The sequence below is a fragment of the Nelumbo lutea genome, chromosome 1 (genome assembly GCF_056320005.1).
Source record: "Nelumbo lutea isolate HS-2025 chromosome 1, American lotus-T2T, whole genome shotgun sequence".
NCBI lineage: Eukaryota > Viridiplantae > Streptophyta > Magnoliopsida > Proteales > Nelumbonaceae > Nelumbo > Nelumbo lutea.
Genome location: NC_142684.1, coordinates 71,397,121 through 71,469,209, shown reverse-complemented (window position 1 = coordinate 71,469,209; position 72,089 = coordinate 71,397,121). Strand labels below are relative to the sequence as shown.

The following is a 72,089-nucleotide window of genomic DNA, read 5'->3' as shown; positions in this document are numbered from 1 at the left end:
AGTGTCAGCCTTGGCAGGATAAATCTCCCCAGATTAATCCAACGGCTGTGAAGATTCTAAACTAACACGAGTCTCATAAGTGTCCAGTTTAAGGGTACTACATAGAAACACACCACAATGACATGAATCAATTATGTACTTTATTCATTTACAATAAATGTCAAAAGATACATCAATCTGATTGGAGCTAAGGGCATACACTATCTAACACCAACCAAGCCATAGCCCATTCTCTTCTCTAGTTCTCTTAGTCAAAAAGAAAGATGGGACATGGCATTTCTGCATTGATTATAGAGCACTTAATAACATAACCATTGAGGATCGGTTCCCAATCCCGATGATTAACGAGCTCAAGGAAGCCTAAATCTTTTCCAAACTATATTTACGGGTCGACTATCTTCAGATTAGAGTGCACACGGATGACATATACAAGACTGCATTCCACACACATGACAGACATTATGAATTCTGGGTCATGCCCTTTGGGCTCACAAATGCCCCAACAACGTTCCAGTCCCTCATGAATGATTTATTTCGTCCGTACTTATGACAGTTTATACTGGTTTTCTTTGATGATATCTTAGTCTATAGCCCCACATGGACCCAACACATGGAAGACCTAGAAGTCACCTTGAAGGTTCTCTTGCAAAATCAACTATATGTAAAGGCACCCAAGTGTGCTTTTGGATAGTCCCATGTACACTACCTCGGCCATGTGGTAGAAGGAGGTGTGGTAATGGCGGACCCCGAGAAAGTAGCAAGCATCCAACAGTGACCCGTACCTACAAATGTGAAGGAACTTCGAGCCTTCTTGGGCTTGACAGGATGCTATTGCCGCTTCATTAGCGACTATGGCCTCATTGCTAGCTCATTAACACATCTACTAAGGAAGGATGCATTCACATGGACTCCAGAAGCCCAACGGGCCTTCAAAAATCTCAAAATGGCCTTGTCTTCACCACCAGCATTAACATTACTTGACTTCAACCAAACATTTGTTATAGAGTGCGATGCATCGGATCAAGGAGTTGGAGCTGTATTAATGCAAGAAGGGAAACCCCTTGCCTTCTTTAGTAAAGCACTCTCAGTTCAGCGGGGTAGCTCAGTGTACACAAGGGAGTTGATAGTCATAGTCTTGGGAGTCTTACATTGGCGTTCCTATCTACTGGGGCACAAGTTCATAATCAGAACTGATCATCAAGGCCTTAAATTCTTAATGGGATAGAGAATTCTATCACCAGATCGGCAACGTTAGGTCTTAAAGCTCATGGGGTTCGATTATTCAATTGAATATCGACTGGGAGCAACCAACAAGGATGCCGATGCACTGTCAAGACACCCAGAACTGCAGTAACTACAGGTCTCTCTTCAGCCCATAACTAAACTCTGGGACTAAATTTGGGAAGAGGCAGTGACAAGTCCCGAACTGCAACAAATGGAAAACCGCCTGTCACAACGTGGTAAGCCTAATTACATGGTCAAGGGGACCTTGCTTTATCATAAAAATAGATTAGTGCTACCAGCCAACTCAGCCCATAGAGACCCATTGTTAGATTACTTCCAAGTGTCACCTATTAGGGGGTCATTCGGGGGTACCTCAAACATACAAATGTGCTGCATCGCAATTCTACTAGAAGGGAATGGTGAGAACGATCCGGAAGTACATTGCAAGCTGTACATCTCAATGGATTTCATTACTAGGCTTCCGACCTCAGCAGGTAAATCAGTGATTTTGGTAGTGGTAGACCGTCTCACCAAATGCAGTCATTTCGTGGCATTAGCACACCCATTCACAGCTGCAATGGTGGCCAATGTTTTTGTACGGGAGATAGCACACCTTCATGGATTCCCCAAATCTATTTTATCAGATAGGGATCTTGTGTTAGTACATTTTGGAGGGAACTATTCCAGATACAGGGTGTTCAGCTAAGGAAATCAACTAGCTACCATCCTCAGTCGGATGAACAAACTAAGGTAGTCAACAGATGCTTGGAGACTTACCTGCGTTGTTTTACAGGGTCCATGCCCAAACGTTGGACCCAATGGCCCCACTGGGATGAATGGTGGGTATAACACCACCTATCATGCAGCTGCAGGCATGCCACCCTTCCATGCCTTATATGGTCGAGACCCTCCCGCCTTACTGCCTTACGAAAAGGGGTCTTCCCCGGTGGCTTCGTTCGAGGAAGCATTGACCCAACAGGATGCTACTCTACAAGAGGTCAAACATAACCTGGACAGAGTGCAATAGTGGATGAAGAATGCCTATGAAAAACACGACCGAGAAGTGGAATATTAAGTGGGTGACTGTGTATATCTGAAATTGCTGCCCTACTGCTCACTATCAGTAAGACAACAACGCTGGAATAAGCTGTCTCCGCGCTACTTTGGGTCCTTCAAGGCCGTCAAAAGGATAGGCAAGCTTGCCTACCGCTTAGAGCCACCGGTACACTCAAAAATTCACCTGGTATTCCACATTTCAGTTCTGAAGAAGGGGCTCAAGCCTAATGTAGTAAGTCAGCTCACTCTACCTGAGTTTACTGAAGATATGACCTTAGTCATAGAACCCCAGTGCACTATTGATTTTCACTGGGTAAAAAAGGGACACCATGTGGAACCTGAACCTACAAAAGAAGGAAGCCACATCAGCTCTCAGGTCCAAGTAATGACAGGTTGGCATAACCGAAGGCAACAAGAAGTGGGAGTTAGCTTCCAAGATTATAACAGACTGTAACAGCCCTACAACTTTCAAGAATTGTAACAAATGTAACAACCGCAGTTATAAATACAATCAGAAGTAACGGAGAAGGCATTCACAACTCTCTCTCTCTCTCACTTCTCTCAGGAGGTGGTTCCTCAGTAGAACCCTGTGTTAGGCAGTTCCTAACAGTGTGTCTAGAATATAGAGAATTCGCACATGAAAAGTCATAACATATAAAACATTGCAGATTTTAGAAATTGGATTCTTGCCTCTTGTAAAATTGATGTTAGTTGTCCTGTTCATTGTATTATGCCCATTGTAATTTTGTGATGGAACTACTGTGAAAGACTTTTAATGCTAACTAGTTAGTATCAATTTTCTTTAAGATGTAAAGGACTATCAGTCCAACAAAGGTTGCTTTTGAAACTGCCCCAAGAGTCATTTCTATATAAAAGGCTGTTTGTTAGTATACAATTCCATGTCAATCAGATTAGTTGGTTGATTGCTATTACTACAAAAGTTATTGTGACCATTAGTGGAGCCTTTATCAAATTCTCCCGGACAACTATTTTGTTGTTATTTCATCTTTGTATCTGGAAATTATCCCCTGTTCAACCCTAAATTCATTCTATTTAATCATTGTTAACCAGAATCTCCACGGTGTTCAGTATTCCAAAGTATGAGACCCATGAAATTCTACAGATCGATTTTCCTGGAAGCTTATGATTGTTATCCCTGTAATGTGGTTGACTAAGTGGTTAGTTGGAGAGTTTGGACTCAAATAAGATGTACAATTTATAACTTTTTCTCGGTCTGGTTGGAGGCTACAAATCACATCTGCTAAGATGAAGGGACAAAAACATCTATCACGTGTTTTAAGGTTGTGATCTGTTGGGATAATATTCCTGAAGACTGAGTTTTGGTCCTCTTATTTGGTAACGTGTTGTATTCGCCTGTGCATCATTGTTTGTTTATCTTTATGATTGATAAAGAATGTATGTTGTTGATTGAAAAAAGAAGCAAACTAAGAATATTAGATGAGATGAAGGAGCATCTAGAGATTTGGTCCATAACTGCTGAGTGTGAGCAACTTAATCAGTTTGGAGATTATAACAAATGGATCTATTGAGAGCAGAGAGTACACAATAAATTTTATGAATTGACAAAAACATGCTAAATTTAGTATGAAGTAAAGGTCCATCCACTGTGCAAACTAGGCCTGACAGCATAGAATTTCTCAGGACTTCTTTTAAGTCATATCTATCTAACAACGGATGCTTTCTGTGCTGCTTTGGAGATCAGGGAAAATTGGAAGCAAATATAACTCCAGAGAGCTATGTTGATGTGGGTCTTAGAGAAGAAACCATGGATGACATTTGCAACATCATGTTGGTAAGAGGTCATAGCATAAGAACATCTTTTGAGAGAGGACAAAAAGTGTTCCTGCAGTGGCAATTTTCATTTTTCATTAAACTGTCCAAACAAAAACCTTGCCTTTAGGGTGAAAATTAAGAAAGGAAGGAGAAGATCCAAATTCGAAACAGAAAGTGCATCAATTTGTTGGCCTTGTTTATGCCTGAGATTGATGATTGGATGTGTTCGTGCATTGTTAGGACAAAAATTTGCTGTGCAGGGAATATTTGTTCTCTTGTATTCATGGTGGGAATTAAGGGAACATTATCGCCAAGTGTAACACTTATAACTTGAAATTTCTTAAATAAGTACATCCTTAGCCGTACAATATCACTTGTAAAGATGTATGGAGAAATCTACAAGTCACTAAGAGTCTTAGTTTGATTTTGACTGGAATCTTTCTTTGATGTGGTGTGGAATGATGTCTTTCCAGTATAACCAACAAGAGTTCTATTAAGTTGTATGGTTATGTAATTGTTGAGTAGTGGGTGATGGTTATGAAAATACTTGCTCCTTTAAGCATCGGTACAAGATAATTACTTTGAAGCCAAAAACTAAAAGAAGAAAAAATAACATGAACCTTTTTTTTTGTTCTCCAAGAACAAGAAAGGAAAGAATCCAGAGATACCTAGTCCTAAAGGTTATATTCTTCCAAGAAAGGAAGAATTTTACTTAATTACCAGATCACTTGTCCAAAAGGTTTCAGATGCCCTGGTCATAACTACCACATACCTAGTCCTAGTTTGAAAGATTTAACTCTCAACTTAAGGGGGGTTATATTCTTCCAAGCCATTGGGGGAATGATGCATGATGATGTGCCCTCCACATGGTTTCAAATGTCGCCAAATGTCGCTCGACATATGTCGATGTCGAGGCTCACCGACATGAAAATGGATGGTAATATAAAAATTACATTATGTGGTCAACATTTCCTATATTTCGGAAATGTCGACCAAATCGGTCCAAATAACAAAAAAAAATACAGTTTTTCCTATTATGTCGACAAGATGTCGACTAATGTACATTAAAAATATAATATATTAGTATATTATATTAATATAATACAGTATATTAATATAGATTATTCCATTAATATTTCTATTTAATATTTCAAATAAAATATTTATAAAAAGAATTAACAAAATATAAAAACAAAAGAATAAATTAATTACTTTATAATACAAAACATAAAATATTTTTCAAGTAATAAAATATTAACTAGTTAGTATTTTTTAAAATATTTATTAAAATCAGAAAATGTTTATTAAATTTTATAATAAACCATATTCTACATTTAATATAAAAAATCAGAATAAATTTAATAAATTTTATACTAAATCATAATTTATTATAAATTTAGTATAAAAAATCATAATAAACTCATCAAGTTTTATAAGAAATCAGAATTTATCATAATCTTAATACTACAAAAAGGAGAATCAGTTTATTAAATTTATAATAAAACATAATGTATTATAACTTTAATATTTAAAAAATCAGAAAAAATGTATTTCTATTTACTAGTGTGAAATAAATATATTAGAATTCATAATAAATCAGAACTAAAAATAAGAAAAGAAAATATCAGATAACCTTGTAAAAACATCAAAATGCATAATAAATCAGTAAATCGTCATTTACTAATTTGTTATTGATCTTAGTTTCATAGCTTTATATAATGGTTGGGAATAAGATAATAGTCTAGAAATATGTATTAATGCTTATTTTATCATTTTACAAAATCTTTGAATATTTCCACAATGTCTCTAATTTTTACAATATTTCCCCTCAACATTTCCGACATTTCCAACACGTCCTATATTTTGGTAAGCGACATTTCCATCGACATCGACATTTTAAACCTTGGCCCTCCATTGATAATGTATTTCTTTATGTCATGAAACTGTGTAAATCTTGTAGGATTCCAGGGTTTTCATGAGCTCTTCTTTGGACAACACTAGTGATTTAATGTTATACCAAATGACTTAATTCTCTGTGATGCACTCATTGACTTTTTATGCAGTTGTGTCTACTTCTCAGGTCAGTATGTGTTTGCATTTGGTCTTAGCATCTCAATTACAAAGTAAAGCATGATATTTTGAATAGTATTCTACTATTCTTGCACTTGAATATGATATAACCTTTTTATTTTTCTAGAAGATAACCGCAAAAGTTCTTGAAAATTCTTCTTGTAAGATTTCATCTTAAATCTGCTGGAAAAGTATTGTTGAATATTTGCTTGCAGGTGGAGAATGATGTTATATGTTGCAAGTGCTCCTGGTTTTTTCCTTACACTTGGTATGCAGTTTGTTGTTGACAGTCCTCGCTGGCTATGTAAAGTAGGATTCTACTTTTATGCTTCAATTCATATATGTATGTTCATGTTTCCTCATTTCATTATTAGAAGTAATGTTGGGTATCTGTTTGTGTAGGTTGGAAGAGTGGATGATGCTAAAGCAGTAATTGGCAACCTTTGGGGAAAGTCTGAAGTTGATAAATCAATTGAAGAATTTCAACTAGTTATGAAAGACGCTCGTAGTGATTTTGAGAGCAGTTGGTTTGATCTTCTTGAAGAGCCCCATAGGAGAGGTACTATTTAGCACTGAGAATTTACCTTTTATTGCTCAATCATTTATTTTTTTAAATTCCAAACAAGTATTTATGACATCATAGTTTTTAAATATTTTCTCCAAGTCCTTTATTTGCTAGTTTCTAATATTTTTGCTAACCACTTACGCTATTGGACGCCATCCACAACCCTTGCTATATTTAAATGTCAGGATCTGTTCATGCATCCTTTAGTCATTTTTTATTTTGTTGTGTCCTTCAAATTTAAATTTCTTTCTATGTTTGATGAAAATATGTAATTTGGGGCACTGGTGTTCTTTTGTAACTGTAGTTGCTTTTATTGGAGGATCCCTTTTTCTACTTCAACAATTTGCAGGCATAAATGGAGTTCTTTATTTTTCATCTTTAACTTTTCAAGATGTTGGCATTACAAGTGGTGCTTTAGCAAGCCTATATGTAGGATTTACCAACTTCGCTGGTATGCTTTTAAGTTTTTTCCCCTTTTTCTTTGGTTTATAATATGAATGTTCTTTTGGGAAACATTCTCTCATCTCGTCTTACGGTCACTGCAGGGGCACTATTTGCTTCATACCTAATTGGCAAGCAAGGAAGACAGAAGCTTCTGATAGGAAGCTATCTAGGGATGGTTAGTGCATGAGAACACGCTGATATTGAACCTAGTTATTGAAGATTTCTTAACCTATGTAGGGGAAAACCTTATTAATCTATTTTATCAGTACCAATACTTCAATACAACCCAGAAGGTGAACCATAACATATGGTATAGTTACATAAAATGGAAAGAATTCAGTGCAATCCCACTTATGATGCTAAATAAATCTTGATAATTGTGCAGGCAGCTTCAATGCTTCTCATAATATTTGGCATTAGTTATCCATTGGATGAACCACTCAGTCATGACTTGTCAATTCTTGGAACTCTCATGTATGTACTCTTCACACCATAACTTTACTATATAATGCCAATACTTGCCTTAGCCTCATGTCCAGACAATCATTGAAAAATTTAATCCATTTATTATCCTCTCTCCTCTTACATGTGCAAATGCACCTGCCACTCAACTAGTTATTTATAAAATGCTTCTTATCTTATTTTTCCCATCAGGAGTATCTAAACATGTGTATTTATTACATTGCCTAGTAAGGCTTTATTCAGAACAAAACATGAGGCGTGTGTTATATAATTATTGCTATTTCGCATGATACGTTCCTGAGGTTGTATCAACGTACATGTTAGATTGATAATTTCAAGTTTTAACCCACAAAATTTCCTCCTATGGTGTGGCAATTCAGATATTGTGATAATGTGATGCCAATGGAAAAGAAAACTGATCTTTTTTAGCATTATTGTGAGATGATTTTAGAGAGTATTGTGATCCCTGTTATCTTCTAGATGGAAATATATTTGTTAATAGCTTTACTACTTTCCTACCATAAGTTCATTAACCTAGGACATATTATGCATTCTTGATATGATTCCACATATACCAGTAGTGAGAAAATTGTAAAAAAAAAAAAATTAGGCGCAAGTATAAAATACTGATAAATTTTGGATAATTCAGAAATTTTGTTATAGAAAAACAAAAGACTCATCCTTTCCCTTTAATTGTTCTTGTAGGTACATATTTTGCTTTGCCTTGGGTGCCGGACCAGTAACTGGTCTAATTATACCAGAGCTCAGCAGCACCAGGACACGTGGAAAAATTATGGGTTTCAGTCTCTCTGTTCATTGGGTATGTGCAGATGTAATGTTTTCATATTGAAAGAAAATAAGGGCATGGATTCATGATGAAATAGGACCTGGGTCTACTCACTGTTCTTGATTGGAATCTCTTAATTTGTGGTAACTGAAATTCACACACAAGCAGACACTTCATGATATGATCCAGTGTTGGTTCGCAACTTCGCATGGCTTTAAAATCCCACCCAGAAACATTTTTTATACTTTGTTACATTCATAAGTCATTAAACATTTATACAAGTTCAGATGAAGTATTATATCATTTTATTGACCTTCCATGTAAAGCTGTTAACTTGATTTTTGCACCAAAATTTGAAATATATTTTCCTTGCATGTACATGTGCTTCAGGTTTGCAACTTCTTGGTGGGATTGTTCTTCCTAGAACTGGTTGGTAAATTCGGGATTGCTCCAGTTTATGCAAGCTTTGGCGGGGTTTCAGTGTTGTCAGCAGTATTTGCTAAATATTTTATAGTGGAAACCAAAGGGCGCTCTCTTGAGGAAATTGAGATGACACTAAATCCCAATTTTTCAGGTAAAGATAAGTAACCGACCAAGTCAAGAGCATTACAGATGGAAGTGAATGGCCAAATGCTACATGCAGTGTAGTGGAGAGGGGAGTCCTTGTCATGATATGTGACAATGCACAAGGAGAGGTTTAGAGATATTCCTGCTGTTTTTAGTGATTGCCAACATCTGGGTCAGGTCTGTGATGTTGTATTGTCTGTAAAAGCATCAGAGTTTTCCCTCTTTTTGCGAATGGATACATGCTGAGGGAAGAAAAAAATCATTATTATCTAAGGTGATATCAAACTACCTTTAGCTGCTTTAAACAGCTGAAGTTTCTTCACTTGAATAAAAGGGGGATATCAATCTTCTCAAGGTGTTGGACTGCTTTAAAGATTCACGAGTCTGTCAGGGAAGCTTACTGAATGAGGCGATAATTGGTGCCACTGTCAAGGATTTGCCCGCCCATATTTGCACAAAAAACTCTGATTAAATACCATACTTGGACGGAATTTTTACTGATGTAACATTATTATACTTTTCATGCATGGGTACAATTAACATCATTCTGGGAAGTTACTTGTAATTCCCCTGGCTTTTTTTTAATTAGGTTTGTGGGGTTTCTAGGTTTACTGGTGATTTCTCTGTTGCTTTGGTTAATTATCATGGGAGTAGGAAGTGGGGTCTCAGAAGAACCAAAAGATGTTTATTCGGTGTGGGCATTTCCGACGGAAGACGTGAGGGATAGGTTGAAGAAGGTGATGCACGGTCTCCGATCAGAGTTCGAACCCCACGTCACCGTCGTTGGAGCCATTCACCTCACCAAGGCCGATGCTCTGCACAAGTTCAACTCCGCCTGTGAAGGTCTCAAATCCTATATGGCCCGTGTTAATTCGGTTTCTACAGGGACATTCTTCTACCAGTGCGTGTACCTCCTCCTTCATACCACTCCAGAGGTGATGTCAACTAGTTCACACTGCACAAGCCATTTTGGATACAAGAGTTCAACCCCTTATATGCCGCATTTGAGTCTTCTTTATGGGGATTTAACTGATGATGAGAAGAAAAGTGCTCAAGAGAAAGCTACACTTCTTGATGAGGACGTCAACATCCTAAGCTTCCAGATCTCTCGCCTTGCATTATACAAAACAGACACTGAAGACAAAACCCTTGAATCCTGGGAGAAGGTTGCTGAATGCAGTCTCAGTTAGTCCCTTTTTTCCGTGGATGTCTAATAAAAGATCTGCACATTATGCTCTTTATTCAATGATCAACCGTGCTATGATGGAAGTGGATGACTCTTAACTCTTGTAGTCAATGACAAACTGTCCAAACCCAATAAAAATGAACTGGGAAACATAGTAATCAGGATGCAAAGAAATTATGCAAAACCAAGTGATGGGGTACCGTCACCTAGTTAGAGGCTTAGAGCTTGGGCAGGCGCCTTGGTGGACCAGTTAGGCTTAGGCAATGATTTTTGACAAGCATGACATATATGATTTGAGAAATTCCTTATACTTTTTTATTTCCATGAATATTTTGGTTATTGACTGTATTATCATTTTAATTATTTTTGCCAAAAAATTTCAAAATTCGATATAATTGAATTGAATTTGGATAATTTGAATTTTTAATCGGTCAAATTTGGATATCTTATTCATATCAAATAGTTAATGGGATTTGAATTAGGATATGATCTGATTCAATTTGATAAGTATCTGGATTTGATCGATTATTTAATTCTTATATATAATATATAAAATATTTAAATGTTTTATATAATTTATATATAGAATAATTAAATTATACAAATAATTTATATATGTTATATAAATAAAATATTTATTTTATATATTTATTAATTATCTAAAATAACTAATTGGTCAAATTTGAATTGAATCGAATATTTGAAGAATTGAATTCAAATTCAAATATTAATTTTCAATATCCATTGGATATCGGATTCGAATTTGGATATTGCCTTATTCAATTTGAATTCAATCTGTTTATACCCCTATTATGCAAGGTTCAAAGTATCGACACGTATTGGCCTGTATCGGCCAATACGTATCATTCCGTGACCCCTCTGATATGTCCCTACAGTGGGTGTATCGGAGGTCTAACCGGTTCAAGGGGGTAGAGGAGACCTAAACTGGCTCCCCTGAACCGGTTGCAAAAAAAAAATAAAAAAAAGGCCTGAAACACTATCAATTCACCCGATATGCCCATATCGGCGCATCAGGCGTATCAATATTTTGAACCTTGCTACTATGTATATGGAATATCATATAATCATATAGTTTGTTTATTAATTCCCTAATTCCATTCCTTTACATCTTATCTTTCCAATTACATTACGAGGAGGGATGATTCAGGATGTTTATTGATGGAACGCGATCTAGTTGCTCCTAGCTGGAGGGTAGCTCGAATGTTAGTTGTGTAGTAGGCCAGTCGAACTGCAAGACAGATGGAATCAGAGAACCCAAGGTGGCTAGCCCGGCGTGGTCGCTTTGATGCTTAAGTTAGTACTGGATGTATTGCGAGCTGAAAGCTAGTAATGAGAGAGCTAGTATGCAAGTAATTGCGCGTACTTGGGTCTCAAGGGCTGATGCCCTTATATAGCTGGGCTACCGTGGATCTCACGAAACACTCCCAAGATCCTCGGCTCGAGCCATATGAGACCGTTTCGCTTCGGAGCAGAACGCGAGTTGCTTTTTTGTATTGCCCATGATGAAGAGACGATTAGGTCTTATGTTGCCCATGTCGAAGAGGCGACTAGGTCTTATGTTGCCCATGCCGAAAAGGCAACTAGGTCTTATTTAGCGTCGAGGTCTTTTATCAACTAGGCACCTTAGCCCTTAGGCTCTGGAAGCGATTCATAGTCCATTCTCCAATATGCGCCCTGACCAACTCGGTGGTCTTTTAGACTTAGTAAATTTTTTGTAGATGTCTGACTCACGATCTCATAGGTAGTACCTCTTCAAGTTGTCAAAGTTCCAAGCGTGGGGTACCTACTTCCCTTCTAGTGTCTTGAGTTCGTACATGCCTTCGCCAAAAAACCGTCTCACCCTATACGAACCTTCATAGTTCGGCCCAAGCTTACCTACATAGGGCTCAGGTACCATCACCTTTTGGAGTACCAGGTCGCCAACTCGGAACTAGCATTTCTTGTCCCAGGCATTGTAGTACCAAGATACCCGTTGTTGGTAGGCCACAGTCTGGATATAGGCTAGGTCGTGTACTTCCTCGATCAAGTCTAGGTTCATCCTTAATTCGTCGTCATTAGCCTCTTTGTCGTATGCCCTGAGCCGCAGGGTTGGTACTTCAATCTTAGCTAGAATCACGACATCTGTTCCATACGTCAAATTGAATGGTGTCTCAACGGTGGCGGTCTTGACAGTCGTTTTGTAGGCCTAAAGGACATTGGGCAGCTCGTCCACCCACAAACCTTTAGTGCAAACTTTTAGTCCACGTAGGATGGCCCTGTTTGTTACCTCGAACTGTCCGTTCACCTGGGGGTGTGCCATCGACGTGAAATTTTGTTGGATCCCCATCTTGGCACACCAGTTCTGGAACTTAATATCCTCGAACTGCTTCCCATTGTCCGATATCAGCACCTTGGATAGTCCAAAGTGGTAGGCTATGTTTTTCCAGAAAAAATTTTGTACGTTCTGGGCTGTGATTGTCACCAGTGGCTTGGCTTCCACGCTCTTTGTGAAGTAGTCCACTGCCACAACCAAAAATCTTCTCTGCCGGGTTGCCAGTGGAAACGGACTGAGGATATCTATCCCCCACTAAGCAAAAGACCACGGGTTGGTCAGATACTTCAGGTTGGCGCCAGGTTGATGGAGGATGTTGGCGTGCCTCTAGAAATTGTCGCATTTCTTGACGAACTCAAGTGCATCTGCTTTCTTGGTGGGCCAATAATACCCTTGCCTTAGTGCTTTTTGGGCAAGCACCATGCCCCCCAGATGTCCTTCACAAAGGCCTTCATGGATCTCGTGGAGTACTTGGTTTGCTTCTGAAGGCCGCAAGCAACGTAGGTAGGGCAGCATGAAGGATCTCCTTATAGTTGCCCGTCAATGATAACGTACCGAGCTGACTGGCGTTCTACCCTCCGAGCTGCATTGTGGTCTGCTGGTAGAGTCCCATGGAGTAGATAGTTGACAAGCAGATCAACCCAGCTCGGTTCTGCTTGCAACACGGGAGTAACCTCTTCTACCCCCAAGGATGCTAGGTCGAGGCAGGTCTTCTATATACATTGTCCTCATTGTGTTGTCACTTGTCCTTGCCAGTCTTGATAATGCGTTGGCCTCAGCGTTCTCTAACCTTGGTACTTGTCGGATAAACCAGGAGAGGAATGAAGGCAGGAGCTCTCTTACTTTAGCCAGATAAGCCATCATGGTAGGCTCCCGAGCCTCGTACTCGCTATTCACCTGGTTCACTACCAACTAGGAGTCGCTACATACTACAACATGCTTCGTGCCAATCTCCTTTGCTAGGTTCAGCCCGGCTATCAGTACCCCGTACTCCGCTTCGTTGTTCGATGCTTTGAATCCGAACCGAAGAACGTACTCCGACGTGTTGAACGTGCATTTTGCCACGAAATTTGCTAAGACTTGAGCTTTGATCGATAGGCATGGCACAAACTGAATGTCATACTCGCTCAACTCGATGGCCCACTTCGTCAATCTGTCTAACACCTCGGGCTTTAGTAAGATGTGCCTCAAGGGTTTGTTGGTGAGGATGGCGATCGTCTGGGCTTGGAAGTAAGGGCATAGTTTCCGAGCTGCGATGACCAGTGCAAAGGCCAGCTTCTCGATATTGGGATATCTTGTCTCGACTGCCTACAAAACCTTGCTCATATAGTAGACGGGTCATTAGACCCAATCTACTTCTTTGATTAGTACTGAGCTGACCACCTCGTCACTCGCGGAGAGGTACAGTTCCAACTCGTTTCCTTCCTCAGATCGGGTTAGAACCGGTGGTGAACTTAGGTATTTCTTCAGCTCATCAAACGCGAGCTAGCACTCTTCGGTCCACTCAAAATCCTCATTCTTTTTAATTGCCTTGAAAAAGGTAGACACCGACCCGCACGATTTAGACATAAACCAGTTTAGGGTGGATACCCGACTAGTTAGCCTTTGGACTTCCTTTATTTTTTAGGGGCAGTCTCATATCTAGTATAACCTTTATCTTATCCGGGTTGGCCTTGATGCCACATCGGTTCACTATATATTCAAGAAACTTGCCTGACGTGACCCCGAAGACACATTTGTTCGGGTTGAGCTTCATGTTAAATTTCCTTAGAATTTGAAAAACACAGTTTAAATCATCAATTAAAGAACTTGAAAACTAGGTCTTCACGACAATGTCATCAACATAACATTCAACTTTATTGCCAACAAATGGTTCAAAAACTTTGTTTACAAGGAGTAAGAAGGTCGCTCTAGTGTTTTTTAGTCTGAAGGGCATTACTTTATAGCTGTACAGCCTTGGTTTGGTTACAAAAGCTATTTTATCCTGGTCGGCTAAGTCCATTCTAATCTAGTTGTAGTTGGAGTAAGTGTCCATGAAGCTCAGCAGCTCGTGCCCCGAGGTCGCATCTACTAGGCGGTTTATTCTAAGAAGGGGAGGGAGTTCTTCAGGAAGGTTCAGTTGAGGTCGGTGTAGCCGACACACATGCACCACTTTCCATTGGCCTTCTTCACTAGTACAGGGTTGGCCACCCAGCTTGGGTATTGGACCTCCTTAACGAAGTTTGCTATAAGGAGCTTCCCGACCTCCTCGTCAACTACCCTCCATCGCTCCGGGGCGAGGTTCCGTTTTCTTTATCTAATCGGCCTGATTAAGGGATCCACATTAAGCTTATGAATTATTATACTAGGGTCTATGCTGGGCATTTCTGTCGTAGACCAAGAAAAAACATCTAAGTTACTGAGTAGGAAGCTTAGTAGTTGCGGCCGAAGTGGTTCTCTTAGCAAAGCGCCGATCTAGAGGATCTTCGTCGGCTCGGCATCAAAAACCGATACCTAGACTGTCTCCTCCATTGGGGCAGCTCGCTCCTCCATATGCTCAGGTGGTGGCTCTAGTTCGACGTCCTCCGCCGACTTTTCATTTCCCTTTAACGAAGCTATGTAGCACATACGTGACTCGAGTTGGTCGCCTCGTACTACCCCTACTCCACAGCTCGTCGAAAACTTCATGAACAAATAGTAGGTCGACACCACTACACATAGGGCATGTAAGATGGGCTGACCTAAGATAGCGTTTTAGGGGGATGGAGTCGCGACCACCAAGAAGGTGTGCTCGAAACACATTGAGTTGGGCCATGCTCCTGCTACAACTAGTATTGTGACTCGGCCGAGGGGCCTACCACCTCGCCGCTAAACCCAACGAAGAGCGTGTTTGTTGGCTTCAGGTCTTTTCTCTCCAACTGCAACTTATCAAATTCCTCCAGGAACAAGATGTTTGTCGAACTCCCAGAGTTTACCAATACCCACTTCACCTTGAAGTCATTAATTACAAGCTTGAAAACAAGGGCGTCATCGTGCGGATACTAGATCCCACACGCATCGTCCTCGGTGAAGTAGATGGGCTCCTCAACCCAAGGTCGCTTCAGCGGGTTCTCAGCTTCATGCTCTAACTCCCAAACTGAGGTTTTCCCTGCTGTTGTATTGCACCCCGCAACGATGGACCCATCGGTGATCATATTGATCACCCCGCGGATCGACCTGTCCTCTAGTGGTTGCTGCCGAGGTGGTTGTTGATCATTCCTTTTGCTTGATTTTGGAGCTTCCCTCCTCTAGTCAGCTTGTTGGTCTGTCGTCTCCCTGTCCTCATGCTTGATGAACTTTTTCAAGTACCCGTGGCGAATCAATTCTTCAATCTTGTCCCTGAGATTCCTGCAACCTTCTGTTTTATGCCCGATGTCAAGGTGCAAGTGACAATAGACATTTAGGTTTCTGGTTGAGGGCTCTCCTCGCATCCTAGGCGGCCACTTAATGTAGCCGGTGTCTTTGATTGCCATCAATATTTTACCTCGCTTTGCATTGAGGGGGTGTAGGTGGTCTTCTAGATTGGAGGGGTTCTAGATCGTCGGCCTAGCCTAGAACCCTAAGGTGGTGACTTGCTTCTCTTGTGTGGGGACTTACTTCTCTTTGGCAACTTGTTCTTCCACCGTCGGTGCTTACTGCTACTGGTGCCTTCATCATCTCTTTTTCTCTTCTCTCCTTCCTAGAGCTCTACCTTGGACTCGAGAGCCTCTTCTATTCGCATAAACTTGTCAACATCGTCGAGGAACTTATCCATTGTCTTTGGTGTGTTCACCCTGAGGTGCCAAGAGAATTCGACATGTCGAACTCCTTTTTGTGCTACGGTGAGACGCACAGCTGGGTTGAGGTCGGGTATTTGCAAGCATTCTTTGTTGAATCACTTGATGTAGCTCCTGATCGATTCATTTTCCCTTTGTACCACGTTTAGAAGGCTCGCTACAGATTTTGAGCACTTCTTGCTCATGATGAAATGTGCAGTAAGCCAATAAATAGGTATGCGAACTAATCCCAGCTCTTGATTGAGCTTGGAGCTAGATTCCTATACCATAACCTGGCCATACCTTTGAAAGTTGTGGAGAAGGCTACATACATACTCGCTTCATCTACTTCGGCGAGCAACATATGGGACTAGAAACCATCAACATGATCAATGGGGTCAAACTTCCTGTCATAGGTCTCCAGTGTGGGCGTCTTAAATCCTTGCAGCCTTGGGGTCGAGAGAATTTTTGGTGCCAGGGGGAGGGCTGGCTCAATAGTACTGGAGTCGGCTGTACAGCTACCTAGCTCACTTCCTCCCTCACCCTGCTCGGTGCCAACGGTGGGTTGCTCTTCGGTGGGTTATTCCTGGTTGATGTTCGGCGCACCTTGCGACGACATCGCTTCTTTGCAGCCTCAACATTGGTGTTGTTCACCTCAGTATTATCTGGCACCTCGACTTTGGTGCGCTCGCGTTCCCGAACACTGTCATGAGGCGGGAGCTAGTTCCTGTCACTTACGTCTTCATGATCGCGAACTTGATGCTGGCTGCTGCAAGGGACAAAGGGGTCTTGGTGTGATCCGCACCTTGTGCCCCTAGCTGGCGGTTACTAACTTGGGGATCACGGTTTTCACGTCGCGAGTGTTGCTGCTGATCGGTTCGGTGTGATGACTGCTCTGGGACCGATCCTTCTAGTTCTCCACCAAAGAGGGTGGGGGTGTGCGCTGACCTATTGGGCAGTCCCAAGGTGGGGTTCAGTCATGAGGAGGAGCTGGGACCCGGGATGTCCCTGTACCCCAAGGAGATTTGCGCACGTTCTGTTGTTGGTTCTTTCTTCGGTTTTGTGGAACGTTATGGTTTTGATTCTAGTTCTGCAGTGGTGGAAACTATTGTTGATACTGTTGGTAGAAATAATATTGTTGATACTACTAGAATTGGTGGATCTGCTGCATCTAGAGCTATATGACCCGAACACTTTGGACTAGGTCGTCGAACTGTTGATGCCCGACCCCAGGAGGAACCACTGAAGGCTTTGGGATCGAAGTGGTGGTGTTCACTTGGGGTAACGGAGTGTGCAATGGCTTGGTGTGGAACTGTTGGCTCTATAGTGTTGGCACCCCCGAGATAGTGAGGGAGATGGTGAACTGGTTGATGCAGACTGCCATCTTGGCGCTCTTTCCGGTGTTGCTTCAAGATGTCATTGATGAGACGCTAGAAGTGTGATTGAGGTAGAAAACTTGACCTTTCTGTCATGTTTCCCACAAACGGCGCCAATTGATGGAGTGTGATCTAGTTTCTCCTGGCTGGAAGGCAGCTCAGATGTCGGTTATGTAGTAGACCGGTTGAACTGCAAGACAGATGGAATCAGAGAACCCGGGGTGGATAGCCCAGCGTGGTTGCTCCAATGCTTAAGTTAGTACTGGATGTATACGAGCTAAAAGTTGGTAATGAGATAGCTAGTATGCAAGTAATCGTGCGTACCTGGGTCTTAGGGGTTGACACCTTTATATAGTTGGGCTACCGTGAGTCTCACAAAACACTCTCGTGATCCTCGGCTGGAGCTGTAGGAGTCTGTTCCACTCCGGAAGGTGGATAACATGCTAGTTGATAAGGCCTATCCTATCCATCCGATTTGGGCGGGATGAGGATAAGGCCTACGATTGTGTGGCGTGATCCCGAAGGGCTTAGAGACAACTGGCAAGCTTCTAGAATCTACTATGTGTCACTTTGGCAGGCTTGGTCATCCTGAGATACCTAGGCTTTGGTGCTATCCGAGGTGCCGAGATCCCCGAGGTGGCCAAGGATGCTGAGTCATACGTCTAGCCACCAGGTTGTGTCCACGTGTCTGCTGCTTACTAGGTCGGGCCAAATCACCCCTCATCATTTACTATGTATAATGCATCACTTCAAATCAAGAGGTGATTGATGTTTCGATTAAGAGCCTCCCTTAATTCTTGTAAAATATCATGCCATTCTGCACTTTGCGATTGAGATATGTACTTTCCAACCGCTTGCACCCTGCATTCATTATGAATCAGAACATATCCTAAGGCAGCTTTAGAATTATGTTCAGTATATGATCCATCTACATATAGACAGAGCTTCGTGTTACAGTCACTGATGTGATTGGTGTTTGATTGTTGTAGTAAAAAATTATATGTAGGGCCAAACTCTATCCTGCTATTGCAGAAATGGGAGTTTATCTTTTGTGAGAATAGCATCCCAGTATAGTTTCCACAGAAATATTTAGCTTCCATATACTGCTCCAAGAGATGACCTTGGTAGAAGTAGAAGGGGCGAGTTGAAGAAAGTATCTACATGAGAGTTAGGGTACTTCCATAATAGAAGACTAGAAGATCCCTACTAATTTGTTGGGCAGTGTTTACTTGAAGTATCTATTGAATTGTGTGTTGTGAGAAGATTTGAGATAGGAGTTGATTGTTCCAAGTCCCGTCTGTATTGAGTACATGTTGCACTTTCAGTAGCCCTACGTTTGGAAAGTTTGTGATCACTAAGCCATGGTAGACCCCCATGAATTGAGTGTATCCATGGGTCTGCGATTAGAGAGACGTTTTGTCCATTTTTAAGCTTCCATATGAACTCACCTCATAACTCTTTTGCCACCTTTAACATTTGTTTCCACCACTAAGTATGGCTCTGTTTTGGGTTTTGGGAGAAAACAGATCCAGATTTAAGATACTTCGCCTTAATAACTTTCACCCATAAAAGGTTGAGGTTCAGTTAGTAACTTCCATATTTGCTCTGCGAACAGAGCTCTATTCATTTCCCATGATCTCTTGATCCCACAGCCCTCCCTTGTTTTTGGGTCTGCTTAATTTCACCCAGCTTCGAGAATGTTTCCTTGGCTTTGAACTAGAGCCTTGCCAACAAAAGTTTCTTTGTAATTTCTCCAATTCATTTTAACATTTCTGTGGAAAGAGAGATGTTGACATAGTGTAAACTGATAATCCTTGAGCTATTGATTGTAGCATTGTTGTTCTGCTTGCCTGAGATTAGGATCTTGGACTTCCACTTTGAAATTTTGCTTTTCATTTTATCAAGTAGGTCCTTGTATACCCCCATCTTTTCTTTTCCAACCCACAGCCTTGCACCCAAATACTTGTCTTGGCTATTCATTTCCTTCATATCAAACAGGTGGAGAATGAATTTCCTTTTCCTTCTGTGCATATTTTTACTAGAAAATATCAAACTGTAATTAGGATTTGTAATTAGTTTTTTATTCATATCTACATATTTACTAATATTGGCTAAAATGCTTTTTCTTTTATCACCTACTTGGGTATTGATAATCAACTCACAGAACTTTTAAGCTAATAAAGATATTGTAATTGTAGAATAAAGAATTTTACTTGCTAATCAACATTGTCCATAATGCATTGGAAGGGATTTCATTAGTTTAGCATATTTAATATAGATGAAGTAACTTGAAGGTTTTTAACTTAATCTAAAAAAAGAGAATTCCAACATCAGAGTTCTTGAAGGCTTGAACTATTAGAAGACAAAACACAACGGGCTTCCATTTTTTTTTTCTTTTTTGTCTACCTGAACAAATAAAAAGCTTTGTAAACAATTTGGTACACCGTCTCAATCGCACTTCCTTGGCACTGAATCTTAAATCTTGCACATTCCAAGATTAAATATCATAAATGATCATATATTAAACTCAAATTGAATGGGATAAGGTGGTTTCTTGCTTTCCTTGTTGAAGATTATCCATATCAGATTGAAACAGATCCAAGGTTCGATTAGTTATATGAATAATTCAAAATGAGAAGAAAGGATAGAATAAGATATCATATAACCTAGAAGAATTAGAAAGAGAAAATTGATATTATTCAAATAATGCCAACATTTGAACTGAAACCCACTAATGATTTGGTCTCCATTGTCTTTGTCTACCCTTTCACATCCCTTGCTTGAAGATCCGCATATTTCTCTTTCTTTGCAAAGGTTAGATCAAATTGTAAGGTGAGGCTCCATATAAAGTAATCTAATAAGAGAATAAAAATTACTTATCAACAATGAATGGGAAATTTTGTGAGAGCACAAAAAGTAACTCTTTATAGCAGTTGGTGTTAGGAGCTTTATAGGTCTTTAAAACCCTATAAAACTCTTGGTAAACTCCCTAATAAATAACAATAAAATCTGCCAAAATTATTCCCTACAAGACATTTAAATTAAAGTAACTCATTAAAATCACAGTCCTAACCTCATTTTTTCATAATCCAGATTTCAGCTCTAACTTGTTAACTACTAAATAGGGCTGGGCTGGGATTAGCACTAATGATAAGGACTTTAAAGTAGGCCCAGGCCTGGTTTGGCCCGCACCCCAGGCCTAGATTGTAAGACCAAGCCCAGCCCTACACGGAACCGAATTGGGTTTATAGCCTTTCTGGGCCTAACAAGTAATAACTTTGGGGCCATGACATCAAATAATAAAATTTAATTTTTTAATTGAATAATATATAAATGTAAAACATACAAAAAATACACAAGCCAAAATTAAATTGGGTTTGGTTAGGCTTTAGGCTTATGGCACAAAAAAAGAAGGCATAGAGTTCATTTAATTGTTAGACTTGATTTGGCTTGTGTTATCCATCCTTTTATAGATGAAAGCCTTCATTCCCATTCTTGAGCAATGTGGGACTTGGAACAACACTAAATAATTAGTGCAACCATTGAGTGTTTTCCCAAGCCCCACATTGCTTAGGGAATGAGAAAGCCTTCATCTATATAAGGCCTTGCTTAGGAGGACAATCCTCATACTTGAATTGACTCAACTATTGACATGTGTTGACACATTCCAATGCATAAGCATGTATTTATATGTTAAATTAAAACTTAAAATATTTATATTTAATAATAAGTGTATGTGTGTGTATTGTGGGCTGGACTTGAAGTATTAGGCCCAAGTCCAAGGCTGAAAATTTGTAGGCTAGATCAGGCCAAGTATCATCACCCCTACTATTAAAGTAAATTTAGTGAAACATAGCCAGAAATTACTTGATTCATGGGGGGCTTAGCAGATTGGGTGCGCATGGTCAAGTTTTTAATTGACCTTAGTCAAGTTTCCAAAAATCAGAAGGCAATCTGATGAAGGCCATCCACTTCTCTGAACTATGATCATGCTGATATTTTCAATGCCTCTTTTTGATGCTTTTGTATTCACATAAAAAATATTATGTCGGCTACAACTTAGGCAAGCTCGAGTTTACCATTTGTTAAGATTTGAATGGATTCACCTGAAGGCCAGGCCTCATGCAGAGTAAGACTAGGTACCCAAGTTGTACCACTGATATTATGGGAAGAGAGGGGAAGATTGTGGAATGGGGATATCATGATCCCCATATTGAGAGAGATCCTACCTTTTCTTTTGTGGAGTAAAGAAGAGGAGCAAGAGGAGAGGGGACTATGTACTAGATATGACTAAACACAAGAAGCATGAAAAAGAAAATAAACCTTAAGTCTCTCACTAATTCTTTTGGGAACTTCCCACTTTTTCCCATATTTCTTTCCTCAATTTATTATTTTTAGAATTACATAATGCTTACTAGAAATTATTCATTCCTAGATTTCTTTCTTCAATTAGTTTTGGTAAACTTGATTTCTAGGGTTTAGGAGAAAAGAAAGCTCCCCTCTAGTGACTGAGAAGAAGAGGGAATAGGGGATAGTCAAATAGGGTTTGGGAGAAAAGAAAACTCTCTTCCTATGATTGAGAAGAAGAGGAAATAAGGGGTAGTCAAATAGGGTTTCCCATAAGGGTTTTGAAGGGAACCTCCTTCGGTAAGAGAAGAAAAAAGAGGGGGTGAAGACAAGAAGAGAGAGATGGGGAAAAAAGGGTCTGGTGAGTTAGAAGGTGGAAAAAGACATCCTATGATGAATAGGAAAGACGGTGAATGGAACAAGAAGATAAAAAGAGGGTGAGTTAGTTTTTCGTAAAGACAAGAAGAGGGGAGATGCAATGAAGATCACATAGAGAGGGAGAGCAGTGAAGAGGCAAGTACGTTTAGAAGGGAGTTAATGAATAATACATTTGTATGTGTTTGGTAGAGCTTCCGTTTATTAACTAAATGTTTTTACTTGATTTATCTTCAAAACCGATAAAAGTAATAATGTTAATCATTTATGATAAGTAGGCGCCACTAGGTGCCATTAGGCGTCACACCAACAAAACAATGAAAAAATGCCTAACCATTGGGAGAAGTGTTAAAATGAAGCTTCTCCCAATGGTAGGCATGCACATAAATCAATGATAGCTTTTGTGAGTATCTACGCGTATGGATCACAATGATGGACTAAATGTTGATTTGGCAATAATATGGTGGTATTTTGATAAATGACTATCATGAAACGCCTGCTAAACAAAACACGGGAGGGAGGTTTGGCGATGACATTGCGGTGTTTTGATAAACGTCTATCACGAAATGCCTACTGAACAAAACATGAGAGGGGAGTTCCTAGAGGGTAGAAATTGCAACCACACATTTGAAGGGTTGGATTTGGGCTACCTAAGGCTCAGTTTGGAAAGAGTATAAATATAAATATGTACAGCGCAAATACATATAAAATAATACAAAATACAAGGTTTTGTACTCTACAAATTTGTATCTGTACTCCTTCCAAACTGAGACTAAGGATTAGGCTTAAGCCAAACGCAAAAAATTAAATAGCCTAAATTTTTGGGCCTAGGCCCATCCCAAGGACCAAAAATCCTAACCCAATTTGTGTAAAATTGTGGGATGGGTTGATCCGAGCTTGGGTTGGGCCCACCCAAGTTACATCTTTGCTTGTTTATTTGCAAATACATTTTCACTCTCAATTTGCACCCCTTAAGAGCAATGCAAAATTAACCTTGAACCTGCTACTCGCACCTACCTACAATACACTATAGCTACCATCTCCAACATGATCGTATTGATTCATTACCATCTCCAACATGATTGTATTGATTCACTGTATTAAACCTGTATAAATTTTTCAAGGCAAAAATTCAATTTTAACTCAGCAAATTATAAGTTTTAGAGTTTGTATATTTAGGAATATTTGATGTATATTAAATCAAGATTTGAACCATTTGCATTAAATACATCATATAATCTTATTTATCATTGATTTACAGTTGACAAGATATCCTTATCATTAAAATTTTAACAATGTTTAAAAATGTTAGTTAGGAATAGTTGTTTTATAATGTTTTTTGCTACCCATGATGTGACACTGGGTACTATGTGTGTGTGTTAAAACTGGTAAATTATTGAACTGTATTTTATGATCAATATATTAGTATTTTTACAATTTGCTATTTGCTTAAGAATTTAAGGTTTGTGAAAATGAAAAAATAGAATGCATTATTTAAAATTTTTTTTATAGAAAAAAATAGTTTAGAACATAGGAGTGTTAATGTGGGATGGGTTAGGTATGGATGGCAATTTCCATTCTTCTTCTTTCTTTTTACAGTCTAAACAGGTAGGACATGTTAGGCTAAACGTTGTCAACCAGTCGGGTATGGTTTGAGACAATTTAGTCCCATCCAAAACCATAAACCACATGATTAACAATTGAGAAACTCGGGTTTGACCTGATTATACCAACAACTGTAAATCTTTAAATAAATAACAATCCAAAACTTGGTTTTTGATTGTAAAACATTCTTAATAAAAATGACATTAAAATAATAAATTATTTATATATTAATAAATCAAGTGTTTTATTTTAATCAAAACTGTCTTATATATTATCTACCAAACTTACACTTTTATGCGTAAAATATAATAAAAATTACAAAAGAACTAGAGAACCTTTATATTTTATTATCTATCAATAGGTCTAAATTGGCTCTAAACAAGCAAGAACCAAAACTGACCCAATTATTATTTGGGATAAAATCATAGGACCATAATCAATATAACCATCCAATTAGTTTAGGTATGTTAGTAAAACCAACCCATTAAGGATGTCAATGGATTGGGTTAAACGGTAAATCCACCTTGACCCAGCCTTATAGGGTTGGGTTAGGGTTTAGATTATTTGACTCGAGTTGGGTCTGGGTTGATCTCAAGTTTTGACTGACCCACCCTGCAGGCCATGATACCCTTGCATATATACATAACATTTTTGTAATTTTTTGAATTTTAACTCCATAGCCTTAAAGTTTAATATTTCTTTACTTGTTAGTTTTGGCTTTCTTTTGTTTTTTAATGGAAAAAGGTGACGCCTTAAAACCTATCCAACAAATCCCAATTCATGGCTTTTACTTTTTTTAGGTTTTTCAAAACGTGATAAAAAAGTACAATTAAAATGTTGTGGATTGGGTTAGGGTAGTATTGGGTTAGACAGTAGAGGGGTGGGATGGGTTCAGAAATTATGCATTGTGTAGTTGGATTAGGTCGGGTTGGGGTTGAGGCAAACCCATGGCGAACCCTACCCGTTAACATCCCTACAACCTATTGATAGTCCTAGCTAAACCTGACCCTCATAGTCTCATATTGTATGTTGAATTTACAAAATAACCCTATTGCTTATAATTAATTTTGTTGGTGTAAGGCATATCAACTTGTGTAACATGTCTTGAATTTAATAATACGTGAAAAATAATTGATATTTTTTATATTTTTATATGTTTCAATCAAATAAAAATAATTGGAAATCTTGATGTTTGTTCATACTATTAAGTGTGCACATATTTAGCATGTGACAACTCTAGATGATGATAATTATAATAATAATGTATTCAAAATTTTGTATAAACTTTATGTATTTTATATTTTTTGTTTTTTATTATTAATCAAACGTAGATTACAAAATTCAAATATGGTTACATAAACACTTCATCCAAATATGTGGTAATTAGATCAATTTGTGAAATTTCAAATATCATTAAATAGGCTTACTTGCTTTCCTAGACTATTCCTTGTAATGTTTTATCTTTTTGGTTTATCTTTTTCTTTTGTTCATTTATCAAAAAAATGTAATGTTTAAATAAATGGAATCGAATGAGATCAAAAGTAATAATTCGATTTACAATTTAAACCCCACAATTAAATAGGGATTAAATTCAAAAGTGAGTATTTTAGTAAAAAGAAAGTTACACAATCTTATTATTTTTAATAGTAGTGTAAATATAGAAATATAAATGTGTTCATTTTTTTTCAACAATTTTTTGTATTTTTGTGCATATGATATATTACACTAATTTTTTGTTTAATATGATAAATATATGATATTATACATGTGCTTAAATGTTTTTTCTTGCATATATATATATATTTATTATTTTTGTATTTTTATATTTTATTATTTTTATTAATTATTTATGACATTAAAATTTAACACATTTGATCCGAAAGTTGAACTATTGATATTTGCCAAACAGTAAAATAATTTTATTTTTGGTTGTTTCTAAATTATGTATTTCATTTTCATCATTAATAAAAATATTTCTTGTTTATTACACTTAATTTTTTAATTTGATTAATAAAAATATCATAAATTCCTTAAGTCAATTTTAAAATGGTTTTGTTTAAAAGTCAATTTTAAAAATATGGGTTTATATTGTTAAAAATATTGACATATATCTAATTAATATAAAATGTAATAAGAGAAAAATGAGAATTAATTCCTTAAGTATAATAATTAATGAGAGAGGATTAAATGAATTGGAAAGTAATAATTAAAGTTACATTTCCAACTTTTATAATTAGAGATGGACTAGATATACAAATATGGGCATTTTAGTAGCAATAAAAGCTGACATTAAATCTGTAATAAAATGACTTTTATATCCTTTCTTAGATAAATAAATAAATGACAATTTCTATCCAAAATAATTTTCACTCTACATCCACACATGTATATATAAATATAGATTATTTTATTTGTTCATTCTTTATAATATAAGATATGTAATTAGATGTAGATTATAGACTTAACCTGCTCCACCATGGGGGAGTAAGGTAGGGTATTGGGGTTTTGCATTTTCGTATGTAGAAAAGGGTGGATTCTAACTAAAAAGTTGACTAAAAATCGTGATCAAATGTAGGTTTTGAAGAAGGCACGGGCCATACGGGTGGAGGTTGTAATTGCTGTTTATGTTTATCTCCTTTTTGGCCCCGTTTGGTTCACAGGAATAAGGGTTTGGAATTGGTATTCCCATTTCAACGGTTAGGCGGAATTAGAATCTCATTCCCATTCCTACCTTCCCTAATTTGAGGAAATAGTCATATCTACATGAAATTTCATTCACGCTGATTCAAATTTCTATTCCCATTTTTGTCTAAACCTAGAGAATAGACCATTCTGATTCTGGCTACGAATCAAACGGATTCATTGTTTAATCGGATCCGGGAACATTATTGGGTAGAGCCGGTTTCGGGTCAAATAAGATTCGCATGGAACCTGACTTGTTGGCATCCCTAGCAGGAGAAATGGATACTGTGCAACCTCACAAAACCGGTAGGACTTCAGCATTGAGCCGGGGCGGCCGCTGTTCTTTGGACAATCGGCCCTAATAACATACGAAACCACGTTACGTTTTTACACAGAACCTCAGTAAACCCTCTCTTTCCCGCTGGGGCCTCCGCTTTCTCATCCTTCCTTCTCCTCCGTCTGGTTTGGTATAGCAGCGGTAATGGCATTCAGATGACAGTGACAGTGACAGTGACAGTGATACTGGCAGTAAGCGGAGGCCGTTCTTTCTACCCCTCCTCTGAGGGTAGTGAACAAAAGGACCTTTTTCTTTGATAGGTAGTAGTGAACAATAGGACTTGCAGGTTTATATTAGGTTTTTGGATCGATTGTTCACCCCGAAGTTTCCTATCTCACCGCTGGCCATCAATTCTGTGCACTGTCCACTGTGCATCCTTCAATAATATTATACAAGGTGATTTTTTGGCACTCTCCATATCTGTCTTCTGTTCTTTGGACACTGACTTGGTTCTTTTTTATTATTTTTTTCATTCAATCAAAATTTTATTAATAACCCTAGATGTTATTGGCACTCTCCCTTCTTTCTTTGTGCTTCTTCAATCAGCCAAACCAAGAAGATGGCACGGAGGAGAAGGGAAAAACTTAACGTAAAATCAGATCTGTAATCGGCAAGGTGGCATTGGAGGAGAAGGGAAGAGCTTCAAGAAAAATCAGATACAAGAGATGCACGTTTACAGATATTTTTTATGTTATAAAATAGATTTAAAAGTGATCTATTTCTGTGTTTTTGATATCCAGATTATTCACATAATATATTACGAGGAATTTTCTCGTTTTTCTGTCTTTGAATAATTTGGCGCCTAATATGTTTTCGGCAGAAAAAAAAGTGAAAAAAGCCTTTCTATGGTAACATCGTTTTTATTTTTTATTTTAAAGTCTTGAGATTATATGACCAGATAGATCATCCTATTTTATTGTCACGAAAGACTATCTGTTAGTATTAAAAAACAATAAAATTCCAATAATTAAGTGCAATAATATTTTTCACCCCACTTGTATGTCCAATTGTCAGTGCATACTGTTCCTTGATTCTCTCACACAACATACATTTCGGCATTTTATAACTCGTAGAGCTACAAAATGTTGTCTCCAAAACTATCAGATTACAACATGAGGAAATAGTCTCTTCCTATTGCAATAATTTTCTTATTAAGGCAGCTTAGTACCCCAAGATATTGGAATGAATACAAAACTATTTACATTTCACGTACACTTAGAGGCAAACCTAGCATCTCCTAAGAACGAAATTTCCTTTTCCTTTTTCCCCTTCATTTCTGCTTGTGGTGGCTATTCCTGAGAATGAATGTATTTGAAGGTGACCAGCATCAAATAACCCATTTGTTCTTTTTCTTTACAGGCGTTTTTGGATTTTAGGAGGAAGGCCTGAACGAAAAATTCACTGCTACAAAGGCCATGGCCGGGAAGAAAAGAACTTTGGCCCCTGCGGATGGAGTGGAGGATCAAGTTGACACTGTCATTGGTAAAATTAATTCAGAATTTGCCAAAAAATCGAAGAAGGAGAAACCAGAGGAAGAAAGGGTAGATGGGTCTGATGCTCCTTCTCCCATCACTGGTTCTATTAAACCTATGGAGAGAAGGAAGAGAAGGAAAGCATCGGACAAAGAGAGGCACAGGAATGATGCTGAGAGGCCTAAGGCTAAAGACTTGATGCCTGCTGAAGGTCCCAATTCTGATGGGCCCCAGCAACCTCCTTTGTCTTCTTCATTGAGTAGTGGGCTACTTCCTGAGTTCCATATTAGTGTTTTTAGAGACTTGGCATCTGCTGATTCCTCAGTAAGAGAAGCAGCAGCTGAAGCATTGGTAACAGAGTTAAGTGAAGTTCAGAAGGTGTATGAGAATCTTGGCAAAAAGGGAGCTGATGAAGGTGGTTTGCAGTTAGAAGCCGAGAAGGATGATGGGTTGAATGACTGTGCGCCTTCTTTGAGATATGCTATACGTCGACTTATTCGTGGGGTTTCTTCTTCAAGAGAGGTATATTTAACTAGTCTGTTTGTGAACATTATACTCAATGGTTCCATTATTTATTAATGAAAGTTTCTGTTATTGATAAAAAAACATTATACTCAATGGTTGTGTTTGTGGTAACATTTGTAATGGGTGATTCTAATTCAAGCACATACTTATTATACCAACCAAGGGGTGGCTCGTTGGTATGTTAGCTGGTTCGCTCCAGCATTGACACAGAATCGAAGGGGGGGGGTATTAGTGGTGTGTGGCGCCAAATATAAAAAAGCACATACTTATTATATAATATGCTTTAGCTTGCATTTCTTTTAATCTTTGTATGTGTTTTCTTTTCTGTTTCAGCATATATCGTCTGAATGAAAGGTTCTCAATGAGAATGTAAACTGGATGAAATTGTGTGTAATGTTGCTAGTTTACTTGGGACCCTGAAATTTGAAAAATTTCATGGGGCTTTGGAATAAACTGATAATTTGTCAGTTTGCTTTTCGTTTTTCTTAAGAGCATGGAATTACCAATGCTCATGGTCTAGAATAGATTTGATATTAGAAATTTAGAATGCTAATGGGCTCTATACAATCTGGGGTCATCTTTTTCTCTTTTTATTTTGCATAAAAAGTAAGAACTTTATATTAAACAGCACTTCTATCAAAGCACTGACTAGTCAAGGTTGCTCTCCTTGTTTGAAAAACAAAGACTATTACTTTCTATGCCAGTCTTGTATCCTTCCCTTTTATGTTTGCAAAATGAAGATTGTAAACTATATGCTTTATTTTGTTCTATCTTAGCATGTTGAAGTCTATATTAATTGATGCAAGTGGGAAGGTATGTGCATTGCATGTGCTATTACTAGTGGACAGAAAAGATAAGAGATCTGGAGTTTCATACTGTCATATTTTCTTTATACAGAAATAGATATAAGATTGCATCAATATCTTAAATTTAGAACATATCTTTTTGTGGTTGACTAATCATCTTAGCCTCTTAAATTTCTTTCCTAGTTTACTTGTAAGATTCAAGGAGGGGCTGCAGCTCGTGCCTCTCCCTCGGATGTTGTATGAATTCACAACTCTAAACCAGCTTATGAATCAATAAAATGTACTATTATTCATAAAAAAATCATCTTAGCTTCATTTATAAAAAAAAAAATCATCTTAGCCTCTTAGGTACTGATTAGCAGTCACCACCATATCACCTAGAGAGGCCAAAACAGACTAGTCATCACTTTGTTGCATTGAGAGCACTGCTAAGTAAACAGGTATATTTGCACCATGATTTCATCAGGAGTCTTAACTACACAGTTTTCAAAGTGATCTATTGCATCCTGTTGGTTGTGTGTGTGTGTCAGTGATGTACCTGCCACATATATAGTTATGTATATGTGCATGTATATATGGTTATGTTTGATATATCCAAAAAAATTACAGATATTGTTGGTTATCTAAAAAAGCTTAATATTGCCAAGTAACTTCAAGTAGGTTTTGCCTCATGCATATGGTGGCAAGAGAGTAGCTTTCAAGGATGGGAAACTGGATCTCTTTTTGTGAGTCATATGGGGATTTCTCTCAGTGCTTCACAGCTTGGGTGCTGATTTTTTATTTTTATTTTTATTTTTAATTTGGTTCTCCCAAGAACATGGAGTTACTAGTGATAAACCATCATTGTTCATTTAGATGATTTCTGCTCCTGCGAAGTTAGAAGTGGAATCTGTTTGGGTTGTGAACTTATTCTTTCATTCTGTAAATTTGAAATGAAAGGTCAAATTGATGGCACGGCAATTGGATTTTTGTCTAGGTAGTATCTCTAGTATATATTCACACCACTCAATAGGATACTCATAATTCAGAGTAGTTTGTCAAAAAAGGTGGCCTTGGCACATATTGCATGCAGCAGATGGTATTCCCTGATTAGGGAAACTATGATAACTCTTGACTATCCTCTTATTTTTTCAATAAATTTGATTCTGGAGAGATGAAAATGAAAAATCAAGAAATGGATAAGTCTAGACCTGGAAAAGTGCTCTTAAATATCAGCTGTAACAGGCAGTCTTGTTGCAGGCATTTATCATACCCAAACTTTTAATTTTACCCTATGCAGTATGTAGTTATGTACCTGTGTTTAACATGGCATAATATGGTTATGGCTTTATGTGTATGAGTATGTGTTAGATTTGTGAAATCAATGTTTGTTTTCTTGATTGGACAAGTACTGAACATAAATGATCAACTAATATGGTTAAAATAAATATTAAAATTAGAAGTTGAAGTTGAAGCTTGAATATGGATTTTCACCTTGTTGGTAATCTGTTTTGGGTCCAGGCAGAATTAGTGGTCTTGTCCTTGTTGTAATTTTCTCTTTATTCTGAATAAATTATCTTACCTTTTTCCAAAAAAAAAAACCAGTAGGTGGGTTAGGAGCATCTTTAGTTGGTAAACACAATACTGATGGGGAAATGATTTTGGCACTTCAGAACTCAACTAGAAAGTTTATGAGGGAAGACGATCATGGAAAATATAGAACTGGGAATTTTATTTAGGACCCTGGTATTACCTTTCAGCACAAATGGATGCTTGGTTTGGAAAGGTATTAAAAAAATTTCCTTATTTCATCTAAGGTGTGAAATGTAAGATTAGTGTGGGTTTAGAGCCTATTTCTGGTTAGATCCATGGTGTGATGGGATTTTGTTGGATTTGTTCCCCTTGTTATTTCTTCATGCTGAAAATAGAGGTATTGGTAACTGACCAACATGAGGTCATTGGAGGAGCAACAGTGTGGTTTCCTACCTTTAGAACTTAGAAGCATTTGAATGATTTGGAAGTAGAAGACACAGACAACCTACTTCAGAAGATAAGTACCTGCCCTCTATCCCCTGGTTCTGAGGACATTTAGTTATGGACATGGTGAAAATCAGACACCTCAGTCAAGCTTTTATTTTTCTCTCTCAATGGCTTGGGTTATGAGATGTTTCCATCAAGGGAAATTTGGGCTCCTGCTGTTCCCTTGAAGCACAAGCAGTATGGGGTAAGTGTCTAATTAGATAAATTGATCATTAGGGGGTATAATTATTTCACATGTAGCTTGTGTCTTCTGTCCAGGTTTATACACACACTTTTTGTACTTTAGCCAATTATAACTGGTGCTGTCCCAAATCAATGGGTGAGTTATTGGCTGGGTGGATTATGAATGGTTTGAGAGGGACAAAAGAACATGACACATCATGCTCTTTGTGATGTTTGGGAGTTAATAGAGGAAAAGAAACACAATAATTTTCAAAAGCAAGGCATCATCTATGAAGGGGAGAAATTTTTTCATGAGGCAGTAGGGATTCTCCATTTATGGCTTCCTATCCATCTATTAGAGACATCCATTAGCTTGCTTTTTTTTTTTTTTTAATAAATATTAGCTTTCTTATTTTGATCATGATATCCTTTTGTACAAAAACGATCATGGGCTTATGTTGCTGCATTATTATTATTATTTTTAATTTTTTGAGTTTGTTTCTTCTCATTGTATATCTTTTCACTGTACATGAGCTATATTGTGCTAGTATACGTTCAGATATTCAAAACTGATACAAATATTACCTTACCTTTCAAAAAAATATATTATGGATTTCTAAACGTCATGTGACAATATGATTTCTTTTTCCTTTCTGCTGCTATTGATGATTACTTGTTTTTGATTTCAATATGGAATGTATCTAAATCTAAAATAGCTTACTTGTGTGATTGAAAATGCATATTTGTCTAAACTTCAATTGTTTTCTTTCTCAGAAAAACTTTATTGTCCATTGTATGATGCATTCACATATTAATATTAATTGGTGGATTTCTTTTAGCTTGTCTTTGTTTCCCAAGATTTGGCCAGAGTGTCAGACAAATCTGACTCCTAAAATATACCTATACATGACACCTGAACCTGAGTCCATGGAACATATGTGATGAATGCAAATATGCATTTGTCATACATAATTTACATCTTTCTTTTCTTTTCATCTTTAGATGGTTTGGCAATTTATAACAGATCATTTATGTTGTACTACATAAAATGATAAATTTAAGTAGTTCGTGAATTGGTGGAGTTTTTAAAAACATCAACGAAAAACTCTTGATGGTTTATTCAAGTTCTATGGGTGGTGGAGATTCTATATGGCCTAAACTACCTTCTCTATTTACTTATCTGCAAAATAAGTGTAAAGAAGAGTTAAGAAGAGTGAACTCTTCTCTATAAAAAGCTACCGTCTCTATTAAAAGATTGAAATTGGGATACTCTATGGGCTACAACTTTCTGGTGAAAGGAGATTTACAACTAATAGGATGGTTCCAGATTCTGGATGGCTCCTAGATCCTTGACAATATCTTTGAGGAATGCAAGAAAGTAAGAGGAGAGATGAATAAATCTAAATTGCATAAGGCTATTTTGGGAAGACTGGTTAGCTATCTACTTATTATTCATTGAGGAGTTTGTTTTAGTCTATTTGTTTCTTGGTTTTATGTTTGGTATCATTAAATAGGATCTTGTGTTTGGGGCTAGTATTAGGGGATTTCTAGGGTTGTTTTGAGTGTTTTCTTTGCACCCTTCAGCTGCAACCCTTTTCCTTTTAAGATAATGTATTTTTATTTTATTATCAGAAAACAATACTACTAGTAAATAGCTTAATCACCTTGTACAGTTTGGTTTGAAGACCAGCAAGATCAGTTGTAGATGCATTTTTTTTTCAACTCAGTCTTGTTCATTTTTGCATCTGAAGCTGTGGGATTGTATATTCTCAAATATGGCTGATGCACCTTCAACAGTCAGATTATTAATCTTGATAGATAGTCTGTTAGGGCTGCAACTTGGGCTGGGTTGGTGTCAATCCTAACCCAGCCCTAGTTGCTAAACTCATAACAATAATCCTAACCCAAATCAATGACTTCGGGTTGGGATGGGATCAAATTGATCCAATTTCTCCACTCAGTTTTGCAAAATTGTTCTTATTTCTGACTTATCAGAAAAAATGTTTTTATTGCTCATACTTAAAGCTTGTGGATTAAGGATGATCAACTTTGGCATTATTATGTGTACAAAGACAAAGTTATGGTGATTTAGGAGTATTATGCTTATCATTTTAATTTGGGAAAAGGTAAAGTATACTGATTTAGGCATATTACACTCATGTTACACTAGAAAATTCTAGCTTTCAAACATAAAATTGTTGATGCATATACATACTTTTGTGGATGATCTTCTATTGGTGTTTTGCGGGTGTGATCGTGTGGGCTTTAGTATGTTTTTGGGAAAGGAGCTGTTTTGTAGTTGATTTCATATGTTGGTGTTTTTATTTGGTCTCATGGTTCACAATCTGTCTCTTTTGGGCTGAATGTGTTTTGAGGTTTATGTTATTCTTTTTTTTTTTTTGATCAATAACATCAATTTCATTAAATTAAGAGAATAGAGGGAAAGGAATACAAAGGGAGATAAAATAACTTAGCTCCTTAAAAATCAGTAAAAGCAAAGAAAATTAAAAACTAGCCCAGAAAACAGCCTCCCTATTCACTCCTTGCTCGGCCAACCCATCCGCAAATGAGTTGGCACTCCTCTTCACCCAGCTGTACTGAATCTCTATGTCCTTACCCAGCCATAAGAACTATTTTTTCTCATTGTTAAAGTTCCACAAACCACTGTCCTCTGCCTTCAACCAATTAACCACCACCTTCGAGTCACCTTCCAGAATCAAAAGGCTAATATTTAGATCTTTTGCTCTTCGAATTCCTTCAAGCGCTACAAGGATCTCAACCCTAAGAGAGTCACCTTCTCCAATAGGGCCAGAGAATAAAGTAGTAACAATCCCTTCCTCATTCCTGAAGACTTGTCCAATCCCAGAGGGCCCTGGATTCCTTACACTGCTTCCATCAAAATTCAGCTTTAAAAAGCCCGAGGGGGGAGGGGACCAGAACAGACAAAGAGTCCTCTTGCATCTTGTAGTGAAAGCAATCTCTTTCCAGTTTCTTAGCAAGTCATCCATATGACAATTTGAAACAACTCCAAGGATTTTAGCCAGTGGACCACTCTTATAAGGATTCGATCTAACAAATCTTCCAAAGTTTTTTCCTTGTCATAAAATATGCGTGAGTTTCTTTCTTCCCACAAAGACCAGCAAACCGCTGCCCTAATACACCTCCACATAGTCTTCCCTTGCTTCTTAGGCCAACTGAAAAAAGATGGGGAAAACAAATCTTGGACAGTCTTTGGAGGATACCAAGAACACCCAAAACGGGAGAAAACCCACTCCCAAACAGATTTAGCAACCTTACAAGAGACCATGAGGTGGTAGCCAGATTCCCCATCAGCTTTACAAAGAGCACATCTATCAGGAAGTAGACAATAATTGGGTCTCTTTCTTTGGAGTAAGTCTAAAGTGTTGATTTTTTCCAAGAAAAATTCCCAACAAAAAAACCCCACCCAAGGAGGAATAGGTCTGCTCCAAATTTCCTTAACTGGAAATGACAACCCCAGGGGGGTAGGAGGCCGAGTTAAAGTTTCAAAGAAAGAAGCACAAGAAAAGGTACCAGAGCTAGAAAGGGTCCAAAATCTGGTGTCTTCCTTAGCAGGGTTTAGGAAGACACCCTCAAGGGAGGCTAGTAGAGCTACCAGGCTATCTAAGTCCGTATCCCTAATTGCCCTACGCAGGCCAAGGTTCCAACCAAAGCCCGAAGTGGAAGCTGAAGGGACTAAGAAAGAAGAAATGAGTTCATTTTTCAAGTCCGAAAGAGCATAGAAGGAAGGAAGCTTGTCTTTCAGAGGAGAATCCCCGACCCAAAGATGTTCCCAGAAAATTATTCGGTTACTAGAGTTTAGACCATACTTGATCCAAGGGGAGAAAACTGGAAGCAGATTGTGGATGGATTTCCAAGGAGAAGCAGCTGAAGCCCTTGCCAAGATTCCAAGATCCCAACCATTGTCTTCCAGCCCATGAATGCTAGCCACAATCTTAGTCCACAATTTATCCCTTTCCAAAGAGAACCTCCACAACCACTTCCCCAGAAGAGCCATGTTCCTTTTCTTGAAATTACCAATCCCTAGACCTCCTATTGTTTTACACCTAGAGACCACCTCCCAACTCACCCTATGATCTCTCTTCTCCTCTCTAGGCTCTTAGAGAAAGTTCCTTATTAATTTTTCCAAAAGATTTGAAACCTTTGAGGGGATCTTAAACACTGACAGAAAGTAAACAAGAAGGTTAGCTAGGGTAGATCTAATGAGAGAGACTCTTCCACCTAAAGAAAGATAACTCCTCTTCCAGGCTGCTAGCCTCTTCTCAAACCTCTCCACTACCGGAGCCCAAAAGCTGACATTCTTAGGATTATCTCCTAAAGGGAGGCCCAAGTAAGTCAGGGGCCAATCCGTAATAGCACAACCTAGCTCATATGCAGATTCCCTTAGGTCTCTTTCGTTCACATTCACTCCTGCCACACAACTCTTGTCGAAGTTTACCTTGAGGTTAGATATCTGCTCAAAAAGTTGTATTCAACTTTAGATTCCGGATCCAACTGAGGTTCCCTCCTTCACAGAAAAGGATAGTATCATATGCAAACTGTAGAAGAGTTAAGGGAACCTCCTCCCTTCCTACTCTCCACCTTCTTATTAGATTCCTTGAGTTTGCTCTATGGATCAATCGCCCAAACATATTAACAATAAGGGTGAAAAGAAAAGGGGAAAGATGATCTCCTTGTCTTAGACCTCTCAACGCCGGAAAGAAGTCAACCACAATCCCGTTCACCAGGATAGAATAATGGCAAGTCCTAACACAGCCCCAGATCCACTTGCACCACCTGTCACCAAAACCAAAACTCCTCAACACCTCCATCAAGAATGACCAATCAACCAAGTCGAAAGCCTTCTCCAGATCCAATTCGCAGACCACTCCCTTCTTCTTTGACTTTCTAAAGCTCTCCAAGCTCTCATTTGCAATGAGGATTTGATCGGTGATCTGTCTTCCCTCCACAAAAGCACTTTGGTTGGGTGCAATAATAGAGGGGAGCACCTTCTTTATCCTGAGAGACAACACCTTAGCAATGATTTTGTACAAGCTAGTCACTGGACTAATAGGTCTAAAATCTTTTGGTTGAGAGGCATCTTTCTTCTTTGGGACTAAGGTATTGAAAGTTGAGTTCAATCCCGGGTTTATTACACCCCTTCTATGGAACTCCTCAAAGACCGAAGCAAGATCATTCTCCAAGATATCCCAACAATCCTGGTAAAAGGCCATTGTGAACCAATATGGACCCGAAGCTTTTGTCCTATCCATAGAGAAAACTGCTTCTTTTACCTCCTCCATATCGAATCTTTTTTCTAGCCACTCTCTCTTCTCTGCACTTAGAGTCGGCCTATCCAAACCCTCCAACTACACTCTCTCATTCATAGGCCTTCTAAAAATAGATTTGAAGTGATTTACTAGGGCCTCTGCAATTTCAGCCGGGTGAGACAAAACTGCTCCATCAACTTCCAAGTTAGAGATGTAATTCTTCTTTCTCCTTTCATTTGCCACTGAATGGAAAAACCTTGTGTTTCTGTCTCCCTCCCTTAGCCACTTACACCTAGATTTTTGCCTCCAACTGATTTCCTCCTCGATCAGGATGTCCTCCAACTTCCTCCTTAAAATCCATCTCAACTTCCTTTCTTCCTCTCCAAAGGGGCCTCTCTCTTTCTTCAGGTCCAAATCCTCAATTTGTTCCACCAGAACTTGCTTTGTCTCTTTTAATCTTCCAAATTCCAGCTTATTCCACTCCTTTAATTGAGATTTTAGGTATTGGAGTTTCTTGTGGAATCTCATTCCCTCCCAATCAACTACTGGATTCGTTTTCTCCCACCACTCTCTGATTTTCTCAGTGAAACCCGGATGAGACAACCACATATTTTCAAACTTGAAAGGGGTAGGCCCTACTCCTCTTAATTCCTCCTTGACCAAAACTATTGGCCAGTGGTTTGAAGTGAGTCTAGGGAGAGCCTTAGAAGTAATGTTGCCCCAATGATCCTCCCAATCTGTTGAGAACAAAAATCTGTCCAACTTAGAGAAAATTGGCTGAGATTGAAGGTTGGACCAAGTGAAGTTATTATTTAGGAAAGGAAGTTCTTTGAGATTAAAAGAGTCCACAAATTGGTTGAACTTCCACATACTTGTTGTCACTCTCTGTCTGGGGTTGTTGTTTCCTCCAAAAATCTCACTACATTAAAGTCCCCTCTCACACACCACGGTCCATCCCAAAGGCCTCTAATGTCACTCAATTCTTCCCATAATTTCTCCCTTTGCCTATAGTCATTGGGGCCATACACATTTGTTAGTACCCATTCATACCCATTGGCCACCTGTTTGAACTTCAGGGAGACAGAGTGATCTCCAATTAGCTCCTCCACACCTAAGAGAATCTCTTCTTTCCACAAGGTCACAATCCCTTCCGAGGAACCCCACGAAGGAGTAGCCACCCACTTAATACCTCTAGAACTCCACACACTCCTTGCCCAGCTGCAATCAAAATCCATTCTTTTGGTCTCCTAAAGCATAACCATATCCGGATTGAACTTCTTAATTACCTCTTTGATTGTTGCTCTCTTCCTAAAGCTGCCCAACCCCCTCACATTCCAACTTAGGATTCTCATTGCAAACTAAAGGCTTTGACCCTAAGTCCTCCAAGAACTATTTAGACCCTTTTCTTCTTATCCCTTTCACATCGAACTTCTTGTCCCCCTCAATATATTTTTTTTAATCTCTCCACTTCACTCAGCCTTCTAAACTTCATCTTGCTGTCCTCTTTATTTTGCATGTAGGCTTTTAGGTCATCTGGGTTCTTCAGCTTGCACCCCAACTTTTTCATAAACTCTGCAACTGACTCTTCCCCAAAAGTTTCCTCTTTCCCTAAAGAAGCACTCTCCTCACTCCTAGGAAGCTTCTTGTTCCTTCTCACTTTACCTCCAACCACAACCCTGTCTGTCCCCTATAGGCTCCCTCTCTGCAAATCCTTCCTTTCCACCTCACCCAAGAGACTTTCTAAGATTTCCCTAATTACTGTCTCTCTACAAGATTCCTCACCCACTTCCCCCCTTGTAGACTCATTGTGGCTTTCAGACCAAGGGCTTCCGATTCTTGGTTGGGAAGAGAATCTGGTACAAGAGATACAGAGCGCTCATCAGTATCCAAAACTGAATTGATAGAGTTGAGGGATTTACCTGAGGTAGAGAAGTGAGAGAGCAAAGGCGAAGGAGAGGTAGTCACTTTCTTTTTTGGGAAAACAGAGCACTCTGTCTCCCAGAGATGGGGGAGGGAAATCCCTGTCGCTGTATCAACACAAAGACCCCTTTCTGTACCCAAGTATGTACTTCTCTGTGAAGTACCCTTGTTCTGCTCTGAGAAAGCCCGAGCAACCTCCTTTTCGGCCTCCTACAAAGCACTAGAATTGAGGGGGGGCTCAGCCAGTAATGGGTTAAATTCGAACACCCGCTCCTCCCCCTCCACCTTTCCTTCCCCCACCGAATCCCCTAAGAACAAACAGTCCATGCTAAATGAATCGCTATTCTGACCTTTAGATAGAGCTTCAACTGCCGCACTGCCTAAACTCCCACAGTCTTCTAAGCTATCAACATGATCAGAATCTGAACCGCAGCTCAACCAGCCTTGATCAGCCTCTTCTTTCTCTTTTGGTCTGCCTCTCGAATAACGCGGGTTCGGGCGATCAGAAAGGCTGAGATTTTGCTCGTCGCCGGCTGCCCGTCGGACCCAGCACAAAGGCCGGTTCTCTCCAGTCTTGTTCGCAGACTTCGCCCCTCCACAGTCGAGAGGGCGAGGCTTAGATGATGATAGATGAAAGAAGTCATCTATCATCGTCCCATGCCTGCCCCGCACCACGTGATGACTTAAGTTGTCACGTGGGCTTTTAAAACCGATAGGAAGTTCACCCACTGGCCCGACTGGCTCGACCATTCTTAGAGTCGGTTCAGAGAGAGACTTAGCGCGCGAACCGTTCTTTCCCAACTTAGCCACGTCAGCATAGGACGAGCCACCCTCTTTACACAACCCTTCTTCAAAAAAATTTGAAAAAGAAGCCAAAATAGGAAGGCTTCGAGACTTGGGACACCCCTGCCACTATTCCCCTTCCTCTGTAAAACGCCCACACTCAACAAACTTACCCACCAGCCCCTGAAGGCCACGTGTACACCCCCCTGCGAGCTTGTCAGTCTTCAACCTCTGGTCGTCTTCCCCAAAGCAAAGCTTCAACTTCTGAAACTAACCAGACCTTGTGCCAAGCTTTTTCTGAGAGAACCTCGAAGATCCGCGGCATGTTCTCCGGATTGATCCCAACAACCTTGAGTTCCACCGCTCTCAAGTTACTTAAGTTAGCCTCCAACAGAACTCCACCCATCGCTCTAGTAATTTTCCCTAGAATAAGGTCATTCCAAAGGTTGAAGGGAAGACCGAGAAGTTTAATCCAAAAACTGCCGGCTCCGGGTTCAACTTTGTTGCAATATGGAGCCCAATTCTGGACCTTAATCAGGCTTCCTTCTACAAGGAAAGAATTGAAGAACAAAGTCTTATTTCCAATATCTAGTAAGGCTTTCTTTTCAGCAAAAGGTAGCAACAATACGTCTTCCTCTGATCCCAACCTCTCTGTTAAAACTTCTATAACTTTCGTCCAATCTTCTATCACCCTTTCTGCCACTAAAACCACCCTCTTCTCCCAGCTCCCTCTCCCTTCTTCCACTGCTACTCGTCGGAGGACAGACGAGCTGGACACCAAAACTTCAGGGTAAAGCTTTGGGCGGAGCACAGAACAAACCTTCGAGCCAGGGGCTTCTTCTACTACCTTCGACCTCCAAGAGTAAAGCCTGAAGATTAGAAGCAAAAGAAGCCCACCCTCTTCGCTTCAAACCTTATGGAATACACATCACTTGCTTTTTGTTAAAACCAAAGAGTTCGGTGACCATAATGAACCACCCTTTTCCATTCCTTTTTAGCACAGCTTTGAACCTCTTATTCTCACAGGTCAACGAGTTTCTCCAACCTTCCTCTCGAAAGGAATTTACAGCTCCATCTACAAAACCTTTCAGCCACACACAGGCCTCCTCTGGTAGGAGAATCAACGCCCTGCTCCCTTCTCTGATTTTCAATAGAGCCTTCCCCTTTGTCCTTCCCTGCTCAAAGGGGAAAGATTTTGCTTCAATGGACAAATCCAGTCTCCATTTCCCCGCCAGCTTGAACTTCCTCTCCTCTCCCATACTTACTCCTCAACCAGATTTCTCTCTTCTCTCTTTTCTCTCTTTGCTAGAACAATGGCCCCTTGGCCAACCTATTACCAACAACTCAGCACCTATTATTAAATCCTTGGGTGGTTTTTATTTTTAATTGTGAGACACATCTCCTCATTCTGCCTGTTTCTTTTTTCTTCCTTTATATTCTTTAACAAAAGTTTCATGTATATAAAGGTAATCAGTAGAAAAGGATTGTATTGGGTGTCCACACCAAGGTAGGGAATTGTTTTGCTGTAGGGCTTGTATGTATTTTGGGGAAAGTATCAGCTTTGGTCTTATTTTTGTTTGTTTTGGTGAGTGATATTGTATGCTTGATTTGTGAATTTCATTTGTTCGGTTAGCAATTCCAACGATGCACAAGAAAATTTTGGCTGTCCATGTTTGACAGCCTGGGCTTTCCATAGGCTCTCTGTGTGAAACATAAGCCCACAGCCATGCATCCAGTGCCTTTACCATTAGTCCATTACATGGAGTTTGTGTGGATTAACATGTCATGCAAACATAGCCCTGTGGACAGCACAGGCTGTCAAACATGGGTGGTTATTTTTTTTCACAATGTACATGCAACCATGCAACGTCTCCTTAAGTAGATTTATGATTTAAGCAAGTTGTATTAAGTTGAATATGCTCTCCAGTTGGAGAAGTTATACCAGAAACTAATCTAATGGTTACTGATTGTTCACTAGTGGCAGATATCTAGCATGATTGGTCAAGATACATATGGCATGTTGAAATTGTAACACATTTTTGCAATTTTTTCATTTTATGTCTTTCTTTGGGGTTCTAATTGGTTATGCTGATTTACTGAAATATTGTTATAACCAGCCCACTTATTTGTGCAATTTCAGAAGCTGACTTAAAACATGTTGTCAACATTGTGATGTTTCTGTAGTGTGCGAGACAAGGGTTTGCATTGGGGTTGACTGTTGTAGTTGGTGCTATTCCTAGCATCAGAGTGGAGTCTTTGATGAAACTAATAGTTAATTTGTTAGAGGTCTCTTCTTCAATGAAGGGTCAGGTAAGTACATGGTAAATCATGCTTTGAAGAATACTGGTATATAGTTGCCGTTCTCTGCATGTGATATTTTTCAGTTCCTTCTTTATGCAATTTCAGGAAGCAAGGGAATGTCTTTTAGGTCGTCTGTTTGCTTATGGCTCTCTTGTCCGATCTGAGCGAATAGCTCAAGAGTGGGTTTCCAATAAAAATACTCCTCTTGTCAAGGAATTCATCAACCATGTCATCTCTCTTGCTGCCAAGAAGCGCTATTTGCAAGAGCCAGCTGTCTTGGTTGTTTTAAACTTGGTTGAACAGGTATTTTATTCTCATCTAATTTTTATGAGAATACTTGTGCTTTGTTACCTGTAAAGTATGTTTAGTCTTTATAACAATCATTTACAGCGATTTTAACGCTGTTTAGATTCATGTTTTTTTATCAGTCTCATTAACCTTTCTATACTACCTTTAGGGATTGTTTGTCCCTGTTTTTATAGAGAGTCCCATTACCATTTATAAATTAAAGATTCATCTATGAGGCATAAACAAACAGCAAGCGTATGGTTATACAACAAAGATTTAATTCAAAGCTCATTAGGAATAAGAATAAAATCTCCATTGTGGTTTAAAAGAGAGGCCCCACCCCACCCTGTTACTAGGTATAAAAGAAAAATAAAAATTGCTTGCTTGAGCCACAGAAACACACACATAGAGGAGCTCTTGCTGCTATCAAGTATCTATACCTGATTTTTGCAGACATCCATGAAGTAACTATTGACAAATTTCGTGTCTTGAATTAACACAAGATATGGGGCCAAATTATACATAAGAATTTATAATAGGGCTGAGTTAACATGTTTTATACAAAGCCCTCCATATAAATTAGTAAAATATCTTTTGGTCGTCATTTGCAATAAAATATTGTTGTCCCTTGACGGATCAGATCAGTGAAACAGGACTTGTGTATCTAAGCTAGAACAGTTGGAATAAGGCTTTATAGATATGATTAAGTTGAAACCACCCGATCCTAATGGGACTCTGCAGGAAATGGAAGCTTATTTGGTGGAAATGTAGAGTTGATCTTGTTGGTTGCTGTCATAGCGTCTCTCTTTCTATCTTTTAGTCTATGTTTGTAGTGGTAAGAAATGGCAACACCTACCAGAAACAAGGATTCTTTCTTTCCACTACTTTTAGGATTCACTGTTTGTGTGTCTAGTCAAAACCTACTGAGTTGGTTTGTGAAGGGGGCTTCTTCCACTTTTTTATCCCCAAATCCAAGCTCTGTAATGGTGTATAATGAGAAAGATTACACAAGTGGGAAGGCCATTTGTTTGTGTGCATATTTGACTTTCATTGTTTTTTTCCTGTTTCTATACACGTTTAACTCTTTGCTTAAATATCATAATTTGTTGACTGGTACTAAACTTTCATTATATTTTTCTGATTTTAATTCAGTTTTGTAGATATTTAAAAATGTGACTACATCTTTCCAATGTCTTCTGGTCCATAAAAAACTCATATTCTTTCTTCCAAGTCTTGCAGTTGCCTGCAGATGCTTTGTTGAGTCATGTTCTTGAGGCTCCAGGCATGCATGAGTGGTTTGAAGGAGCACCAGAAGTTGGAAATCCAGATGCATTGCTTTTAGCCTTGAAGATCCGTGAAAAAATTTCCACAGACAGCATGCATTTATGCAAGCTATTGCCATATCCATTCAGCCCAAATAAGCTGTTTACAGCTGATCATATGTCCTCCCTTGTTACATGCTTTAAGGTAAACTTCAATTCCTGTCATTTGACCCAGGTGTTTAAGTAGGGAAGACTTTAGATATCTTAAATATTCTTGATTGGTAAATTGCAGGAATCAACCTTCTGTCAGCCTCGAGTTCATAGTGTCTGGCCTGTTTTGATAAATAATCTCTTACCAGATATGGCATTACAGGAGGATGATGCAGCATCGGGTTTTAATTCTGTTAAGAAGAACAAGAGGAGTCGCAAGTGTGGCTCTTCTGAAGAAGACATTGTGAAGAATCTCCACTGTTTCTGTGAAGTTGTTATAGATGGATGTCTTCTTCAGTCATCTCATGATCGCAAACACTTGGCCTTAGATCTTCTGCTTCTCCTACTTCCCAAGTTACCTGCATCTTGTGTCGAGATTGTTCTCTCTCACAAGCTTGTCCATTGTTTGATGGATATCCTTTCAACAAAGGATTCCTGGCTATACAAGGTTGCACACTATTTTTTGAAGGAATTATCAAATTGTGTTAGCAATGATGATAATCGACGAGTTGCAGTCATTGTGGCCCTACAGAAACACAGCAGTGGGAGATTTGATTGCACCACACGGACAAAAACAGTCAAAGATTTGGTGGCAGATTTCAAAACTGGGGCAGGTTGCATGTTGTTTATCCAGAACTTGACTAATATGTTTGTAGATGAAGGTCGTGCAGTGGATGAACCATCCGATCAGAGTCAGACCACTGATGAAAACTCGGAGATGGGTTCAGAGGATAAAGATTCAACTTTGACATCGGGTAGTCCGGATCTTTTCAGAAGTTGGATTATAGAGTCACTTCCTCGTGTCTCGAAGCAACTGAAGCTGGATCCTGACACAAAGATTCGGGTTCAGAAAGAAATAATGAAGTTTCTAGCTGTTCAGGGTCTCTTCTCTGCATCTCTTGGCACTGAAGTGACATCATTTGAGTTACAGGAAAAGTTTAGATGGCCAAGAACAGCTATATCAAGTGCTTTATGCAGGATGTGTGTTGAACAACTCCAGTTATTACTGTCAAATGTTCAGAAAGGAGAGGGGTTACCGTCTGTGATGAACGGTCCTGAGTCAAATGACCTAGGATCTTATTTCATGCGCTTCCTTGGCACATTATGCAGCATACCTTCTGTTTCACTCTTCAGGACTTTGAGCAATGAGGATGATATTGCATTTAAGAAACTGCAAGAAATGGAAATTCGACTCTTCCAGAAGGTACTATAATCTGTTTTGCAGTCTCAACCATTGATCATACACTTTCTCTTCCATGGCTTATGTTATTTAATATTTCTTGAATCATTACTACTATTTCAGGAAAGGAATAGTGAGCCTGGCAATGATGCAAACAAACTGCATGCTTTGCGTTACTTGCTTATCCAGTTGCTGCTGCAAGTTCTCCTTCGACCTGGAGAATTTTCTGAAGCTGCCTCTGAACTCATTATTTGTTGCAAGAAAGCATATGATACTCCTGATCTTATCAACTCATTGGATGAAGATGATGAATTGGATAATGGTGGTACACCACCAGTGTTGATGGATGTGCTCTTGGATACACTTCTTTCACTGTTGCCACAGTCGTCAGCTCCCATGCGCTCTGCTATTGAGCAGGTGAGTGCTATGACAGTAGCAAGAATATCTTTGACTAGGTAGTTTTAGCAAATATCATAATCTGTGTGTGAAGGGATACATGTATTTAAGAAGGGTTCGACTATGATATGGAAAAGATATGATATTGGAAAAACAACTGACCAATAAATTGGAATCATAAACGCGGTAGTGAATCAGGTGTCATTTATCAAAATTCATGGGTGGGTTTCGATTGGTCAAAACTCTTTCCATATTATATCTTTCCTGTATCATAGATTTTCCCATTTAAGAAAATCTGTTTGTTCCCATTTATATGATTCTCTTAACCAGAAATCTACATTTTCTGGTAGTCGGCTATGCCTGCACCTTTATGGCACTCATATTATGCATTAGCTGATACTTACTGAACCAAAATAGTTTGGATGAGGCTTATGTGATGAAGTTTGTATCTCTGTATGCATTTTCCATGATTGTTGGTTTGTAAATATTTCCTCCTAATTGGTTACTTATATGAACAATCCTGTGTGAATATGTTTAACATATGTGAAATGAACTCTATAGATGTGTCAACTTATTAGGATTTTTGGGTTACTATATCTGAAACCAATAGTTGTCCTCAGTGAAGTTATTTGAAAGGCATGCCTAGGCACAAAGGTGAAGTGCATTTCAAGGCCCACGCTTGCCTAGGCCCAGGTGAAGCCCCTTCGAAAAGGCACATGCCTCATCTTGTGCCTTGCACCTTGGCTGAAAAAAGCCCCTTGTGTGTGTGTGTGTGTGTTTTGTGCCTTGTGCTTTTAGAACACTGCTCCAAAGGAAGGATTTAAACATCAGTATGCAGGTATTAACAGACCCATTAATCAATATGTGCCATGACTACCCTTTCTTCAATTATTAATTAATGAATATTCTCCATTTTTGATGCTCTATTTAGATGAGGTTACATATGACAATGCTAAGCATATAATTTTTTTTCTTGTTACCCTTGCAAATTCATCTGATATCACATATCTGGAAAACTGTGTGGAACCCATTTGTATTGACAAATGGGAACCCTCTTGAAATGTTAATATTCCAGATGTGGTGTACCATGCGTTTGTTGAGTAAGGATTAGCTGAACGCAATAGCTGTTCAGCAGGCCGTGGAACCAATAATATCTTTTCACGTCAGTAATGAAATACATGGGACCCACAGTCATTTAATTTCTCGTCATGGGCACCATGTACTTTTTCACTGGTATGGGGCACTACCATTGGTTGCACAGCCTGCTGAACAGTTATGATGTTCAGCTAATCCAAATTCACATTTGTTAGGGGTAAGATAGTAAGTTTTATCTTTATCTCTAGGTTAAAAATCAAAATTGGATTTTTTTTTGGGGGGTGGGGGGGCTGATATGGTTGTATATCTGAATGGAGAGGTAGCATTAATTCTGTCCCTCTGTGTCCTTTTTGTGAAGCTGGATAAAGGTAAGGAAGGGAATGTAATTTTAAAGGCTTATGAAGTTTTTTTTTTTTTAATTTTTATCAATAAGGCTTATGGAGATGTTGCAAGTCATGGGAAGAAAAAAAGAAGTTTTGGTTGATCAGAGTTGATCATGCCATCATGGTGTTCCTAGATTCTGATGGTGGGCAGTGAGATGACAGCGACTGAGTTTTGAGATCTAATCCAACAAGCAGGATCCAGCAGCTATGCGAGAATGGGGTATTTTGTGGCTGGTGTTTACCTGCAAGCCAAACCACTCAGATCTGAATCTATGGTTTGAAGTAGACACAGTCCTCAACCATATAACCAATAAATCAATGGGGAAAAAAATAAAATTTCTGCACCCAAAGAAACAAATCTTATTCAAAATATTCAAACTCTTCTTATCACTACTTCGTTTACAGAATAACAAAAGGTTTTGTATATCTAACATATCTAGCACAGAAAATGGATCTAATTTGATTTTCATAGTGTTTCATCTGAATTCAATTGTGCTTAGAGTTCCTCATACTGAACAATGAGCATTGGGCAATCAAGAAACAATTTGACAGAAAAAATGAATGAGCTGAGATGAGGAAGTTGAGATGGATGAGTTGGCAATGCTAGAAAGAACTTACACAATTTGGCAGAAAACATGACTCCTGATAGAGCACAATAGTGGGACTGGCATTGTGTAGGCAAACCCTAAATATTTGGGGTTCAGGCTAAGTTAAAAAGTAAGAACAAATGTTGGTCAACTCCATATTTAAATATGGTGCCTTGAACACTGGATCCGGTACATTGTCTGGGCCCAATTAAATGAAAACTAAGGGTTCAATTCACCTGTCTCAGAAGTAGTTGGGGTTGTATAGGGAAGTTTTCTACTTGATCCAATTACAATAACTTTTTCCTATGTGGGACACACCAAATATGATTGGGTTCAGATTTGGACTAGATCAACTCCTGATCCATTTGCTGCAGCCCTAAACATTTCCTGGGCTGCAATTCCTCATCTTATTTACCTGCTTGCTAATCTAAGCCAAATCTACTATTAACATTTTCTAATAATCAATTTGCAAACATGTCTAGTTGGGATCCTAACAGGAACCAGTAAAACTTGGTCTATTATGAGATTTGATTTTTCTTGGCCCTGGATATTTGCTATGCAAACATGTTTTTCTAATATTCTGATCGGTGTTTGGAGCACTTATAATTTGTTTTTTTTTTAATTTTTATATGATTTGTATTTGTAGGCTTTTAGGTTCTTCTGCAATGAAGTTACAGATGCTGGGTTGCTTCGCATGCTGCGGGTTATAAAAAAAGATTTGAAACCTGCTCGCCATCAGGTTAGTGACAGTGAAGATGATGAAGATGAAGATGAAGATCTACTTGGCATTGAAGAAGCAGAGGAAACCTATGAAGCTGAGACAGCTGAAATGGGTGATAGTGATGATGAAGCAGATGATTCTGAAGCACTAGGCCGAATGAAGGATGTTAATGAAGACCTTCCAGAAGCTTCTGATGATTCTGATGGAGGAATGGATGATGATGCAATGTTCCGGATGGATTCATATCTTGCCCAGATTTTCAAGGAGCGGAAGAACCAGGCTGGAGGCGAAACTGCTCAGTCCCAGCTGGCACTCTTTAAGCTTCGTGTCCTCTCACTGCTGGAAATATATCTACATGAAAATCCAGGCATGCTATCATTTTTAACAGTTTTTCCTTTTTTTGATCAATAACTTGTAACTTTCATTAATAAAAAAAAATTAAATACAGGAGAAAGGGAGATGAAATCTCTTTAACTCGCCCCACCTTAGACAAACAGAAAAACAAAGAAAAACAAGATTACAAGTGAGCCCAAAACATAGAGCCCCTAGTCACCCTTGTTTGGCTAGCCCATCAGCAAAGGAGTTAGCACTTAAGTTTACCCAGTTCAGTTTGACTTCAGTATCCTAGTCAGCCACTTAATTTCTTCTTCTCATTGCTGTAGTTCCAAAAGCTAGCATTTTTTTTCTTTTAGCCAGCTCACTACCAATTTAGAATCTCCCTCTATAACCAATTTAGTGATGTTCATCTCATTAGCCCTTCGAATTCCTTCAGGACAGCTGAGATCTCAGCCTGGAGAGCATACCCACTCTAATTGGCCCCAAGTCCATAGATAATACCCTACCCTCCTCATTTCTTAAGACACCCCCAATACCTGATCGACCTGGATTTCCAATGCTACTTCCATCGAAGTTTAAGAAATCACTGGGAGGAGTCCAAGTAGGTAGGGGAGTGTCCTTAGCTGGAGCTGAAGTTGCAATTTCCTTCCATTTTCTGACCAAATCCGCCACTGTAAAGTCTTTAGACAGATTTAAAGACCTCAGCCACTGCACCACTCCAAGGAGGATCACCTCTAGAAGATCTTGTGGACTTCTTTCTTTATCTGAAAAGACTCTTCCGTTCCTTTCCTCCTCCAATAGATGGCGGCCCTTGAGCATTTCTACATTGTTCTTCTTTTCTTTGGCTAACTACTAAACAAAGTAGGGGCAAAAAAAGAGTTTGTACATCCGATGGCGGAAACCAACTGCACCCAAACAAAGAGAAACACCACTCCCAAATATAATTAGTAAAAGAGCAAGAAATCAATAAGTGGTAACCAGTCTGAAGTAAATCACAAGTGCTGAATCTTAGGTCTCTTTTCCTGAAGTAAATCACAAGTGTTGAATCTTTCAAGAATGCTTCCCAACAAAAACCCCCAACCCTTGGTGGAATAAGTTTACACCAGACTTAACCGGAAAAGGCTGCCCTAGAGGACTGGATGATTGAATTTAAACCTTTGAAATGGGATGCACAAGAAAAGACCCCAGAGGCTGACAAAGTCCAAATCCTACCGTCAGATTTAGTGGGATCTATAAAATCCTCATTTTTATAGATAAGAAACAAATATAATTTTGAATAAGAACAAATTCACTTTTGTGGCACCATTATGCATGGCTGACATGCAAATGTCAAACCGAGTAACCAACCATTATCTTAGTATCCTTGACACCAAAATGGACCAAGTAGATGACAATGGCTACGTTCTCTGTCAAATTCATCTTGGTTTTGTGGAGTAATGGGCCAATGGAGGAAGGGAAAATGATAAGAAAGAGGAGCTCTGTAACATGGATAGTTTTGTGTCCTTTGACATCTGAGTTATGCTTATTTTTGCATCACAGACATGGTGAAATCATTGTTGAATATGTTTCACCATATCATGCACCCCTTGATATCTTCAGGCTTGTATAAACCACATGTCAAATCCAATCGGTATCTTATGCTCCCTCTTCCATCACAAATATTTTGCCAACACCTTTATATTGACGAATATTGTAACTAAAGAAAAAATTGTACTTTATCTATATGTCTAATTATCTGGATTTGCACTTGTCTTCTCTCTTATACAGGTAAACCCCAGGTTTTGACGGTGTTTTCACACTTAGTACAGGCATTCGTAAATCCTCGAACTGCTGAAGGTAGTGAGCAGCTTGGACAGCGTATTTGGGGAATCCTACAAAAGAAAATATTCAAGGCAAAAGAATATCCAAAGGGTGAACATGTTCAACTTTCAACACTTGACACCCTCTTGGAGAAGAACTTGAAGTGGGCATCAAAACCATTCAAGAGAAAGAAATCTGCTTCTAACTCATCAAAGAAGCATTCTACCTCCTGGGACCGACACAAAATGATTACATCTGTTGCACAGAATTCAACATATTGGATTTTGAAGATCGTTCATTCAAAAGAACTCTCTGATTCTGAACTGCAGAGAATTTCGGATATTTTTGAGCGCATTTTAGTGAGATATTTTGATAGTAAAAAATGTCAGTTGAAGTCTGAATTTGTGAAAGAAGTTTTCCGGCGTCAGCCATGGATTGGTCAACGGATCTTCCATTTCCTACTAGATAAATGTGGTAGTGCAAAGTCGGAATTTCGGCAAGTTGAAGCACTTGATCTAATCGATGAAATACTCAAGTCATTGGTTTCTGGTACGGCAGATAAAGGTGAAAAATATTTAGCAAGCAGGAGATTGTTGAAGGCCCACATATCTGCACTTTGTAAGTTGATGGAAAAGCTGCTGACTAACATGCCAGAGAAGCAATCGAGACGGTCTGACGTTCGTAGGTTCTGTGGCCAGGTCTTGCAGGCAGTCTCAGGGCTTAATCTTAAAAAGCCGTTTCATAAGTCTTTGACACCTGATGCCTATGCAGCATGTGAATCTCAACTAGGGAATGCGTTTCTCCCATTTAAATCCCAGGATTAATATTGTTCTGGTAGAAGCCGCTTTAGTTGACAGCCGGTTTGTTTTAGCTTTGTAGATCAAATCATCAAAATTTTGAGACCCAGATACTAGATTGTATGATCTTGGCATCACAGTTTTGTTTACGTTGACTGTAAATTTTATTCTGTTGCTTGAAAACGTTTGAGTTCAATAGATAGTGTATAATCTAAAAAATATCGAAGCAATATTGCCAGACTTGTACTAGACTAGATGGTCTGACCATCAGAACTGGAATTGCTTATGGGTTTCACCAAGTTAATATCAAACAAAAGCTGCAGACAAGTGTTTTCTGTCTTAAAATAGAAAACTGATATTTGGAATGTGTAGGTAGTATCGATCAACTTGATACAGTAGTGATATATTCTGTGCAGATTTTATTTCTGGTGGTCAGAATAATTTTTGTTTTTTGTTGGGATAGTAAGAGCTATAAATTGTCTTGTTCCTCTTAAGAAGCTGTTCAACCTAAAAGCTTAAAGCTGATTTATAGAATGGAAAACACAGATCTACTCATACGTTGTGTTTAATTTTAATTAATTATACATGGGGACGACAAGGATCAGGTTTTTATTCTCTAACAGTTCCCATCAACAAATTTTGACAAGCTTCACATACATAGAAAGTCTAAATGCGTGTTGACTTCACGTCAATCAATACCTGATGAAACATAATGATATACATCAATATGCTTTTTCGCTTGATAGGTTATGAACGTAAATTGGGTTACAGTAGAAGGTGGACGGGTGTCGATATTCAATTCAACCCTATGCAAGTAATGTTGTCAAATTTGTGTAGTTCTGAGTCTTCTGACGGTTTTGGTGCTTTTTATTGCTTCTGCTTGCGGTCTTTTCAGAATTGAGACAATACACAGCCATTTGGAACAAGTTATCAGACAGTGGTGTTTGAAATCTTATTATATATTAAAGCTCTTAATGGAGAGTGATGTTTTCGTTAGATGGAATTGGTGATGGTTGGTAGATAAGATTTTGACTTTTATGGGATTGCCAGAAGATTTGTTAAGAGATGTGGGAATAGGGCTGCAACCTGGGCTGGGTTAACCCAAACCCAACCCAAAAAAGTCGGGTTGGGTTGGGTTAGCGATTGGGTTAAGGTTAGGGTTGACCCGACGACCCTACCGTTGCTATGCACATACGGATACTTCTTCTTAACTCTTAATCACCAATCCTAATGACAAACTGTTAATATTTCTGATTTCATAATTTCAGATCTTCAACAGGAGATAAACTATAATTCATAACAGACACTTTATCATTTGAAAATTTCCTTCTTTCACCTTGTACTAAAAGAAACAATAAAATCATCAAACTGGTAAATACCAACAAAAAATTATGGTTAATATATGGTCATAAAAGTTTAAAAGTTGAGTTTGGTTTTCTAATCTAAGGTAAAGAATTTGAGAGATCTTATAAAATTTTAAAAGGATGGGAGAAAGATTTGGATTGGGCTTGAGTTGAGGGATTTTAGGTTGGGTTAGGGTTAGGATTGATGAATAGATGGATTTAAAAGTCAGGTTTGGTTAGAGGTTCATAACCTTGGGTTGGACTAGGGTTGACCTCAAGCCGACTTAACTGGCTTTTAACAATTAACATTAGTAAAATTTTGTAAAGGAAAGATAGCTTTGTTTAACAATTAACAATTTAACATTTTGTTGGGTCTACCCGATAGAAATAAATTGACGGAACAGAGCATGCCAATTCTGTTTTTGTGGTTTGTGTCCCAATTGGGTCAGGATCAGTTCTTGTTCATCCAAACTGATAATAAAGGTTCTTTTTTGGGAACAGAAACTGATGATAAAATTAATAATATCTAAAGGTTTCTGGTTTTCTGTCATGTTATATGTCTAATAATTTTGGTTTAAAACATTTGATTTATCAATATATAAACGTCTTATTATTCATTGTCATTTTAATTAAATTAAGGTTATATTATAAAACGTGAAATTCCGAAATATTATTACAAATTTATAAGAAGCAATTATAGATCTCAAACATAATCGGGTATTTTTACCAAAAAAAGGGGTATAATCGCAATTAATGATTGATTTGGTTGTGAGTCCAGTTTATAGAACCGATTAATAATCAGACCCAACCACTCTCAGCTCTAGTTCCCCGAGGAGATCTGATGAGTATCATTCTTGCACATTTGTATTTTTATCTTTAACCTTTTTTTTTTTTATAAATTGATTTGTTTATAAGAATTCAGTTTGGATCTCCAACCCACAAGAAACCTACCCACTCCTATTCATGCTTAGGGGTGAATATTCGATTTATATGGTTAAAAACCAGATCGAATAAATCAAAAATTTTAAAATTGAATTAAAAAAAATAAAAAATGAACTGAAATCGAATTATAGAAAAATCAAAATAATTGAAATTTTCGATTTGGTTTTCAATTAAAACTGAATTTTAATAATGTATATTATATATTATAACATATAACATATATTATGACAATAAATTTCTTTATATTATATATTAATATACAACTAATATAATATATTATACATTATACGTTACATGTTATATATTATATACCAAAGTTTGGTTAATTTGATTTATTTGGTTAATCAAATGTCTAATTCTAAAAACTGAAACCAAATTAATTGAACCAAACTAACCAAAATTTGAAAAACTGAATTGGAAAAACCAAAACCAAAATTTTCGGTTTGGTTTTTGGTTTTAACTGAATTATGCTCACCCCTACCCACACCTCACTACAATTGTACATTGAGTGTTGGGATTAAAATCCCTTGTTAACAGTGTGCAAATTAGCAATATAACTGGCAAAGGAGAAATACTAAGTAATGTCCAATGAGAAAAAATAATAAAAAATCACAAGAGAAATAATACACTAGGATTTTTAACATAAAATACCTCTCCAATGTGAAGAAGAAAAACCACGGGGTATTAACCCAAAAAACTTCTACTATCAACAAAATAATGGAAATTGCAACTTTTCTAGTTTCAAATAGAGGATAACAACTTTAAGGGATAACAACATCTCTGGGATACACAAGAACACTGATCAAACAAGATGTATTTTAATTAACAAAACTTGAGAAAAACCTCATCAAACAAAGTTTTCAAATCCTCTCTAACACTATTGTTGAAGAGCCAAGAAAATCCACCAAAAGCCTTGATTGAATAAGTGTGAAACAATAACTAAAACAGTTCATTGAAGTGCTATTGTTCACGTAGTAAGAAGCTTGAATCTTTTTTTTTTTTTTCTGTTGTAAAAGGGGAATTACCTTTTTTCCATTCTCTTTTTCTCTTTTTCTTTTCAAAAGAGGATACCAACGTAAGTGTCTAAGATGACAAGAGACTCTTCTCACCAAGACAAAAGTAACGCTTGTGAAAAAAGCCAAAGGATAGTGGAAAGTGGGTCCCACCATCCACTAATATAGAAGTAAGACAAGACAATTTGTTTCATTCTAACTATGATAGAATATCAACAATCCTAATTTTATTTTGTCTTTCTTTTAAGCTTTCTCAAGATAGGTGTTGGACAAGAGACCCCAACACATGAGTGGGTCACACTTTCACAAGAATGGAGAAACCCAACATTAAGAACATTTATTGTATTTGTGTGTTACCATTCATGGGGAAATGTTTCAAATATAAAACTATAGTGTCATGTGGATAGGAAATCTAATTTGGGTTGGTTTGTGGGAATAGAGAATCATAATCCAAATGACCTATTCCAATTCCAAACATTTGGTTGACAGAATGGCCATTCCGTCCCCTTCCTTGGGAATGAGATCCCATTCCAGTTGATTCTGATTTTCATTTGAGCCAAATAGGTTATAGGAGTGGACCATTTTGATTCTGATTTCCATTTGAAAGAAAGATGTTATAGGAATGGACCATTAAATGAATTTATTTTTCAAAAAAAATGTTAACTAAAAATTTTAGGGATTTGGGTTCCCACGGGGGACCCGTCCCTATCAAGGATTGGGGATGGAGGACAACTTTTATCCCTAACAGGAATCAGGGTTGGAGACGGGGGTTTATTCTAAAATCAGGTTGGGGATGGATCCTCGCCCCAAACCCACCCCATTGCCATTCCTGAACACGACACAAGAAAAATAGTTTTAGAGATGAAAATAAAGATAAGAGCCTCAAAGGAGAATGAACTCACCTCACCTCACGTATCTGTAACAGTGTTTTCTCATGTCGGCCAATCAGATCATCCCATGCCAAAGTGTCATGGGGCTAGTTGTTGGGGCCCCATGCGACACCTGAATGCATCAAGTAAGCCTAAGCAACAAAACAACAACACAAGAAAAGGCAACAAGAAGGCACATGAATTAGCCAAAAGGCTATTTGTATGACATAAATTGATGGTAAGCACGAGCACACAAGTTTGTGTCGAGGGGACCTCATGCTTAACCTTTACACGGTATTGGCACAATCAACTATCTACCTCCTTTCAAAGAGTAAGTTAAGATTTTGGGGGAGTGGCAAAAGGAAACATCAAAATGTTGTAAAATCATACTACATAATTACAATATTGCCATCGGCATCTCCCTTACAAAATACATAGATAACCCCACCCAAGACACACTTATGACATGTTGAAGGTGTGCTACAAGCATGGTGGATGACACTTGTGGGAGTGATGAAGAGTTCACTTGTGACAGCCTTCCCCACTCAATTCAATCTTCGTCCTTGAAAATTGGCATCTACTTGTTGCATGGATTTGTTGTTGGCGATGAAGGATTCTTCAACTGTTCCACAAACTTCATCTCTTCCAAGGCTTGGGCTTAAGATTGAATGGTAGGCTTGAAGGTGTTCACTAATTAAGGGAACCCTGTGGCTATGTTGTTGGTTAAGTCTCTTCCTGGCTGCTTCAAGGTAGGACAAAGGACAGTCCAGCTTGGTTGAAGAGAAAGTTGGGGCCAAGTTTAGGTCAAAATGAGTTTTTGGATTGTTGGGGCATTGGTTCCCATGATGATTTATCCCCCAAGGATGGCTCCTTACAAGGTTCCTACGAGGGTTGGCATGAGGAATGTTGTGGCAAGGGTACCTATGGTACTCACTCTCCTCGATAGTGATTGTGATGGAAATTGTTGTGGCTAAGAATGGCCTTGGGTCTTCTTGGCATCTCCTGTGTTGGTTGCTTGCTATGTTGGTGCTGATGCTGATGCTGTTGTTGGGGCTAGCACGACTTCTGTGGAGACTGCTTCTTTATGGTGACTTCATGACCTGTTCTTGCATTGGTGTTGTGTGCTGGAGAGGGGACCTTCTTCATTGTTGTTGGCATGGCGTTTGCTCTACGGGTGGTTGTTTCTTAGTACAGTTGCAAGGCTGAAAGTTGCTTCCCATGTATCTCGAGTGTTGTTGTCATTGGGATCATGCAAGGGGAATTCTAGACCAAGATGAGTAGTCGAGGTGTGGCATGAGGGGTGCTTCTACCTGTGTTAGAAACTCCACTCCAAAGACAACTTGAAAATCATCCAAGGGAACCATGGATAAACTGATTTTGCCTTTCCATGGTTCCACTTATAGCTCAACTCCACGGGCCATGCCTTCTACTACCTTGGCCCCCGAATTAGCCGCCTTGACCCACCTTGTTTGTTTGGTGGTGGCCAAATCGAATCGCTTTGCCTCCGCAAGGGAGATGAAGTTGTGAGTGGTCCCGATATTCACCAAGGCTTGGGTCGGCCTTCTGTTGAGGGTGATGTCTACATATTTCAGCCCCTTGTAGGCTTTGTTGGGCCACTTGGATGTGGCATTTTTCTTTACAATGGCATTTATAAGTTGGAGGGCACCTATTCTTGGTGCCTGTGTGGACTTCTCCTCATCACTCTCTTCATCATCACTAAGTTTGACGGTGAGGACATTGATTTTCTTACACATGGGATAGTCGCTAGTCTAGTGCATTTCATTGCGAATGAAACAAGGTGCGGAAGGAGTTGCAGGTCCCCTAATGTATTGATGGCCTTGATAGCTTTGGGCTCCCTATGGCTTCTTTGCTTGTTGGTAATTGTTAGGCTTCTTGGGGTACACTTGTTTCTCCTGTGGGGTGGTTGACTGTTGGTCTCCCCGACTCAAACTCATGGTACGTGGGTTGAATGGCTTTTGGTCTCCTTCATCAAGTGTCCTTAGATCAACAAGTTGTTCAACTACGACCATGATTGTGGCGAGGTCCTTTACCCCACATCGTTGAAGCTTGAGCTCAGCCCATGGCTTGAGACTATCCATGAAATTGAACAAGAGGTTTGTCAACACAAATTTCGTGTACTTGATTAACACAAAATATTGAGACAAATTACAAAAATAAATTTTGTAATAAAGGAAAATACAAGAGAATGAACTCTCTTTGATTTCTGTATGTGAACAATCTCTGATTAATGGTCGAATTCGATGAAGACGAGGGTCGTTGGCGTGTTTCTCGTACTTCTTGAAGTGTTGATACAGATTTCCTTAATTTTGGTACTTTTGGAGATTTAATGTAGATTTCTTCACACTGAGTTTCGTGCTTGATCGGCTATGAAGGATGCTTCTCTAAGAAGGGCCCTTTTATGGTGGTTTGATCTTCTTGGAGAGCTTGAATCAAAGTGTCTTGTAGAGAAAGAAGAAGCTTTTCCCTTCTTTCTTCTCTCCTGATCTTGTATTTGCTAGAGTTTGTAGGAGCTTGTGGTTGCTTGAAATCTTCAGTGTTGGTGTCTGAGAGCTTCTTGCAAATGTGCTTGTGAAAAAGATGAGCTCTTTCTTCTTAGGCAAGGCTATTTATAGCTAACGATTAAGGTTGCCACCTCACCCCACTTTGTTAAGCAATCCCATGTGAGTGGAGTGTTGGGTTATGGTTAACTCCCATACATGCACCATTATATAGGAGTTAGTGGTCTTGCCAATAGGACCACCCTATTATAATAGGGCATGGGCCATATTGGACTTAGTACACTTGGATCCTTGGGCCATTAAGTCATATTTATGTAGATTTGGGCCTGGGCCTTGGGCCCATGGAGGTCCATATTAACTTGAGAGGGCTACCATGTATATTAAGCCTATTTATTTGGCTTAAATACTCGCATGTCTACAAGGTCCTTATTAGACATGCCATGTTTGAATTTAGGGGAAGAATTGCCACTTGATCTCATGCTTGAATTCAACCCAGGTGTTAATGGTGTGCATGCCATGCTCAATGTCTTGCCAACACCTATGTCATCATTAATGCCAATGGCAGAAAAATATTGGTCTAATTGCCACAAGAAATTGTCAAGTTCCCGAGCATCCCATGTACCCGAATAGGGTGTTGGTTGACAAATCTTGATGTTCATGGGAGCTGGGGTAGATGATGTGCTAGTAGAGTTAGCCACCACCCTTTTTAGGAGCGTCATCTCGTCCTGTTGTGCTTGAAACTAGTATAGCTTGCCTTGTAGGCTACTTTGGGAAGGCCCAGCTTCCAAATATTGTAAGTGGCCATGGATCTCTTTGAAGGTGCCATTGAATTGTCCTTCGAGCTCCACCACGTGTTGTCGACCCGGCCTTGGGTTTCACCTACTATTGCTTCACAACATAGGATAGACATGTCTACGCTTGCTAGTTGATCGACTGATTTGTCATGCTTGCTAGCTTTAGTTGTGCGGCCCTTTGGGGCTTGTGTTTTGGAGGGTTCATCGAGTGGTGCATCATTGGTGTCGTGGGCTTGGGATAGCCCATGTGAGATCTCACCAGTGATGTCACGATTGCTCTTTATTGTGCGTGCTAAACGAGAGTCAATTGACAAGGTCCAATGTGTGGAGCTCCTGCTCTAATACCATCTGTCACGGGGCTAGTAGTCGTGGCCTTGTATGGCACCCAAATGCGTTGAGTAAGCTTAAGCGACACAACAACATAAGAAAAGGCAACAAAATGACGTGCGAATTAATAAAGGCTATTTGTATTGCATTAATTGATGGTAAGCACAAGCACACAAGTTTGTGTCGATTCGTGCTTAAGCTTTACACAGTATTGGCACACTTAACTATCTATCTTCCCTTAAAGAGTAAGTTAAAGTTTTGTAAAAGTGACAAAATGAAACATCAAAATGATAAAAAATTATACTACATAATTACAATATTGCCATTGACATCCCCTTGCAAAATACATAGATAACCCCATTCAAAACACACTCATGACGGAGTTTCAATATCCTGCCCATGAGAACTGTGGCCACATTTGCCTACATAACCTTGCAACCACATATGAAGAATATCTATTCTTCTACATAGTATTATGCATGCGGAGATATTCTCAATTCACATAAGTGAGTAGACGTGGGCATGAGATCCCGCGTCCTCATGACGTGTTGAAAGCGTACTACAGGCATGATGGATGGTACTTGTGGGCGTGGCAAAGAATTCACTTGTGACAAAAGGGTAATCGACAGGGACCTTAATCCGATGTGGGATCATATAATCGGTCGTTGGTAGCACGCACTCACTCAGAGGCAACGTGCCATGTGGGACAGCACTTCATATTTTTAAGTTCCAGCATGTGCTGGGCAAAGGCTCCACAAGTCAAACACGAGTTTGGTTGTACATTTCTCCATTTTCACCCAATACCCCTACTAAATCACAAATTTTACACAATCTCGTAACCACAATAATCGTAATTCAATTAGCCAATGAGGGAAACCCAGTAAAAAAAATTGTAAAATTCTAAGCTTTTTGACGGTTAAGCTCAAATCCCAACCTATTTGAGTCCCCAATCTGTTAATCTTCCTAACAGATTCTGCGAAAACAATTCCTCATCCCTTCAAATAGAGGTCACAGTATGTGTACATTGTCCAATAAACAAAACCTTTCTGCAGCTAGCTATGGTCTCTCGTTCTAAGCTTTCTCTCATTCTCTTTTTCATTCTCTCTTCCGCATTACTGACCTCTGGTGCTTCAGATGCCGGAAGTCCGTCGGAATGTGGGCCGGGATCCATGGGTATTTGCTACAACAAGTCAGAGGCTCTAAGGCTGAAGATCATAGCCATTGCTGCTATACTGATCACTAGCATGATAGGTGTGTGTCTTCCTCTCTTCTCACGCTCTGTACCTCTTCTTCAACCCAACGGAGATTTGTTTGTATTGGTTAAAGCATTTGCATCGGGAGTGATTCTCGCAACTGGATACATGCACGTAATGCCCGACTCATTCGATTGCTTGAGATCGTTGTGTTTGCCTGAGAATCCCTGGAGGAAATTCCCGTTCACTACTTTTGTGGCTATGTTATCTGCTACATTAACTCTAATGGTAGATTCATTTGCATCGAGCTATTACAAGAAATGTTGTTTGGACGAGAGCGTTGCAGGAATTGTTGAACCCGTGAATGGTGCTGTTGATTCAGAGAATGCTTTGCATTGCCATGTGAGAAATAACAAGAGAGATGAAGAAGCCACCATGCAATTATTAAGAAATCGCATAATTGCTGAGGTTCATTTCCTTCTTACTTTTCGATTTATTTGTTTTCATTTTGTGATTTTGTGACAGACAAAAAAAAAAAAAAGATTTAAACAGTAATGTAAATTAGAATGTCTGAATAGACTATCAAATCCACTCCATCAAAAGAAAGTCATCCAAACCATGGTTCTCAAAACCGGATCGGACCGGACGATCGAACCGGAAAAACTGGATATTTACAAAAAACGTTGATTTGGTTAGCAAACCGTTGACCCAGGTGATTGAACTGTTTAATGGTTTTGACCGCTCTTTTTTTGTCAGAACAGGCTGATCGTTCAATTTGAAGGGTCGAACCGTTCAACCCAAGAACCGGACCCTGACTGATTCGTTATCCGGATCAGTTTTAAAAACTTTGATCCAAACTGCGATGTGCCTCTCTCTCTCTCTCTCTCTCTCTCTCAAAAGAATAATATTATATGTCCCACTTACAAGCTCAACACAATTGGCTAATCATCTCTCATTTACACAATTCAAAGTTTAAACCTCCAAGGTAAAATGTTAAATAGCAGAAAGGAAAAAGATTTGATCATTGTTTAATCTTTAATTTTAGGGATTGTTTTTTATTTGGATTTTCATTGATTAAGCATGTGTTTTTTTTTTTAGATTTATATAAAATTCATGAAAATTTTAATAATAACTTTTAGGAAAATTTTAATAAGATACTTGGCATCTCCGAGGTGGATAAATAACTTTCGTGTTGCCAATACTTATATAAAACAAAAATACCCTTTTTAATAATAATATTTTTATAATTAAAATAATAATTATCTTATTTACCTAAAAAATAAAAGAACATGAACAAATGCCTTCCTGAAAAACGAATAGGGCCTTAAGTTAAAGTAGGAGCTTTTCATATGTAATTTTAAAAGTAACCACGACATACTATGTACAGGTTCTGGAAATGGGCATTATAGTCCACTCAATAGTGATTGGGCTCTCGTTGGGCGCCTCTCAAAATCCATGCACAATCAAACCACTCGTGGCAGCTCTTTGCTTCCATCAAATGTTTGAAGGAATGGGGCTTGGTGGATGTATATTGCAGGCTGAATACGGGAACAAGATTAAAGCAATCATGGTGTTCTTCTTCTCAGCTACAACTCCATTTGGAATTGCACTTGGGATTGCTTTATCACATGTCTACAGTGACACCAGCCCAACGGCTCTCATCGTGGTGGGACTATTGAACGCATCATCGGCTGGCCTATTGAATTACATGGCATTGGTGGATCTATTAGCCCATGATTTTATGGGGCCCAAGCTGCAAAGTAGCGTCAAGCTTCAATTATGGGCTTACTTGGCTGTTTTGTTAGGTGCTGGTGGAATGTCACTAATGGCAAAATGGGCCTGATAAAGATAGTTCCACGTCAAGGAGAAGATTTTAGACAGTGTTAATTTTTTTTGTTTTTAGTAAAACCCCAAATGTGCTATATAAGCTGGGGAGTAGCATGTCTTCAAGAATTAAAAAAAGGGAAATTCCAGATTAGTATCCTGTACTTTGGACTTAGTGTTATTTTAGTCTATGAACTTTAAAACGTGTCAATCCAGCATTCAAACTTTCAAAATGTGCCAATTTAGTATCTACAGTTAATCATCCGTCAGTTATGTATATCATGTGACATCGTGTACAATTTAAAACTTTTAAAATTGTCGAAACTACCTTTCAAAATAAAACACTGTTCATCATCTCCTTTCTTGAAAAGTTGAAACTGAGTAGAGTTTTGCATAATGGTAATGCTCACAACCATTAAACCTGGTTGTGGCATAATGGTGGACACCGGAATGATAATGCTCGCCGGCTATGGACACCAGGAAACACACTTCCTAAGACAACGGTGGCTCTGAAAGCTCCCTATATCTTGTAAACAAAATACTGAACAAAGAAGAATATACCAAAGAGTGATGTGTTGTTTCTCACTCTGAATGGGACTGGCTGCTATCGAACTCAGCCATGTCTTATTTCAACTAATCTGCATTGGCTGCAAGAGTCGTGTTACTCTATGCTCCATGTAGACTTATTTGTTAGAGAATAAGCCACCATCTCCCTCTCTTTCCATTGTTCTGACAAGATTGTAATTGATAGAAAAAAAAAAAAAAAAAACCAGTCACATCTTATGACAGATTTTGTAAACCAAACGTGTTCTTCATGCACATAAGACTATGTTATTGTACTAGGTTGAAATCGAGTGATAAAGAGATTAACAACCACTCTCTGGATAGATTAAAATGGGTTTGTTTTGATAATAACAATCGGGGAGCTCTGAATATTTGAATATATTGTATCATTGTTGTCATCATTGTTGTGATGAAACTAAGTGATAGAGAGATTAACAACCATTAGTGATGGTGCGTGGTTTGGTCACTTCCTACCGGATGGTAGTTCAGACATTGGTCTGCTTATGTGGATGGTCGAACTACAAGGAAACACTACTAGAGGACCCAAGGTGCTTTATCCGATGTGGGCACTTCGATGCTTAACTTAGCAAAGAGTGTGGTAGCGAGCTTGAATGCTTGTGAATAAGGGAGCTAGAGAGCTAAATCACACGTACCTTATGAGGTTGGAGGTAATGCCCTTATATAGGTGAGTTGCCATAGGCCTCACGAAACATATTCGAGATCCTTGGCTCATGCTACCCAGAATCTGTTTTGCATTCGAAGATGGACTTCGTATGAGCCGATAAGGCTTATTGGGTCCGTCCGATCCGAGCGATGTGGTATCAGAAAAGGTTGGAGACAACTAGCTTCTAGAAGTGGGCTATGTGGCACCTCAGAAGGTCAGGACACCACGAGCTGCTCGGACCTCAACCTTAGTCAAGGTACTTGAGATACCCAAGCTGACTTGGCTAGTTGAGGTAGTAGAAAGTGTTTGAGTTTTCATCTAGTCATCAGGTTGCCCCACGTGTCCGCATGCTAATAGGTTAGGGCCTCATCAATTAGACTGTCTCAAGAGGAGGTTGCCATGGCTCATTAGATTGATGTAAAGAAGTCATGGAGCCGTTTAATTTCAGTATGGTGTAGGATGAGCATTCTCTCATGAGAGTGCCCCTCTTCTCTAACAGTTTATTCTCTAATAGAGTGACCCCCTTCTCTAATAGTCATCAAGTCACTCTACATGTATGCATGCTAATAGGTTGGGGCCCCATCAATTAGATTGTCTCAAGAGGAGGTTAACATGGCTCATTAGATTGATGTAAAGAAGTCATGGAGCCAATTAATTTCAGTATGATGTATGATGGGCATTCTCTCATGAGAGTGACCCCCTTCTCTAACAGTTTCTTTAGGCACTCTCCTTTTTAATTATTTGCATTTCTTTTAGTTACTCTCTATTTTATAATTTGGTGATATAGGTCATCTGTGATGTTAGGTCTTCACTTCGTTGTTAATGTCAGTAACTTGTAAGTCTTCTTGGACATCTCAATGGAGGAAGAATGGAAATTTCTCATCTTCTAATTTGGGTTTTACAGAGTCAACTTTCAATTGATAGGACGAATGGACGATTGTTTTTGGGATGTTGGTCGGATAGGTTGGATTTTTTATCATCTAACGAGTGTGGAACAAAGATCAAAGAAAGAGAGGTTGGATTGTTGATCATCTAATGGGTGTGGAATAAAAATCAAAGAAAGTGAGTATAAAGAATAAAAGAGATGGTTTAGACTTCTCATAAGGGCATTTGGTTGGTTGATAAAGAAAATTAGATGACACCCGATGGATATTTCTATCTTTTCAAATGCTACTTAATGGCATTAAATTACTAAATTAGCACCAAATTATACAAAAATCTCAAATGAGAGGAAACATCAACGAAAAGAGAGTGCAAGATAACCAATCAACAACTTAATTTGCTTTATGATAAACATGTTGATAGAAAATTCCATGGTCCAAGTGCTCCCCAATGTTTCGGCATTTATCAATCAGTCTTCAATCTCTATGGCAACTGAATTTGATTCTTGAGACAGTCAATCACTAGCTTCGAATCTCACTTGATGATGACTGGATAGCTTTAAAGTTCAACGCCAGGTTGTGAGTAAGGGTGTAAATGGACCAAGACGAACTAACTAGACATATTGGATTGGACCAATCTGGTCCAAAATGTTTGTTAGATTGGATTGGACCTGGTTCATCCATAACAAATTTATATTGGATTGGGTTGGTTTAAACCAATATCTGGTCCATTGATATAAGATAAGAATATATGTGTCAATGGTCTAGGTTTGGGTTGAAACTAATCTAAATCAAAATGAATTTGAACACATTGGATGGTCCTGACATTGAACTTTGGGCTTAGTGTCATTTTGGTCGCTGAACTTTAAAATGTGTCAATCTAGAATTCGAGCTTTCAAAATGTGCCAATTTAGTATCTACGGTTAACCATCTGTCAGCTATATGTATCATGTGACATTATGTACAACTTAAAACTTTTAAAAATGTCAAAATTACATTTCAAAATAAAACATTGCTCATCATCTCCTTCCTCAAAAAACTGAAACAGAGGTATAAATTTTGGGTAGAGTTTTGTATAAGGGTAATGCTCGCAACTATTAAACCTGGTTGTGGCATAATGGTGGATACCAAAATGATAATGCTTACCGGCAATGGACACCAGGAAACACACTTCCTAGGACAACGGTGGCTCTAAAAGAATTCTATATCTTGTAAATAGAAAACTAAACAAAGAATATACCAAAGAGTGTTGTGTTGTTTCTCACATTGAATGGGACTAGATGCTATTGAACTTAGCCATGCCTTATTTCAATTAATCTGCATTGGTTGCAAGAATTATGTTACTCTATGCTCCATGTAGACTTATCTGTTAGAGAATAAGTCACCATCTCCCTCTCTTTCCATTGTTTTGACAAGATTGTAATTGATAAAAAAACCTTAGCACATCTTATGACATCCTGGCCGCACATTTTTAACTGCTTCCAACCACTCCATGGCAAGGTTAGCTATAAAAGGGGGTGCCCATCTCAAGGTAAAAACATCTTGCTCTCACTTGCTCTCTTGCATTCAGTATCTCAAGAGATCTCTCCTTAGCTATTAAGGACTAAGCTCTGAGCCATTGTCTCAAGCCTAGTCCAACCCCTCTTTGGCACTTGACTAACTTGGTTGTCAAAGTCTCCACCCTTGGGATAATACTCGGGGCCTCTAACGGGTACTCTTCTCCTGTTCACAGGTTGGACCCGTTGGCCTCGAACACCAATGAAATTCCTTTGTTGCCCTCGGCCCCAACTTTGATAGCAACAACTATGTTATTATACTAGGTTGAAACTGAGTAACAAAGAGATTTAACAACCACTCTTTGGATAGATTAAAATGGGCTTGTTTTGATAATAACAATTGGGGAGCTCTAAAGATCTGAATATATTGTATCATTGTTGTTGTCGTTGTTGTGATGAACTTAAATGACAGAGAGATTAATAACCATTAGATTGTCTCAGACATCAGGAGGAGGTTGCCATGTCTCATTAGATTGATGTAAAGAGGTCATGGAACCGGTTAATTTCAATATGATGTACATAGGATGAGCATTCTCTCATGAGAGTGACCCCCTTCTCTAACAGTTTCTTCTTTTAGTCATTCTCCTTTTTAATTATTTGCATATTTTTCATATTTTAAGATTACTGCTTTATAATTTGATATAAATGGCTTATTCATTATAAAGTAGAAGTCAAATTGTAGCTTCGTTGTTGGCTTTCGTTGGTAATATAGGTCATCTGTGATGTTAGGTCTTCACACCGTTGTTAATGTCGGTAACTTGTAATTCTTCTTAGACATCTCAATGGAGGAAGAATGGATGTTCCTCATCTTCCAATTTGGGTTTACAAAGTGTAGAGTTCATCTTTCAGGCATTTGATTGATAGGACGAATGGGCGATTGTTTCTAGGATGTTGGTCTGGTAGGTTGGATTGTTGATCATCTAACGGGTGTGAAACAAATATCAAAGAAAGAATAAAAGATATGGTTTAGACTTCTCAGAAAGGCATTTGGATGATTGATAAAGAAAATTAGATAACACCCGAAGGGTATTTGTGTCTTTTTAAATGCCACTTAATAGCACTGAGTTGGCACGTTTTAAAAGCTTAGGTACTAATTGACACGTTTTGAAGCTTAGAGACCAAAGTGACACTAGGCCCAAAGTATAGGGTATTAATCTAGAATCCACCCCCCCCCCCAAAAAAAAAAACAAATTATACAAAGATCTTTAGACAACTCCAAATGAGAAGAAGCATCATCAAGAAGGGAATACGAGATTACCGATCAACAGCTTGATTTGCTTTACGATAAACATGTTGATAGCAAATTCCATAATCCAAGTGCTCCCCAATGTCCTGGCATTTATCAAGCACAATCTTCAATCTCTATGGTAGCCAAATTTGATTCTTGAGACAGCTGATTATTAACCTTTTGTCACGGACCTAGATTCCTCTAGCATCTCGTGAGGCACTTGGGGCAATTGTTCGTTGCTCCACAAGTCAGTTTTTCCCCACTTAGAACACTCTCCTAGCCCTTGAGACCAAGTAGCTCCTAACTCGTCCCTCACATTAAAACACACACACAGGCAATAAAGGCACAATACAAACAAGGAAAGAGAGACAGAAAACTCAAAGGAACTCCTTGTATTGCTCAAGAGAAGAATACAACACTTGATTGCTTGGTAAATGCAAATGAGGGAGGGTGTCCCATTTTCTAGGCACATCCACATTCTTAAAGGATTTCTCTAGAGCATGAATGTTCTAGACTTGTTTCTAAAATCATTTTAGACTTATCTTAGTTCCCTTAGGTATATAAATGCTCTAGAATAATTCTAGAAGTATGTACAAGGTTCAAGGGTGTTCATGAGGCTTCTAGAATGCTTCTGAAATTTCCTTGAATTATTTTGAAGTGTCTTGGGGATTCTTAAAACTTCTAGAATGTTCTTGAAACCTCTTTCGTTAGCCCTCTTCACGTTCGGGTTGAGTCACATAGCCTTAATCTTGGCATCTCATGACATCATCCCCCACCTTGCCCTCTTCATCATGGTAGTGATGAATCAAGTGTTCAACTTGCTTCACTGTCTAGTAAGTCCTTCCACTTTATGAAGTACTCCTTGTAGGGTGGCATGCCACACCTTCTGATCGTCCAATTTGTTAGTTTGCATTCAGCTTCTTTGTCAAATGATGTGACCATGGCTGTGGATGCCCTCTTTGAGTTACTTTGGCTGGGGTCCTCCATGCCTTTGTGATATGGCTTAAGGTAGTTCACATGGAAGACAAGATATATCTTCAGCTTGGAGGGTAGTTGGACTTGGTATGACACATTGCCCACCATTTGGACAATGCGGAACGGTCCTTTATATCTCCTAACCAACCTCTTGTGCATCTTCCTTGGGGACTTAAACTATTGAGAGGGTAGCTTGACAAGCACCAAGTCCCCAATGTTGAACTCCACGTGCCACCTCTTTTGATCAGCCCACTTTTTCATCTTTTTTGTGACTTTGTCCAAGTAGACCCAAGCAAAGTTTGCCTATTCCTCCTAACTCTAAGCAACATGGTAGACTACTGGACTCTTTCCTGTATAGCCAACTGCAAGCGCTTGTGGTGTCATCAGTTATTGTCCTGTGGCAAGCTCAAAGGAGCTTTGATTGGTTGACTTATGCTTCTATAAGTTGTATGAGAATTGGGCTATATCCAGCCTCTTAATCCAATCCTTTTAGTTGGCACTCACATAGTGCCTCAAGTAGAGCTCCAATAAGGCATGAACTTGTCCAATCTGACTATATTTTAAAGGGTAAAAGCTGGTGGAGAAGCACAATTCCGAGCCTTTTAAGAGTTTGAACAACTCCGTCCAAAACTTGTATGTGAACCTAGGGTCCCAATCACTAATGATGCTCTTAAGTACACAATAATATTTCACTATGTTCTTCATGAATAAGTGGGCAGCCTCTTCTAATGTGCAATCGGTCAGAGTGGCTATGAATGTGGCATACTTGGAAAACCTGTCCACCACGACCATGATAGACCCACACCCTTTTGACTTTGGCAAGGCTGAGATGAACTCCATGGAGACACTCTCCCATGGGTGCTTAGGTGTGGGCAAAGGCTCCAACAAACCGCCTGGTGCCTGTTTCTCCACCTTGTCTTGTTGGCACACAAGGCATGTCCAAACATAGGCATCTACACCATTTATCATGTGAGGCCAATAATAGGCTACTTCAACCAAGGCTAAGGTGCGGCGTTGGCCTAGATGCCCAACCCATGGAGTGTTGTGACACTCTAGTAATATCTCCTTCTGTAGGTTACCCCACTTTGGCACATAGGGCTTATTCCCCTTGGTGTAAATTAATCCATCTTGCACCCAAAATTGCATTGTCTTGAGCAGCTCTTTGGCTAGCACATCTTGCTCCAATGCTTCTCATATGCGGTCTAAGGGTTCTTTGGACCACTTAGCTGCTAATCTCTATAATGGGGCCTAATGAAGGGTAATTTGGTCATCTGAATCACATGGCGACATGTGGCCTACAAGTGACATGTCGGCGTTGACTAGACAAAACAATTCAGCAAGTTAGCCTCGAACACCTCGCCTAGATAGATCTCCATCGCGATTGGGCCAAACTGATAGGTTCCCTAACTCACAAAGACCTGCCTCAAAGACCGGCCGAGCTGTAGGAATCTACAATGGCATGCAAGCAAGCCTGCTCACTTTCCTCGAAGAGGTGTTACCAGCTCGAGATCTCCGAAGCATGAATGCCTCGACCATTAGACTGGCCTACCACATTGCATGCCTCAGAGTTACACGGATAGATCATAACCCCCACGCAAAATGCGCAACCAATACAATACCTCTCTGAACTAAGTGGAAATGATTCCACAAGAAGATAAGACCGTTGTAAGAGGATCATACCACTAACACCTATATAATGCACTCATTTCTACTTGAGAAGGTATGCATGATTACAAGCTCTCAAGCTTTCTCACTTTCTAGAATACTCCCAGAATACACTTCGACTTAAGCATTGGAGTGCCCACCCTGAGTAAAGACACCAAGTCATTCTAACTCATCCTTTCATAGAACAAAAATTAGCTCGGTCATATTCAGATCGGCCTGACAAGGAATTGTCTAAATCAGAGTCCAAACCATCTGACACGCAAGAGGAGCCAAATCACACGACATCAGGGCCGACTTGGCCTTCTTGCTCAATGGATCAGCCACCTGGTTGGTCCACCTAGGCTTATAGGCAAACTCCATGTCAAACTTGGCTAAGAAGTCTTACCAAAGGGCTTGCTTGGGACATAGATTCTTTTAGGTCTAGAAGTAGCTTGTGGCAACATTGTTTGTCCTAACTATGAACCGAGCCCCAAGCAAGTAGTGTCACCATGTCCTAAGGCAATGGACTATGATTGTCATCTCTTTCTCTTAGACCGTGTACCACCACTCAACATCATTCAAATTTCGGCTGTCATATGCTATGGGATGCCCGCCTTGGATAAGTACTCTGCCTATGGCATAGTCTAAGGCGGTATGTACTTCAAAACTCTTGGTAAGGTCAGACAAGTGCAATATTGACTCTTCTATCACAGTGTTCTTCAACTATTCGAAAGCATGTTAGCACCGTTCTATCCAGTGCCACTTAGAATTTTTCTTCAATAAATCAATTAACGGGGTGACTATCCTTGAGTAGCCTTGGATAAACCACCTAGAGTAATTTGTTAGGCCAAGGAAAGACAATAGCTTTGTCACCTTAGTTGGTGGCTCCTAATCTAAGATGGCCTAAACCTTAGCTTGGTTTATGCTTAACTGCCCTTGGTTAATCGTGTGGCCAAGGAAAGCTACCTCCACCTGAGCAAAGGAGCACTTCTCTCTCTTCACATAGAGTTGGTTTTCCCTCAACAATTGGAAAACCTCTCTTAAGTGGCTCACGTGCTCTTCCATAGTCTTGTTATAGACTACTATATCATGTAGATAAACCACCACAAATTGATCCAAGTAGGGGTGGAATATCTTGTTCATCAATGTGCAGAATGTTGGCAGGGCATTGGTTAGGCCAAATGGCATTACCAAGAACTCATAGGAGCCATACCTGATTACACATGTAGTTTTTAATTCATCCCCTCTAGCTATGCGGACTTGATAGAACCCCAAGCAAATGTCCAACTTGTAAAAGTACTTGGCTCCACCAAGTCGGTCGAATAGGTCAATAAAGAGTGGAATAGAGTACTTGTTCTTGATTGTTACATTGTTCAACGCTTGTAAATCTATGAACAACTTGAGGGATTCATCATGCTTTTTTTGGAACAACATAGTGGCTCCATACGAGGCTTTGGAGAGCCGGATGTAGCCTATGTCCAACAACTCCTTCAAGTGTTTTCTCAACTCTTCAAACTCAAGTGGTGCCATCCGGTATGGGGCCTTAGCTGGTGGGGTGGCCCTAGGCTTTAGCTCAATCTTATGGTCCACCTCCCGCTTGGGTGGAGGTTCTTAGGCAACTCAACTGGCATGACATCTTTGAATTCTTCCAATATGCTCTTCATTTCCTTAGGTAACTCTTCCCTTGCTATCTGGGCCTCTTCACCCAACATAGCTGTTAGATAGGTCTCCTCGCATTTCTTCAAGCCTTTCACTAGTTGTAAGGCTGATAGCATTCCTGGGCTAGTGCTTGAGCCACGAGTAGTAGGGACCATGCATGGGGCACTCTCCTCTACGATGCATATTGAGTTGGCGTATAACATAGAAATAACTTTCACTTTATCAAGGAAGTCCAAGCCAAAAACAACATTGAAGTCATCCATAGGCACTACCGACATGTTAGCTTTGCCTTTCTATGATCCAACTTGCAAATCGACTCCTTAAGCTACTCCAGCTATGGCCTTGGCCTGTGAGTTAACGACCTTAAGCCAAACGTTATCCTTAGTAACATTCAGGCCAAGTCGCTTTGCCTCCTCTACTAAGACAAAGTTGTGTGAGGCACTAGTGTCCACCATGGCATGAGTGATTTTTCCATTGATAGTTGTTTCCACATACATGGAGCCAATCTTACTAGGCTTTGGGGTTGTTTCAACCTTTTTCATGGCATTGAGGAGTTGCATCGAACCCATTGATGCCTCTTTCCCTTGCTTTTCATCTTTGGTTGTAAAGGAGTTGAAGACCTGCTTCTTGGAGCAATCCCTGATCATGTGTTCTCCATCACATAGGAAGCACTTGAGTGGCTTCTTCTCTTAGTCTTTGACTTTATCTTTCCAACTGTCACCCTTTCCATCCTTCTAGCCTTGAAAGGACTGGGGCTTAGACAATCCTTCTTTGGCATGGG

The 72,089-nt window shown here is 39.0% G+C and overlaps 3 protein-coding genes and 1 pseudogene across 6 annotated transcripts in view; all 4 read left to right on the top strand.

The window, feature by feature from the left end:
* Window positions 1-10,238, top strand: part of LOC148875249 (Major facilitator superfamily protein) — a 17,967-nt gene extending 7,729 nt beyond the window's left edge. The window contains exons 6-12 of the mRNA XM_088965967.1: window positions 6,360-6,453; window positions 6,547-6,703; window positions 7,014-7,160; window positions 7,255-7,328; window positions 7,539-7,627; window positions 8,321-8,435; window positions 8,793-10,238. Coding sequence (XP_088822093.1) covers window positions 6,360-6,453; window positions 6,547-6,703; window positions 7,014-7,160; window positions 7,255-7,328; window positions 7,539-7,627; window positions 8,321-8,435; window positions 8,793-8,990 — 874 coding nt within the window. The 3' untranslated portion in view covers window positions 8,991-10,238. The remainder of the gene's footprint in view (window positions 1-6,359; window positions 6,454-6,546; window positions 6,704-7,013; window positions 7,161-7,254; window positions 7,329-7,538; window positions 7,628-8,320; window positions 8,436-8,792) is intronic.
* Window positions 9,614-10,238, top strand: LOC148875250 (cyclic phosphodiesterase pseudogene; annotated as a pseudogene). The gene has a single exon (XR_016105476.1). The product of XR_016105476.1 is annotated as a cyclic phosphodiesterase pseudogene (transcript).
* A 16,666-nt stretch (window positions 10,239-26,904) lies between these two features.
* On the top strand, window positions 26,905-51,496 carry LOC148875248 (DNA polymerase V family). Of its 3 annotated transcripts, XM_088965836.1 has the most exons (10): window positions 26,973-27,378; window positions 27,529-27,649; window positions 28,342-28,976; window positions 42,142-42,267; window positions 42,364-42,561; window positions 43,786-44,013; window positions 44,101-45,222; window positions 45,322-45,615; window positions 48,306-48,747; window positions 50,484-51,496. In XM_088965836.1, the coding sequence occupies exons 3-10, from the start codon at window positions 28,398-28,400 to the stop codon at window positions 51,338-51,340; spliced, it is 3,846 nt and encodes a 1,281-aa protein (XP_088821962.1). In that variant the 5' UTR covers window positions 26,973-27,378; window positions 27,529-27,649; window positions 28,342-28,397; the 3' UTR covers window positions 51,341-51,496. The 3 variants fall into 3 exon arrangements, with proteins under 3 accessions (XP_088821961.1, XP_088821962.1, XP_088821963.1); XM_088965835.1 differs by lacking the exon at window positions 27,529-27,649 and having other exon boundaries at window positions 26,905-27,378; XM_088965837.1 differs by lacking the exon at window positions 27,529-27,649 and having other exon boundaries at window positions 42,342-42,561.
* Window positions 51,497-60,105: 8,609 nt separating this feature from the next.
* On the top strand, window positions 60,106-62,289 carry LOC148875247 (fe(2+) transport protein 1-like). Its single transcript, XM_088966660.1, has 2 exons — window positions 60,106-60,781; window positions 61,701-62,289. The coding sequence occupies exons 1-2, from the start codon at window positions 60,179-60,181 to the stop codon at window positions 62,154-62,156; spliced, it is 1,059 nt and encodes a 352-aa protein (XP_088822786.1). The 5' UTR covers window positions 60,106-60,178; the 3' UTR covers window positions 62,157-62,289.
* The last annotated feature ends 9,800 nt before the right edge of the window (window positions 62,290-72,089 follow it).

Bases quoted from the DNA above. Each gene is read 5' to 3' on its own strand.
- LOC148875247 (XM_088966660.1), top strand. From the start codon at position 60,179: ATGGTCTCTCGTTCTAAGCTTTCTCTCATTCTCTTTTTCATTCTCTCT. The intron at 60,782-61,700 runs GTTCATTTCCTT...TACTATGTACAG, and splicing joins GAAATCGCATAATTGCTGAG to GTTCTGGAAATGGGCATTAT.
- LOC148875248 (XM_088965835.1), top strand. From the start codon at position 28,398: ATGGCCGGGAAGAAAAGAACTTTGGCCCCTGCGGATGGAGTGGAGGAT. The intron at 45,616-48,305 runs GTGAGTGCTATG...TTGTATTTGTAG, and splicing joins TGCGCTCTGCTATTGAGCAG to GCTTTTAGGTTCTTCTGCAA. The intron at 48,748-50,483 runs GCATGCTATCAT...TCTCTTATACAG, and splicing joins ATATCTACATGAAAATCCAG to GTAAACCCCAGGTTTTGACG.